The sequence below is a fragment of the Nicotiana tomentosiformis genome, chromosome 3 (assembly GCF_000390325.3).
Source record: "Nicotiana tomentosiformis chromosome 3, ASM39032v3, whole genome shotgun sequence".
Classification (NCBI taxonomy): domain Eukaryota; kingdom Viridiplantae; phylum Streptophyta; class Magnoliopsida; order Solanales; family Solanaceae; genus Nicotiana; species Nicotiana tomentosiformis.
In genome coordinates, this window is record NC_090814.1 from 104,868,932 (window position 1) to 104,941,020 (window position 72,089).

The following is a 72,089-nucleotide window of genomic DNA, read 5'->3' on the forward strand; positions in this document are numbered from 1 at the left end:
CCCGGACATAAACATGCTTTAGCCAGGTACGGACTCTCGTCACTTCATGCGTACGTATCACCCGCAACTAGTAGCATATAACAATTACATCACCTAGCGTAGTTGCCCCTCACAAAGTTAGACTATGCCGAGGTCGTTCGGCCCGATCCAGAATAATGTGTACACTGCCGAGGGTCAAACGACACGAACCATATATGCATCTATTATATTGCCGAGACGTTCGGCCCGCTCCACAAGAACGGAAGAAACTTATCGAATTACGAGACACGTGCTTACAATACAGTACATGAGCATAAAGTGAATGTAACCTTTACCGTTTCTCAAATAACTTGCCAACAACTCAAGGTAATAAGGCTCAGCCCAATATATATATATATATGTATGTATCTTTAAATCAATTTCAATTATAAATTCAATTAATTAAGCCAGCAGAATGAGTTCAAATATTACATGATAAAGTCCTAAGTTAACCCGGACATAAACATGCTTTAGACAGGTACGGACTCTCGTCACCTCGTGCGTACGTAGCACCCGCAACTAGTAGCACATAACAATTACATCACCTATGGGTAGTTTCCCCCTCACAAGGTTAGACAAGAGACTTATCTCACACCAAAGTTCCATAACCGGCTCCAATGCCACTTTAACTTCTCGACTCAAAGCCAAACTATCTGTAACTAGTCAAATAATATGAAATTCAATCAAATATATTCCAAAGCTCATAATTAATCAATTTATAACAATTTTCAACTCAGCTCGAAAAGTCAATAAAGTCAACCATCAGGCTCATGTGCCCGGATTCCGAAATTTTTGAAGATAAACCTTACCCATAACGTTGCGAACTCAAATATATAATTTATTCCCAATTCCATGTCCAAAATCGTGGTAAATATCCAAAATTATCAATTCTAGATTTCTCCTTAAATTTCTCCTAGTTTCCATGAATTTCCATGTTAAAAACCTTTGTAAAATCCAAGTATTTAACTTGTAATACGAGTTGCCTAATGAAAACCCCCTCAAAATAGCTCCCTAAATTCGGCCATCTAACTGAGAAATTAGAGCTAAGTGTCGATTTAAAAGAACCCTTCTGCCCATCGACTTTCGCACCAACGGACATCCAACCACCCCTGCAGTTTCGCTTTTGCGACAAAAACCTCATTTCTGCGGAGAAGCACTGGAGGCCATCTCTCGCACCTGCGGAAAAATTCCGTGTCACGACCCAAAATCCACTATAGGTCGTGATGGCGCCTAACGCTGCCGTCAGGCAAGCCAACAGTGATTTACCAATTTAATTACTCATTTTAGTATTTTTAAAATCGTGATTTTCCTTAACTTACCAGTGTATCATAGAATTTACAAAATGAATAAAACATATTAACGTGAACCACAATAATGAATAACCCGAAGAGAAACTCCAAAACCCGGTGTCACAAGTGCATGAGCATTTTTCTAAGAGATACAACAACAATACGACATCTGTCCAGAATGTAAATAAGACAGGATAAATTAAATAGTACGATTGAGACTCGGTGGACTGCGATGCATAGCATGTAGTACAATTCACATAAAGTCTCCTCAACAGGTGTGCATACGCGCCAAGATGATCACCAAATGAACATGTTAGTTCCTGCACATTTAGTGCAGAAGTGCAGCATGAGTACGTAAATCAACGCGTACCCAGTAAGTATCGAGCCTAACCCCGGATAAATAGTGATGAGGGGTCGACATCGACACTTACTAAAGGTCCAATAAAATAATATATTAAAACAAGACCAGATATAAGGCATACGTCAATGATGGGATAAATCTGTAAGTTACATAATCTTCCAATTTACTTCTTTTAAAGCATGAATTTCTAAATCTTGTATTCTACCATAACAACTCAGAAAAATACCAAGTGTCATTATCAAATAAATAAGGAATACCATAAAAAAATACCGGGCATCAATGGAAGAACTTGCTCGTGAATATTCGGGCTACTAACGATATAACGCACGATTTTGCCGAGGTCGTTCGGCCCGATCTAAAGTACACTGCCATGGGTCAAGCAACACGAACCATAGATGCATCTATATACTGCCGAGGCATTCAGCTCACTCCACAAGAAAAGAAAGGAAGTTTTCCGGAATTTCGAGACGCGTGTTTACATTATAGCACAAGAACATAAAATGAATATAATCTTTACCACTTTTCAAATAACTCGCCCACCACTCAAGTGTTAAAGCTTGGCCTAGTATACATATTTTTATTTCTAAATCAATTACATTTATAACTTCAATTAAGTAAGCCAGCACAATGAGTTCAAGTAGTTCAAATATTACATGATAAGATCCTAAGTCTACCCGGATATAAACATGTTATAGCTACGTACAGACTCTCATCATCTCGTATGTACGTAGCACCCACAACTAGTTGCACATAATAATAAATAACACCTAGGGGTAGTTTCCCCCTCACAGGGTTAGATAAGAGACTTACCTTACTCCGAAGTTCCATAGCCGGCTCCAACGCCACTCTAAATCCTCAAACCGATGCTTGTCGATGAAAACTATGCAAACAATGTGCAAACCAATCAATATGTGTTATAATACCCATAACTAATCAATTTAAATAATTTTCAACTCCGCTCAAAAAGTTTGCAGTGGGTCCCATGTCTCGGAATCTGACGAAACTCACAAAATCTGACAACCCATTCGATTACGAGTCTAACCATACTAGTTTCACTCAAATCCGACTTCGAATTGACATTCAAATCCCAAAAAATTGTTTTAATGAAATTTCTACAATTTTCCCCAAATTTCCATCTTAAAATACTAATTAAATGATGAAAACAATGATATATTCATGTATATTAATAAAATCTGAGTTAGAATCACTTACCCCGATGAATTTCTTGAAAATCCCATGAACAATCGCCACAAACCGAGCTCCCAGAGTCCAAAAATGAAAAATGAGATAAAACCCTCATTCATATAGTACAAAATCTGATCCCACATTGTTCTGACCGCACATTTCAGGTTCTGCGGCCGCAATCCAAATTGTGCGGCTGTACTTCAGCCGCCTCTACACTACTAGGCTTCAGTAAATTGAACATAACCTTCTCTACAAATGTCCAAATGATAATTGGTTTATCATTCGGTAAACTAGACTTAAAGGGCTACAACTTTCGTTTTTGAATCATCTCCAAATTCCTTGTTTATTAAAAGATATAAGCTTCCGAAGTCGGACCATCGAATCTGCAGAATCTTCTTTCCGCGGTCGCGAGAGGATTTCTGCGGTCCCTACATTTCCTATGTGGTCCGCACTTTTCCTCTGCGGTCCACACCTGAGGCTTTGCCTCAGGACTCCAAAATGTGCCCCCCGGCACTTCAAAAGTTCCAGAACAACATCAGGGTGCCGAAATGCCCAGACTCGCTCGAAACTCACCCCAAAACACACCCGAGCCACTCGGGACAGGGTCCGAATGTACCAACATGTCCTAAAACACGATACGAACTTAGTCAAAACCTCAAATCACATCAAACAACGCTAAAACCACGAATCATACCCCAATTCAAGCTTAATGAAATTAAGAATTTTCAACTTCTACATTCAATGTCGAAACCTATCAAATCAAGTCTGATAGACCTCAAATTTTGCACACAAGTCATAAATGACATAACATACCTATTCCAGTTTCTAGAATCAGATTCCGACCCCGATATCAAAAAGTACACTCCCGGTCAAACTTCCCAAAAATTATCAAATTTCCAACTTTCGCCAGTTGACACCGAACGACCTACGGACTTCCAAATCAACATTCGGACACGCTCCTAAGACCAAAATCACCATACGGAACTATTCCCAAGCTTGGAACCCAAAACGGACAGTGACAACCTCTAAATCCATTGCAAACCAAACTTAGAAAATTCTTAATCCTTCAAAATGCGTCCCTTCCATAATAAGCGCTGAAATACTCTCGGGCCACCCGCTGCTTGACCTGAACATATGCCCAAGTCCGAAATCCTCATACGGACCTAGTGGAACCTTTAAATCCCGATTCTGGGGTCGTTTAATCAAAAGTCAACATTTGTTCAACTCGTCCAACTTAAAATATCCAAATTTAGAATTTTCTTTCCAAACTAACTCTGAACTTCCCAAAATTAAATTTTGACCACACGTACAAGTCATAACACCTGAAGTGAAGCTACTCAAGGCATCAAAACGACATGTCGGGTCATTACATTCTCTCCCACTTAAACATACGTTCGTCCTCGAATGCGCTAAGAGTTGCTACGAATTTGTCCAAAATCATTGTTTAACACCTCATGCACCTGCCCGTACCACTACAACCCAGTTGGACACATTAGCTCAGGCCAGACTTAAGATCCTCCCTTTTATTTAGTCAATAAGCCTCAGAACCAAATTCCAACCTCTGAATTCTTCTACAAGATCTGATTCTAACATACGAACACCGTATCAATAACTACACATTACCAAAACATGATCATACACCTTTGCTGAATTCCCACCATGCACCGCATGATTCACATGCCCATAATAACAGCTTCGACCACAATAGCTAAAATTTCATGAATCTGAAGCCTGCAATACGCCTCATAACACGTATAAGCCCAATTTTCAATCCTCCCAATTCTTCCACGACAGAAGAGATGTGTAGAAACTCATAACCACCTGCCGAATCAACAAATTTCTGGAGTCTCTCCTCCTGACATGAACCATTACCTCATTTTGAACTGAATAGCAATATTTGTTCTTTAATAACCCTACATAACTCTAATCGCACTGATCCCAGGTCCAATAACCTCGTCTCATCCAGTACAAGCTGCTCAGGCAGTAAGCCATCTCAAACACTGACCAAAATCTCATATGATGTCGTCAATGTGCTGGCAAGCCACAACTCGAATATGATATATAAGGAAAAACGAACCCTGGAAAAGGACTACTCAGCCCACATAACTAATACAATAACCGAAAAGATGTTATGAGTATTTCTCATAGAATGAGAAACAAAATGCACAAGAATAGATATAGGAAATTGTACTCAACATCTCGTTGTTGCGGCGAGCAACCCGATCCACACATAATACCATTGTAGTGTGCAACCCGATCCAAACAACATACCCGTGGCGGCATTCCACCCGATCCGCACATAACAATCAAGAAGAAAAAAACATGCATCAAGCCGTAATGCTTATACTTACGAAATGCCCGAATATCGACCACAAGCACGCCTAGTGCATAATACAAATCCTGGGGAGACGAATAGCGCCACACGCTACGAAAGTCAAGCACAACTAAGGTACGATAAATGACCTGCATCTCGAGAGTTATCCTGCTCATATAACACCGCAAGCTACACAGGACTTCAACACATGTGCGAATAATCAAGCCATCTCACAACACACGTGGCACAATATAGGTTACACGGAATAGCTGACGACAGAAATAACATCCAATGCCCGACGACTCTATCGTAAGAAATGTTATAACGAATGAACACATCCGACCTTACGTAGAGCACACATCCATATTAGACCCACCAACAGACCTCAAACCAATTCTAATCATACCATACTGGGCTAATAACCTTTCAAGGATCCGCAATGTCCCTATTCATGACACACACGTGTAGCCGTCCTAATCCGGAACAAACTCCCACATTAACGATAGTACCTAAATATTTGCATACTTGGTTTCAATCTTTAACAATCAGGTAACTAACATATCACACTTATACAAATATCCCCATGGGGTATGCTCCCACGACCTTCCGCGCAGGTAGGAAAGTCTGCACATCCATACCACCAACCGTTCTAATGATGTAAGGCAAATCAAGAATCTTCAAATCAATACGCAATCCTCTTACATAGAATGTCATTCGCAGGTGACATTAAAGAAAATTCTAGCTTACTCCGAACATCTGAATTCTCCCCTGCTCATCCGAGTTGGTGACATTCTCGTAAACACCGAACCGCCACCTTGATCCTCAACTTTCAAATTCCCATGGCGCTCACTGCACCTATCATGCCGTTGTATGAAAGTACAAGAATTCATCATAACTCCTAAATTACTAGTAGAATAAACACTTCATAGGCTAGAAACCTTTCACTTAGATCATTTTAGAAGAACCATGCAATACACAACTGAATTCCCAAATTGCAGAAAATACAAACCTCAAGTCGTGATCTAAACCGTCATAACTCTTCCAGATTCCATTGACACAACAAGGACATTTAAATCAAATACCTCCCAAATCAATAACGTTAGGGTGGTTGTCCAGCCCGCACGTACAACCACAAACCACATGTATAACTTCACGCTGAAGGAACTGATCACTGCCACAATCATGCTGATTCAATCATCACTAACCGACCCAACTTCTTCCAATTTACTCTTAATTTGTCTTAGAAATGATAATATCCCTTTTTTTTTACAAACGTAACGAACCAAATCCGCACTCATCCCGAGCGACCCGCATCATGAGACCACATCGCCTCATTACTCATGAACTACCTCATATTCTCCTTATGCGCACAATAACATCTCTAACTGGTACACCCATTCTGAATGACCTTCCACCAATCCAAAACTGTTTCTTCCTTTACTCTAATACTGCATCGCATACCCGATGATAACATAGAATGCCCCAAGTCCCGTTCACAATCCACTACAGAAACTCAATCCTTAACACACAACGGACTAGAAATCCTTAGGTACTGGACTTAAATTCTTAAACTCACTGGACCATTATAAGGAGTCACCCACTCTGATCTGGTCTTGAATATAACCAAACTCTATGGCTCTACTAGCACATGAATACCCTTTCAAAGAAGCAACCGGCTGAATTTGTTTCCTTGCATATTACATCTACAAGAAGCATAACTCTGAGTCTTCCCAAAACCTGCACCTGAATCGATAAGACGAAGTTTGGCACACATTCATCAAGTTGCTTGCACATGTTCATTAGTCATAAATGGTTCACCCATGCACTGTTAGCCAGAAACCACACAAGCAGACAACCACACGATCCAATCATAGACGGTGGGGCACCCCTCACTTAGCTTTAAGCTATAATCACATAATGTTGAGCCCACAATGATTCCTTCTTCTCAATTACCATGATCTCGCACTGTTAACACGCCAAGTTTCTCGAAGCGTTTTGTTAATCTCTTCATGAACATTCTGAATCATCAACCACAATCTCATACCCGACCTCTTTCCACGATGCTGTATAAGTCTGTTCCTTCCTCGTTAACATCAACTGAGAGTTCAACAATATCATCCAAACCTAAGTCATATCTCACCTAAAACGATAGTCAAATCTTCACACCCCTCTTCATTCCAAGCAAACTCCTTTCTGCCATATTTACTATTTCTTCGTACGACCACCATCATTCCAAGAAAATACGTATGCCAAATCACCTTCCATCACGATTCCCAAACCGTTCTATACTTTCTAAAGATACGTGGCTATCATACCACAAAATCCATATGCTACTCTGCCTCTCCCACTTCGGTCAAACCATCTCCCTTAAGCAACTTCTCAACTTCCGCTTCTCATACTTGACCTGCTAGTACATTAACCACCGCAAGACGCTTCCATGTGTCCTTCCTCATTCTTCATTACCCAAATGTTGTATCAAATCGAAATCCATCTCTGTAGAACCTGAACTAACAAATTACTACCAATTCTAAGTCTCTTAGAAGATCATCTTTCTCGAGCCATCAACATTGGAATCACCCATTTGATCCTGAACCGTTGCACACCGCTATTTCTGACAACCACCCCTCAAGCACCATTTCACAACACCCTGCTCCGAAGGCGAAATCAAAGAAGATCTTAACACCGGAGAATCGTGATACGTTTAAACAAGGATGACGGTACCGCATCACAATGAAAATTCCATCACAGTCGGAATACCAAGTCTCGTTACTCAATCAACCCAAACCTAAACATTCATAGTCCAATTGCCTTTCCTTTGCTGGAATTAAATACTGAACCTCTAAATCATGCACTGAGAAATCCTCTCTCCGAGCCATTCACTTCCGCGATCCATAAATAAGCACCCTATCATTACACCAACATGGTGCGATAACAACTCTTGAATAACATAGCAATCCATGCATAGCCTCAAAACCATAGGAAGTTGTCACGACCCAATTTTTCCTCCGTAGGGTATTGTGATGGAACCTAGTCTTAGGGACTAGGTAAGTCTAACAATAATTAAAACAACAATATTATTTAAATAGAATCTCTTAAAATTTCCAAAATCGGTGGTACAAGTCAAAAGCTCTACAGAGTATTTGCTAGAAAACTTCTAAATACAACTATCTAGAAATAAGAATAAACAATGCAAAACGAAAACTGGAAGGTGACTCTAAAGCCTGCGAACGCAGCAGCAGGTTTACCTTGAGTCTCCACAACAGTCCACACAGCTAGCTAACGAACAAGTTCCTGGATCTGCACAAAATTGTGCAGAAGAGTAGCATGAGCACACCACAACGGTTCCCAGTAAGTATCAAGACTGATCTCGGTAGAGTAGTGACGAGGAACAGTCAAGACACCCACTGGTCTAATAAACTAAACAAATATAGGTACATGAATAACAGAAGCATGATGTCTACATAAAGACTATGCAATATGGCTCACAATACAGTAATGGCATTAAAGCAAGAAACAACAAGTATCAGCGGAATATCATGAAAATGACACAGACAAAGTGAATGGAACACAGCCTAAATCCGGAATCACGAATACAACAAGGACAAGTAATTACAACCGCTTTTACATCAGGTTTTAGTCAATAACTCCACGAGGTACCGAACTTCAGACAAATCACAACTCACGAGTTTCAATGCCTGAACCCTAACACTTGGCATCATGTGCCCTCATAACCACACTGACGACTCACGTGCCAATAGAGCCATTCTCAAATAGAATACAAGTAAACAAGGGTGAGCATTTATGCTCAACCATAACAAGAACACCTCTTAACCGATAAGAGTGCTTAACTACGTGTATGTTTGTGCAAGTGTACTAACATAGTCCATACCAGCAAATAAGCATAAGGAAGAAGAAGAACAGACAACACGTAGAATATTTTCTCACAGCCTTCACAAGATAAAGCTCACACAGGTACGTATACCACTACACAAATATCAACAAAAAGAATGCCCCCGGGCCATAAATCATCACAAATCAATCCATGACACATCCCACCTTGTCTCGCCACGTGTGCAACAGTAACATAAATGCCCGCCTTGTCTAGCCACACATGCATAATAATGTTCCCACCTTGTCTCGCCACATGCGCAACCCACACATATATATATCCCACCTTTTCACGCCGCATGTGCAAATATCAATAGTAACAATAGCACGGCAGAAACCTTGTGCAACCCCATAACAACAACCGTACGACAGAAACCTCATGCATCACCACAACAAATACAACAACAACAATGGCAATAATACAAAGTACGACAAGTAAATCAACTCAAGAACTTTTAACTCACAGGGAAATGTGGGACCAAATCACAAGGAACAACCACAGTAAAGAATGCTAGGCATAAAGAGAACAACTCAACAAAGGGGAAACTAATGTGTATCAATGATCCCACAATATACATTTCAACAACAGGGAAACTAACACAAGTCAAATAATTCCAAATAAAACAAGTCGACTAAGACATGATATCTAAAACTTCTTTTAATGTTGAGAAATTACTAAGGATTTTCAACAATTAAATTAAGGATAAGCAGATAATCATAACCTCAATTAAGACTGAACAAATTATAAGATGATACAATAATAATTTCAAATAAAGATAAGCAGTTATGAAAAGATAGCATGACAATAGAGGAGGTAAAATCTTCAGTTAAGTCAAATAAGAGTCAAATAGGCAATAAGAGTGAATCCTCAAAGCAATTAATTTTAATTAAAGTATGTAGAGGTGAAACTAGTAAATAAGAACTTAATCATATCAAGAACAACTTCATACTCAGTGAATATAAGGACCTAAGAATCCTAAAAGGCCAACTTTTCACAAATAAGTCAGAGCACGCACTCGTCACCTCGCGCACACGGGCTACAATCAACATAGAAGACTCAAATCCTAAGGGGGAAATCCCCCACACAAGGTTAGTCAAGATACTTACCTCGAACCAAGCTCAAACAGTCCGTAAGAATGCCCTTTCCTCAATTATCCGACTCCGAATGGTCCAAATCTAACCAAACACAATTGCATAACATGAATACAATGATAATAGGCGTATCTAATCAATGAAATCAATATTTTAATAAAAATTCCAAAATTCGCCCTAAAAAGTCGACTCGGGTCCACGTCTCGGAATCGGGTAAAAATCACAGAATATGAACACCCATTCTCTCACAAGTCCAACCATATAAGAATTACTCAAATCCGACCACAAATTCCCAATTTCAACCCTAAAAATCCGAAACTAAATGGAGAAAACAACTATAGATTAATACAATACAACCAAAAACGAGTTAGGAATCATTACCCCAAAGCTTCCTCAGAAAATCCCTTGAAAAATCGCCAAATTTCGAGCTCTCAAGTCTAAAAACGAAGAATGAAACCAAACCCTCGAATTTCTCTTTTCTGCCCAGGCGTGACCACACCTGCGCATAATTAGCCGCATCTGCGCGACCGCATGTGCGCACGTCCAAACCGCACATGCGCTTCCTCTCGCTTCTGCGCGCCAAAATCTGCTTCTGCGGAGCCGTTGATGCGCACAATTTCTCCGCACCTGCGGAGACTGTCAAGTCCAGCACTTCTCGCACATGCGCCTCAATCTTTGCATCTGCGGGCATCGCAGATGTAGAATTTTCCTCGCACCTGTGACCCATGGCACTCCTCCACTACTCCGCTTCTGCGTTTGCCTCTCCGTACGTGCGCTCCCGCACCTGCGGTCTCTTCACCGCAGGTGTGAAAATACCAGAAGCCTGAAGACTTAGCAGTAACACAAATTAAACTTTTAATCCGTTAAGCACCCGAAACTCACCTGAGGCCCCCAGGACCTCAACCAAACATACCAACCAATCCTAAAATACTATATGAACTTAGTCGAGCCCTCAAATCACATCAACTAACGATAAAACTACGCATTGCACCATGAATCGAACTTATAAATTTCAAATCTTTAAACTTCTAAAACCCATGCCGAAACCTATCAAATCAACCCGGAATGATGTCAAATTTTGCAGACAAGTCCCAAATAACATAACAGAGCTGTTCCAACTCTCGGAATCGCATTCCAACCCCGATATCAATGAGTCCACTTCCGGTCCAAATCTCCAAAAATTCGACTTTCTCCATTTCAAGCCTAAATCAGCTACAGACCTCGGATTTACAGTTCGGACACGCTCTTAAGTCCAAATTCACCCAATGGAGCTAATAGAATCGACGAAACTCCATTCCGAAGTCGTCTTCACATAGTTCTGACTACGGTCAAAATTCTAAGACTTAAGCTTCCGTTTTAGGGACTAAGTGTCCCAAGTCACTCCCAAACAACCGGTAACCGAATTCAACCATACACGCAAGTTAATACACACAATATGAAGTTGCTCAGGGCCTTATGCCACCGAACAAGACTTAAATTCTCAAAACAACCGGCCGGGTCGTTATAGAAGTACGAATACTGAACTGAAATAACAGAACACTCTTCCGCACAAAAACGATAATAGCTTGCCCGAACACGCAGGAAAAAACATCCCGCACTACGTATGTAGTATCAATACCACTACTCGGCGTCCAATTGACAACAAGCGCTTCACGTCGCATAAGATTGAGTAGGAAGGAAATAGAGGCACAAGCCTGATTGGAATCAAACCGCACGATAAAGGAATCAATAAGGAAAGTACTCATAACAGCCCTGTAGCCTCCCGAAGATAAGTACAAACGTCTCTGTACCGATCCACATGACTCTACTAGACTTTCTCATGACTCGTGAAACCTAAGTGAACCTAACGCTCTGATACCAAGCTGTCACGACCCAAAATCCACTATAGGTCGTGATGGCACCTAACACTGTCGTTAGGCAAGCCAACAGTGATTTACCAATTTAATTACTCATTTTAGTATTTTTGAAATCGTGATTTTCCTTAACTTACCAGTATATCATAGAATTTATAAAATAAATAAAAATATTAACGTGAACCACAATAATGAATAACCCGAAGAGTAACCCCAAAACTCGGTGTCACAAGTGCATGAGCTTTTTTCTAAGAGATACAACAACAATACAATGTATGTCCAGAATATAAATAAGACAGGATAAATTAAATAGTACGATAGAGACTCGTTAGACTGCGATGCATATCCTGGAATACAAATGACATAAAGTCTCCTTAACAAGTGTGCCTACGCGCCAAGATGATCACCAAATGAACATGTCAGTTCCTGCACATTTAGTGCAGAAGTGCAGCATGAGTACGTAAATCAACGCGTACCCAGTAAGTATCGAGCCTAACCCCGGAGAAGTAGTGACGAGGGATCGACATAGATACTTACTAAAGGTGCAATAAAATAATGTAATAAAAAAATACCAGATATGAGTCATAGGACAATGATGGGATAAATCTGTAAGTTATACAATCTTCCAATTTACTTCTTTTAAAGCATGAATTTCTAAATCTTGTATTCTACCATAACAACTTAGAAAAATGTCAAATGTCATTATCAAATAAATAAGGAATACCATAAAAGAAAATGTCGGCCATCAGTGGAAAGACTTGCTGGTGAATATTCGGGCTGCTAATGATATAACGCATAATTCTGTCGAGGTCGTTCCGCCCGATCCAAAATAATATAATGTGTACACTTTCGAAGGTCGAGTGGTATGAACCATAGATGTATCTATGTACTGCCAAGGCGTTCGGCCTGCTCTACAGAAAAAGGAAGGAAGTCCCCGAAATTACGAAATGCGCGTTTACATTATAGCACGAGAGCATAAAATGAACATAATCTTTACCACTTTTTAAATAACTTGCCCACCACTCAAGTGTTAAAGCTTGGCCTGGTATACATATTTTTATTTCTAAATCAATTACATTTATAACTTCAATTAAGTAAGCTAGCACAATGAGTTCAAGTACTTCAAATATTACATGATAAGATCCTAAGTCTACCCGGACATAAACATGCTATAGCTACATACGGACTCTCGTCACCTCGTGCGTACGTAGCAACCACAACTAGTTGCACATAACAATAAATAACACCTAGGGATAGTTTCCTCCTCACAGGGTTAGACAAGAGACTTACCTCGCTCCGAAGTTCCATAGCCGGCTCCAATGCCACTCTAACACCTCAAATCGATGCTTGTCGATGAAAACTATGCAAACAATGTGCAAACCAATCAATATGTGCTCTAATACCCATAACTAATCAATTTAAATAATTTCCAACTCCGCTCGAAAAGTTGGCAGTGAGTCCCATGTCTTAGAATATGACAAAACTCACAAAATCCGATAACTCATTCGATGAAAACAATGATATATTCATGTATATTAACAAAATCTGAGTTAGAATCACTTACCCCGATGAATTTCTTGAAATTCCCATGAACAATCGCCACAAACTGAGCTCCCAGAGTCCAAAAATAAAAAATGAGATAAAACCCTCATTCATATAGTACAAAATCTGATCCCCTATTGTTCTGACCGCACAATATTTGTGCGGTCCGTACATTCCAGGTTCTGCGGCCGCAATCCAAATTGTGCGGCTGCATTTCAGCCGCCTCTACACTACTAGGCTTCAGTAAATTGAACATAACATTCTCTACAAATGTCCAAATGATAATTGGTTTACCTTTCGGAAAACTAGACTCAAAGGGATACAACTTTTGTTTTTGAATCATCTCTAAATTCCTTGTATATTAAAAGATATAAGCTTCCGAAGTCGGACCATCGAATCTGCAGAATCTTCTTTCTGCGGTCCGTAAATTTCCTCTGCAGTCCGCACTTTTCCTCTGCGGTCCGCACCTGAAGCTTTGCCTCAGCACTCCAAAATGTGCCCCCCGCACTTCAAAAGTTCCAGAACAACATTAGAGTGTCTACATACCCAGACTCACTGAAACTCACCCCGAAACACACCCGAGCCACTCGGGACGGTGTCTAAATGTACCTAAAACATGATACGAACATAGTCGAAACCTCAAATCACATCAAACAACGCTAAAACCACGAATCATACCCTAATTCAAGTTTAATGAAACTAAGATTTTTGAACTTCTACATTCAATGTCGAAACCTATCAAATCAAGTTCGATTGACCTCAAATTTTGCACACAAGTCATAAATGACATAACATACCTATTCTAATTTCCAGAATCGGATTCCGACCTCCATATCAAAAAGTCCACTCCCAGTCAAACTTTCCAAAAATCATCAAATTGCCAACTTTCGCCAATTGATGCCGAACGACCTACGGACTTCCAAATAAATATCTGGACACGTTCCTAAGACCAAAATCACCATACAGAACTATTCCCAGGCTCGGAATCCCAAACGGACACCGATAACCTCTAAATCCATTGGAAAACAAACTTAGGAAATTCTTAAACCTTAAAAATGCCAACCTTCCATAATAAGCACCGTAATACTCTCAGGCCACCCGCTGCTCGACCCGATCATACGCCCACGTCCGAAAGCATCATACGAACCTATTGGAACTTTTAAATCCTGATTCCGGGGTTGTTTACTCAAAAGTTAACATTTGGCCAACTCTGCCTACTTAAAGCTTCCAAATTTAGAATTTTCTTTCCAAACAAACTCCGAACTTTCCGAAATTAAATTCCGACAACACGTACAAGTCATAACACCTAAAGTGAAGCTACTCAAGGACTCAAACCGCTGAACGACATGCTAGAGCTCAAAACGACCGGTCGGGTCGTTACATCCATCTTCTAGGCAAACACAGGTGCGATCCAAATCTTTCACTTTTGCGCCGCCTTTCGATTCTGCAATCGAGGATTCCGCTTCTGCGGATGCACATATGTGTCTAGCATTCCGCTCCTACGGATGCCCCTCCTTCCAGTCCAATTTTGCTCTTGCGACCAAAGGATCGCTTTTGCGCTTGCGCAGATGCGACCAAAATCTCTACGCTTGCGATCCTCTTCTCCCAGCTCCTGTTGCGCTCCTGCGCTTCATCTGCCGCTTCAGCGGCTCCACACATGCGACCAATATTCTGCAGGTGTGGTTGCACTAGAACTTGGCCCAAACCAATATGTCCTAAATTCTAAGTTTCAATCCGTTTTCAATCCGTTTCAAATTCGAGGCCCCCCAGAACCCATCCAAGCATACTAACCAGTCCCAAAACCTAACACGAACATACTCGGGGTCTCAAATCACACCAAACAACATCAAAATTGTGAATTGATGATCTAAACCTTACTTTAAACTTTCAAACTTCGACAAACACGTCTGAATCATATCAAAACAATCCGGAATGAAACTAAACTTTGCGCACAAGTCATAAATCATAATACGAACCTATCCCAAGGCTCGAAACCCCGAATGGACATTGATAACACCAAATTCACTTTAAGTCAAACTTAAGAAATTCTTAAACTTTCAGAATGCCAAACTTCCACAATAGGCTTCGAAACGCTCCCGTACCACCCGATACTCAAGCCGAACATACACCCAAGTCCGAAATAATCATACAAACCTATTGAAACTTTCAAATCCAGACTCGGAGGTCGTTTACTCAAAAGTAAATCCTTGGTCAACTCTTCCAACTTAAAGCTTCCGAACTAACAATTTTTCTTCCGAAACCAATCCGAACTTCCCAAAATTCAATTTCGAACACGCGTACAAGTCATAAAACATGAAGATTCTAAATTCCTTGTATATTAAAAGATATAAGCTTCCGAAGTCGGACCATCAAATCTGCAGAATCTTCTTTCTGCGGTCCGCACATTTCCTCTGCAGTCCGCACTTTTCCCTGCGGTCCGCACCTGAGGCTTTGCCTCAACACTCCAAAATGTGCCCCCCCGCACTTCAAAAGTTCCATAACAACATTAGAGTGTCTACATACCCAGACTCACTCGAAACTCACCCCGAAACATACCCGAGCCACTCGGGACAGTGTCTAAATATACCAACAAGTCCTAAAATATGATACGAACTTAGTCGAAACCTCAAATCACATCAAACAACGCTAAAACCACGAATCATACCCTAATTCAAGTTTAATGAAACTAAGATTTTTGAACTTCTACATTCAATGTCGAAACCTATCAAATCAAGTTCGATTGACCTCAAATTTTGCACACAAGTCATAAATGACATAACATACCTATTCTAATTTCCAGAATCGGATTCCGACCTCCATATCAAAAAGTCCACTCCCAGTCAAACTTTCCAAAAATCATCAAATTTCCAACTTTCGCCAATTGATGCCAAACGACCTACGGACTTCCAAATAAACATCTGGACACGTTCCTAAGACCAAAATCACCATACAGAACTATTCCCAGGCTCGGAATCCCAAACGGACACCGATAACCTCTAAATCCATTGGAAAACAAACTTAGGAAATTCTTAAACCTTCAAAATTCCAACCTTCCATAATAAGCACCGTAATACTCTCAGGCCACCCGCTGCTTGACCCGATCATACGCCCATGTCCGAAAGCATCATACGAACCTATTGGAACTTTCAAATCCTGATTCCGGGGTTGTTTACTCAAAAGTTAACATTTGGCCAACTCTGCCTACTTAAAGCTTCCAAATTTAGAATTTTCTTTCCAAACCAACTTCGAACTTTCCGAAATTAAATTCCGACAACACGTACAAGTCATAACACCTGAAGTGAAGTTACTCAAGGACTCAAACCGCTGAATGACGTGCTAGAGCTCAAAACAACCGGTCGGGTCATTACATCCATCTTCTGGGCAAACATAGGTGTGATCCAAATCTTTCACTTTTGCGCCGCCTTTCAATTCTACGATCGAGGATTCCGCTTCTGCGGATGCACATATGTGTCTAGCATTCCGCTCCTGCGGATGCCCCTTCTTCCAGTCAAATTTTGCTCCTGCGACCAAAGGATCGCTTTTGCGCTTGCACAGATGCGACCAAAATCTCTACGCTTGCGATCCTCTTCTCCCAGCTCCTGTTGCGCTCCTACGCTTCATCTGCCGCTTCAGCGGCTCCGCACATGCGCCCAATATTCCGCAGGTGTGGTTGCACCAGAACTTGGCCCAAACCAATATGTCCTAAATTCTAAGTTTTAATCCGTTTTCAATCCGTTTCAAATTCGAGGCCCCCCAGAACCCATCCAAGCATACTAACCAATCCCAAAACCTAACACGAACCTACTCGGGGTCTCAAATCACACCAAACAACATCAAAATTGTGAATTGATGATCTAAACCTTACTTTAAACTTTCAAACTTCGACGAACACGTCTGAATCATATCAAAACAATCCGGAATGACGCTAAACTTTGCGCACAAGTCATAAATCACAATACGAACCTATCCCAAGGCTCGAAACCCCGAATGGACATTGATAACACCAAATTCACTTTAAGTCAAACTTAAGAAATTCTTAAACTTTCAGAATGCCAAACTTCCACAATAGGCTTCGAAACGCTCTCGTACCACTCGATACTCAAGCCGAACATATACCCAAGTCCGAAATCATCATACGAACCTATTGAAACCTTCAAATCCAGATTCGGAGGTCGTTTACTCAAAAGTCAATCCTTGTTCAACTCTTCCAACTTAAAGCTTCCGAACTAACAATTTTTCTTCCAAAACCACTCCGAACTTCCCAAAATTCAATTTCGAACACGCGTACAAGTCATAAAACATGAAGTGAAGCTACTCGAGGCCTCAAACCAACGAGGTTATTTACTCAAAAGTCAACCCTTGGTCAAATCTTCCAACTTAAAGCTTTTGAACTGAGAATTTTCTTTTCGAAACCACTTCGAACTTCCCAAAATTCAATTCCGACCATGCGTATAAGTCATAAAACATGAAGTAAAATGACCAAAATGATCAATCGGGGCATTACAATATTGTGGCAGCATCAGATTACAACTATTACAATGATTACTACTATAGTTTACAGTAGGGATAGTACCATGTTGAAGTGTACTAAAAAATGAAGGTTCTTGTGTAAATGAAAACCTAGGTTCTAGCTATGTCGGGCAAGGTTATGATACTATATTTTCAATTGTTACAGTTTGAAGGGTTACTTCTGTATGGTGAGTTACAAGCCTGCAAAAGGTTGTCCCAAGAAGATCTGCGTGCAGCTGGTCGTTTACAAAAAGTGGTGGGTGGTCAAAACGTGGAGTAGTCCATTTGTTGCCTTCTTTTGCTGATAACTTCCAGTGGGTAGTCTTCCATGGTTTAATAACCACATGAAGGATCTGATTTTTGGTGGTACCGGTGATTTCCAGATCCATTTGAAGTTTATGGGTGTACTAGGATAGTTTTGGTGGAGTAGAGCAAGATACATAAAGCGGACTGTAAAATGCCCATTACTTGTGAAGCCCCAAAATGTACAATCCGGAGTTGTGGTATATTGTGAAACATGAATATTCTGGATAAGGTCTATAAATGATTGAGTTATGACAAAAGAGAATTTATTCCAATCCCAAGTATTAAAGTTCTGGTAATATTGGATGTTGGCATTATGGAGATCGGCTGGAAGAGGCCATGTAAGGATAGAGCGCAACATGGTGTTTATGCCGATCCAAGAGTCGTCCTAAAGTTTTATGTGTTGACTGGTACCCACTCTCCATTGAAGTCCTTGTTGACAGTAGGTCCATCCCTTTAGAATATTTTTCCATATTGGAGAAGTGTTGCTTGAATGAGAAGTGTGGAGATATTTATTAATTAAAGTCATTTCCCATAGGGTAGAGGGTGAGTGAAATAGTCTCCGGGAAAGGCCTGCTAGTAACACATGATTTTTAATAATAAGTTTTTGAATTCCTAGTACTCCTATTTCTTTTGGAGTAGTGACGGTCTTCCAGCTAAGAAGGTGAAGTCTTTTCTTATTCAAAGTAGATCCGCATAGGAAATTTCTTTGATATTTGTCCATTTTATGAATAATGTTAGCTGGTGTTGAGATGTATTGCATGAGGTGGTTTGGGAGAGTGTTTAGGGTAGAATTGATGAGGGTTGTACGACCAGCTATCGAAAATCAGTCATTTCTTCATTTCGATTGGAAATTTTGGAGCTCGGTTCTTGGGCGATTTTGAGGATTTCTTCATGACTTCAACCGGGATAAGTATTCTACATCCGAAAGTGGTTATATTTCATAAATCCATGGTTATATTCATTGTTTAATTCGAGTTTTAATGGTAAAATTGGGATTTTTACAATATCTTTTAAAAACGAAAATTTAAGATTTAGTGGTCGAGTTGTTATCAGAATTTGATAAAATTGGTATGGTTGAACTCGTATCGGAATGGGTGTTCGGATTTCATGAATATTCTATCGAGTTTCGATAGGCGAGCTTCGCGTTAACTTTTGGTTGACTTTTTAATGTGAAATTTTAAGTCGACGTTATATTATTCGAAACTGTTTCCGATGAATTTTAATGAAGTTATATAATTAATTTGGATATATCTGAGCTGACCAGAGGTTAATTCAAGCAAAAAGGCTATTTTAGAATATCATCATAACTTCAAAAAGGTAAGTATCTTGCCTAACCTTGTATGGAGGAATTTTTTCTTAAGCATTGAGTCGTATATGCCAATTGTGTAATGTGAAAGCCGTGTACGTGAGGTGACGAGTACGTACTCGGGCTTATATGTGCAAATTGTATGAGTTTAAAGTCGTAGGAATTCTTAAGTATTAAATTGGAAATTTGTTGACACTTATTAAATCCTTATTTGTCATGCCTCGTTCTTTGTTTGTCGAATTTGTTTTATATGATAATTTTATGTGATTGCTACTTTGATCTTTATGTGGATTCCGTGTGCTAGTTGGGTTGATATTTTCTGAAAATAATTACATTATGGATTTTCCATCTGCAAATAGTTAGTTAAACAAGTTTAAATGGAGACGTTAATATATTTATTAGAAATTTAGATTTAAGAAGAGGTTGTTCTTGCTAAGTTATTCTTCCGTCTTTGTTGTTGCATATTTACTTTGGGACTATGAGACGTTATCTTGGGAGATCCCCCTGCTTGCATATTTTCTTTGGGACTACGAGGCGGTACCTTGGGAGATCCCCCTGCTTGCATATTTACTTTAGGACTACGAGGCGGTACCTTGGGAGATCCCCCTATTTTGCATATTTACTTTAGGACTACGAGGCGGTACCTCGGGAGATCCCCCTGTCTTGCATATTTATTTTGGGACTACGAGGTGGTACCTCGGGAGATCCCCCTGTCTTGCATATTTACTTTGGGACAACGAGGCGGTACCTTGGGAGATCCCCCTGTCTTGCATATTTACTTTGGGACTACAAGGCGGTACCTCAGGAGATCCCCCTATATTGCATATTTATTTTGGGACTATGAGGCGGTACCTTGAGAGATCTCCCTGTTGAGTATTTACATTTGGGTTTACGAGGCGATACCTCGGGAGTGCCCCTGTTGTTTACCTCTATTTGATGTGTTGTTACTTTTCTGTAAATTTCTCGTCGTTCACTCCTCAGTCATTTCATTAAATTATTATTTTTTTGTCTTGTGAATTGTCCGTACAGTTGTGATAGAAATATGAGCGAGAGGTACCGTGAGATATGAAAGTAGGCTGAGACCCGAGATTTTTAGGATTATGAATTGAGGTGTCTGATAAGTAGGGATTTTGACCGATTATTTGCTCTCTTTTACTTGCGAGTTAGCTCAAAAATGCTTAAAGGCATTCCCGGAAACTAACAAAATGTGCTTACTTGCAGGAATATTGGGAGATGAGCCAAAGAAGTCAAAATCAACTCATAAAGGAGTCAAAAGTGAACAAGAACCAAAAACAGGGCAAAATAGCCAGCAGTGCGGCCACAGAGAGGAGATTCAGAGAATGGTATTTGAGCAAGTTGAAGAAGTGCGGACCGCACCAAAATTGTGCGGCTGCACTCACTATTATGCGGTCTGCAGGAGTGAAGAATCAGAGAATTGGATTCAAGTTCAAAATCAAGGAGTGCGGACCGCATCATTTTTATGCGGTCGCACAATCAGAAGCGCGGCCGCACTCATTTTTATGCGGACCGCAGAAGCCCCTAAGTTCCAAGCCCAAAATTCCAAGAATGCGGACCGCACCAAAATTAGATTTTCTTTCACTAATCAATTAATATGCATTCTATCTTAATTTCTTCTTTGATTTCTGTACTTTTCATGAGTAGCTAAATCTTTAGCTAGGGTTGTGACCCAACCCTAGTGTGGGTATTTGGTGGGTGTTTAAGTTAGGGCTTATTTTTGATTGGGTTAGTGATATTTAGCCTTGTTCATGATTGAACCCTAAAATCAATGGTTGCAAACATTGATTCATGCCTATTTGACTTAGCTTCTACTTGAGAAAGAGAGACTAAGTCTAGGAAAACTTGGCTAACAAGAAATTGGGGTGAACTCAAGAAATTGATTGCCCCAATTAAAGGATTAAACCTAGAGATAGTAATACCCGACTTGAGTTAATATCACTTGTATTGTGCAAATACCCAATTGGACTTGAGATAGGCAAATTGAGCAAAATCACTCAAACTACCGAAAGGTATAGAGTAAGTACCCCGGATGCGATTGCTACATCATGACCCCAACTAGTCAAATTTGCCCTGGAGTTTACAACCCATTAGATAACCACCTAGGTAGAAGTCACGACCCTAGTCCCTTTTAATCATTTGAAAAACTCAAAATCAAAAATATTGTCCTTAGTTTTATACTTGCAAATAATTGAGTAAAGTAGAAGTAGAACACCAATCAAGTTTGTGGAAGTGTTATTGGAGCCAAAACTTGCAATTAACTTAGATATACACCTAATCCCATATTCTAACTCCATGTGGATTCGATCCCGACCTTCGTTGGGTTTATTATTGCATCAACCGCCTCACTACTTAATTGTGGTGTGGGTTTGGCCGAGATCAATTTTTGGCGCCGTTGCCGGGGAGTTAAACGGATTTAGCTATATATCTAGGTATTTGTGTGTTTTCTCTTTCTTTCCTTCCAAGTCACTAATTTTGTTTGTGAATTACTTTTAGGTACAAAATGGCCCTTAACAACGAGCCCCTCGGAAATTTACCATTGGGAGAGGAGGTAGATGATGATCAAGTGGATGAGGTTCATCTCGAGCCTCAAGTAAAACAGGCGAGGCCGATCGCCTCATGATAATGTCCCAAACCCTCCCCTACCAAGAGCAGCGCATTGGGTGTTGCCGAACGAGGGCTATGCAAGTGAAATAGTCCTACCCCTGATTATAGCGGGCAACTTCCAAATAACCAACGTGATGCTTACACTGCTTGAGCAGAGGGGTTTCTTCACCGAAACTCCACACTGAAATGCCTACAAGCATCTCAAGGGTTTTGTCGATACTTGTTAGTGGAGCAAGAAAACAAATGTCTCCGAAGATGCACTGCGGTTAAGGTTGTTTCCCTTTTCTCTATGGGGAAAGGCTTTGGACTGGTTAGAGAGATTGCCCAATCATTCCATCCACACTTGGGATGAGTTGGACGAGAAGTTCATTGCCAAATCCTTCTCTCCGGGGCACATGGCTACACTAAGGGATGAAATACTAGCTTTCAAACAAGAGCCCATTGAGTCATTGCACGAGATTTGGGAAAGATATCGTACCATGGTCAAAGAATGCCCGAACAATGATATGACCGAGGCCATGATCCAACAGACCTTCTACATGGGGATCAACACAACGAATCAGTGTGTGGTAAATCAACTCGCTGGGGTAACTTCATGAACACGCCTTATTCTAAAGCTTGTGAAATCTTGGATGAGATGGTGGACACCTCTTCGGCGTGGCAAAGTAGAGCCAATGTTTCTCAGGGTGACCCAAATTTTATTCACCTACACAAGGAGCTACATGATCATAGGCAAACTATTGCGGAGTTGACAACAACTATGAACCAATTGGCCAAGGCTCAGATTCAACATGTTCAAGGGCCAAAACAGGTGAATGCTATGGAAGGGGTGAACATGATGGTAAATAAGAGACGACAACGAGGTCAACAAGTACAAAACCATCCGGAACAATTTGAGCAAAGTAATAGTGGGTATAATCAAGATGAAGAAGTTCAATATGTCAACAATTATCAAGGTCAAAGAAGCAATGCTCCAAATCAACAACAATGGAGATCACAAGGAAACTAAGAAAATTGAAACAACCAAGGCCACCAAGGAAATTGGAGTGGTGGCAACAACAATAATCAAAGCAATTGGGGTAATCAAGATAATCAAGGCAATTGGGGAGGAAATAATCAAGGTAATTGGGTGGCAACAATCAAAGCAATTGGGGAGGCAACAATAATCAAGGGGGTTGGAACAATAACAATCAAGGAAATCGGGGGTCGGGCTTTCAGAGGCCCTCGATGTATCAACAACCAAACAACCCGCCTCCATATCTGTCGCAAGGTCCTAGTTCTTCCAATAGTGAAATAGGATGGATTGAAAACATGTTTAAGCAAATGATGGAGAAAAGTGCCGACTCTGATGCCCAATTAGCCTCCCACAACACTTCTATCCGCAACTTGGAGGTTCAACTTGGCTAAATTTCTCAAGCTTTAAATACTCGCCCAAATGGGGCACTACCTAGTGATACGGTGGTGAACCTGAAAGGTGGGAATACGGGGCATGCAATGGCCGTGATAACAAGAAGTGGAATAGGTAAAATTACTAGTACCTCAAACCAACGAAGACATGTGGGTGATGATATGTTGGTACAAGATGATGATGAGCCAAGCAATGATGTTCAAGCTAATGAAGAAGCGAGGATTGATATTTATGAAAATGTGGAGGAGACGCAAGAAGAACTGAACCCGTCTAGGGAGCATGTGATTGACATGCCGAAGCCGGTAGTGCCAAAGGCTAAGGCACCAATGCCAAGGACTCATCCTCCATACCCTTAAAGACTTGAAAAGCAATACAATGAGAATCAATTCAATAAATTCATTGATGTGATAAAAAGTTTGTCCATAAATGTGCCGTTGGTTGAAGCCTTAGAACAAATGCCGGGATATGCCAAGTTCAAGAAGGATTTGGTAACAAAGAAGAGATCAACGAATTGTGAAATGATCAAAATGACACATCAAGTGAGTGCTATTGTGCACTCCATGGCTCCAAAGTTGGAAGACCCCGGTGCTTTCACAATCCCGTGCACTATTGGGAGTGCCGATTTCGCCAAAGCTTTATGTGACTTGGGGGCAAGCATTAACTTGATGACATATTATGTGTTCAAAACGTTGGGGATTGGGCAACCAAGACCCACATCCATGAGGTTGCAAATGGCGGATCGGACAATGAAAAGGCCATTGGGGATAATTGATGATGTGTTACATCGGGTCGACAAGTTCATCCTTCCCGCAGATTTTGTGATACTTGACTGTGAGGTTGACTACGAGGTACCAATCATTTTGGGGAGACCTTTCCTTGCTACAGGGAAGGCCTTAGTTGATGTGGAAGCTGGCGAGCTCATCTTCCGGGTGGGCGATGAAAAAGTGGTGTTCCATGTTTGTAAATCAATGAGGCAGCCAAATAGCAACGAAGTGTGTTCGTTCGTGGATCTTGTGACCGAAGTAATTGTTGATGACACAAGTGCTGTGATAAATGTTAAAGATACCTTGGAAGTTGTGTTGTTGAATCATGATGAGGATGATAAGGAAGGCTTTGTAGATTGTGTCAATGCTTTGCAAAGAATGGGATCATATACTTATGAGCCCCGAAACATTTCCTTGGATCTCGAAAACTGGAAGACTCCATCAACAAAGCCCTCAATCGAGGAGCCTCCCACCTTGGAGTTAAAGCCTTTGCCTTCACACCTCAGGTATGAGTTTCTAGGCTCTTATTCCACTTTACCTATTATTCTTTCCTCGTAATTAACTAACGTCCAAGTAGATTCCACCCTTGCGGTGCTCACAAGGAGGAAGAAAGCAATAGGTTCAATATTGGCAGATATTCGGGGTATAAGCCCCGCCTTTTGCATGCACAAAATCATTTTGGAAGAGGATGCCAAAACCTTCCGTGGAACATCAAAGACGATTGAATGAGGCCATGCAAGAGGTAGTAAAGAAAGAGATCATCAAGTGGTTGGATGCTGGGGTTGTTTACCCCATTTTCGATAGTTCGTGGACCTCGCCGGTGCAATGTGTTCCAAAGAAAGGGGGCATGACTGTGATAACAAATGACAAAAATGAATTGATCCCCACAAGAACTGTCACCGGGTGGAGAGTGTGCATGGATTATAGGAAGCTCAACAAAGTTTCTTGGAAAGACCATTTTTCACTTCCATTTCTTGATCAAATGTTGGATAGGTTAGTCAGACGTGCTTATTATTGCTTCCTTGATGGATATTCCGGGTATAACCAGATTCTTATTGCTCCTGAAGACCAAGAGAAGATCACTTTCACTTGTCCCTATGGCACTTTCGCATTCTCGAGGATGCCATTTGGGTTATGCAATGCACCAACAACTTTTCAACGGTGCACGTTGGCCATCTTCACCGATATGGTGGAGGACTTTCTCGAGGATTTCATGGATGATTTTTCTGTCGTGGGGAATTCTTTTGAAGAGTGCTTGGATAACTTGGATAAGGTATTGGCACGTTGTGAGGAAACTAACTTGGTGTTGAATTGGGAGAAGTGTCATTTTATGGCCGAGGAGGGAATTGTCCTCAGTCACAAGATTTCCAAGAATGGTATTGAGGTTGATAAAGCAAAAATTGAAGTGATATCGAAACTCCCTCCCCCTACTTCCGTAAAGAGAGTGAAGAGCTTTCTAGGTCATGCGGGGTTTTACCGCCGAATCATCAAGGACTTTTCTAAGGTGGTAAACCCCTTGTGCAAACTGTTGGAGAAAGATGCCAAGTTTCTTTTCAATGAAGATTGTATGAAGGCATTTGAACTACTCAAGTATAAGTTGACTACCACTCATATTATCACCGCGCCAAATTGTAGCTTACCATTTGAGCTCATGTGTGATGCAAGCGATGTGGCGGTTGGAGCGATATTGGGGAAACAAATTAACAAGATCTTTCATCCGGTCTACTATGCTAGCAAGACCATGAACGAGGCCCAAGTCAACTATACGGTGACCAAGAAAGAACTCCTAGCCATTGTCTTTGCTATGGAGAAGCTCCTCCCGTACCTAATGGGTATCAAGGTGATTGTTCACACTGACCATGTGGCAATTCGTTATTTGATGAGCAAGAAAGACTCTGAGGCAAGGTTGATGCGGTGGGTGCTTCTATTGCAAGAGTTTGATCTAGAGATTCAAGACCGCAAGGGTAGTGAGAATCAAGTGGCGGACCACTTGTCCCGATTGGAGAAGGAGGGGAGGCCACATGATGGCCTTGAGATCAATGATTCATTTCCTAATGAACAACTCCTTTCCATTTCTATGATTGGGATGCCATGGTTTGCTGATGTGGCCAACTATCTTGTGAGTGGCATTATTCCGAATGAGTTCTCTTCAAACCAAAGGAAGAAGCTCAAACGGGACTTCCTGGACTACTATTGGGATGCGCCATATCTCTTCAAAATTTATACTGATGGTGTTATCCGAAGATGTGTACCAGAAGAAGAACAATTGAGTATTCTTGAAGCTTGCCAATCTTCGCCATATGGTGGTCACCATGGTGGAGCGAGAACTGCTATAAAGGTGCTAAGCTGTGGATTCTATTGGCCTACCCTTTACAATGACGCTAGCGATCTCGTTAAGCGTTGTGATGAATGCCAAAGGGCCGGTGGGATCTCCAAGAAAAACGAGATGCCGCTCACCACCATCCTAAATATTGATATTTTTGATGTTTGGGGCATTGATTATATGGGTCCGTTTGTGAGCTCATGTGGGAACACCAATATATTGGTAGTTGTGGATTACGTGTCCAAATGGGTTGAAGCTGTGGCTTTGCCCAACAATGAAGCTCGGAGTATGGTACCTTTCTTGAAGAAGAACATAGTCACAAGGTTTGGTACTCCAAGGGCCATCATTAGTGATGGGGGATCACACTTTTGTAACAAAGCTTTTGATACTTTAATCTCCAAGTATGGTGTCACTCACAAAGTGTCGACCCCCTATCATCCTCAAGCAAGTGGACAGGTTGAAGTCTTCAACCGGGAGATCAAGAGTATTCTGTCAAAGACTGTGAATGCCAACCGGACAGATTGGTCAAAGAAACTTGACAATGCTCTTTGGGCTGATAGAACAGCTTACAAAACACCAATTGGTATGTCTCCGTATCGGTTAGGGTTCGGGAAAGCTTGTCATCTTCCGGTGGAGCTTGAGCATAAGGCTATGTGGGCGTTGAAGAAGCTTAACCTTGAGTGGGATATAGCTGCAAATCTTAGGGTGGAGCAATTGAAAGAACTTGATGAGTTTCGTTTCCATGCATACTCCAGTTCGTCCTTGTATAAGGACAAGATGAAGTACCTCCATGACAAGTATATCCGGAACAAAGAATTCAAAGAAGGTGATCTTGTGCTTTTGTTCAACTCTCGGTTGCGGATGTTTCCGGGAAAGCTGAAATCAAAGTGGAGTGGCCCATTTGAAGTTGTACATATGACACCCTTTGGTGCTCTAGATTTGAAAAATAAGAATGATAAGGTGTTTAGAGTCAACGGGCACCGGGTTAAACATTATCTTGGAAAGGTTGATGATGGCCACGTTGTGGCGTTACTCCATTTCAAGTGATTGATGGTAACATGCGTCGTGCCACAATGTTAAATCAGGCGCTTCTTGGGAGGCAACCCATGTATCTTTTTCTTTTTCTTATTTTTCTTCTTTAGATTAGATAGGCTTTGTTTACTAACTAGTTTTGAAGCGTATGCAGGAATGGGTGTGCATTGCAGGAACTGAGCATGAAAAATTTGGCTAAGTGTCACAAAAGTGCGGACCGCACTGCCACTCTGCGGTCGCACAATTTTGTGTGCGGTCGCACAACTGGGAGATGAAAAATACATGGTCTCTGAAGTTTGGCCTCACAAAAATCCTTAACAAAATGCGGCCGCACCCATTTTTGTGTGGTCCGCACTAATTCTGCGGCCGCACTCATTATTGTGCGGTCCGCAGCAATTCTTCACAAGGGCAGGTAATGAGTGCGGACCGCACTCAAAATTGTGCGGCCGCACTCCAGGTAAAATTGTGGGCCCGATGGGTAAAAGTATAGATACGGCCTCCCTCAGCTTTTTACAATTTACGCTCTTTTCAAACCTGAAGCTAAGCTAGCACAGCGCATATCCTCATTGTTTTCAATCTCTCCTCATTTCATCAGTGTTGAATCCCACTTGCATCTTCATTACTGTTATGCTAATTTATTCTTTAGATTTTTCCTTAATTTTATTCTTTTGACTAGGGTTATTTCCATGCCTAAATATGTTAATGGTTAGTTGTTTGTGCTTAGAATCATGTGGGCAGCCTTTTTAAACATTAATTGGGGTCTGGGTAAATGACTAATGATGTTTTATTGCTAAAAACTTGAGTAATTTGTGAATAAAATTTCATGAACCCTAAGTCAGTACCACCTGAATTCAAATTGTGCGGTTCGCATTATGAGCTTCTGCAGCCGCACATATTTTTGTGCGGTCTATAGTTCTCTGAACTAGGGTATCAGTGTGCATGATTTGTGCGGCCGCACTCAAAATCATGATGTCCGCAATGGACTTGTGCGGTCGCACTCATTTTGTACGGTCCGCACTGATGAAGCATCAGAGACCCCAGTAGTCTGAACCTGGGGATGTGCGGCTGCACTCAAAATTGTGCGGTCCACACTTTTGGTTATGCAGCCGCACTCACTTTTGTGCGGTACACACTGGGCAGTTTGCGTCCGCACTCACTTTTGTGCGATTCGTACTGCCCCTTCTCAGACCGCTTTAGTGCATTTTTTATGCATGCATCTGTGGTTTACATATCTAACTGACTCTTATCCTTATGCATTACAGATAATGGTTCGCTCACGTGGTAGAGGATATGCATCGCAAGGGAGGGCAGAACCTTCCCGAGGCCGAGGTCAAGGTAAAAGCAACCTACCTCTAGCACTTCAAAGGATTATAAGTAAGAAAGCTACAGTCAACAGACCTCCCGAACCCTCGAAAACCAGTGAGTATGTCCCATCTAGGGAAGCTTCTGAGGGCAACTCCGTGCAATCACAGCCGGAAGCCCAATCACAATAATTTCCTGGTAGATTCCACCTAGTAGATGAGTCGTCTTCTTCTGCCAGTTCCTCTGATGGTTCGGAAGAGGGTAGTCAAGCCTCTGAGCCCTCTTCCTCACATGCTCCACCTGATCCAAATAATGTGGACAATGATGATGATGTCCCAGATGATGGGAGAGGGGGGATACTAAAGTAGGAGGTTTGGAGAGATCAAATAGACCAGAGCTATGTGAGGACAGATTCGCCAGTGCTGCTGCCTTTAAATTTAGGGAATGGTGGCCGCAGCAGTCACTCACTCTTGAGCGGCAGTTCTTGATGAAATATCTAGACAAGCAAAACCCCAATATCCTCCGACAATTCCAGGAGCGAAAAGATTGGAGATGGTTTACCCATATCGTTATGGATGCCAATGAGTATTTGGTCAAGGAATTTTATACCAATGTCGCTCATATCAAAAAGGGTACCAAGGTCACAAAATTTCAAAATTTGAAAATCAAGTTTGATGCCTGCACCTTGAACAAGTATGTGGGGTTTGAGGAAGTGGAGGCAGTCCAATACCTGGAGAAGCTGGCTATGGGTGACGTAGCTCGCCCATGGCTAGCTGAGATTCTGGCTATTTGAGGGTCAGCACCTCCGTGGCTCACATCAGGAGTTCCAATAGTGCGATCCACCCTAAACTTTGAAGCAAAAGGGTGGCAAATATTTGTATGTAGCCGCATTGATCCATGCCTCAACGAGAACAATTTTCCACCGCCCCGTGCAGTCTTGGTAGCCTCAATTATGGCTGGGTACCCAATTAATGTGGGTGCTATCATGTCCACAAACATCACTCTGGCTGTCAAAAAAGATGAAAGGTCCTACCTGTACCCTAACTTCCTCACAGAGTACTTCAAGGACCAAAGGGTGGAGCCAAGGCATTATGACATCGAGGTGAAGGCCAATAAGCCTCTCTTGGTACCAACTTCAGGGAGCTGACAACCCGAAATTCAAGGGTAAAGCTACTACCTCCATTGGCTAGTGTGAGGAGCCAGCGGTAGTGGTTATTGATTCAGCTGTCGAGCCATCCACCGCAACGGGTACTTCTACCGGGACAACAGCCATGCCACCTTCATCTTTCGGACCACCTGCTTCTGCTAGACTATCATTGCCATTATCAGTGCCGATTTCATCTACATATCCTCAGACTGCGCTGCGAGTCTCCCAGACATTGGTGAGTCTCAACAACTAGATGCAGGCAACTACTACAAAGCTGACTGATATATCCAGTGTTGTTGCAGCACAGTCCTTAGCCCCAGCAAAGCCACAGGTACCTCCATCAGTGGAGGAAATATTGAAGAAGATTCTGGAGAACTAGAAGACCAGTATTGATACTCTGGCAACGCATGGGAAGTTCATTAAGGATTTGGGCAAACATGTCAAGAAGATGCGTAGATCCCAGGCATCAAAGAAGTCGGTAGAGAAGCTGAGCAAAAAGGTTGAAAAGATTGCATCTGCCGGAGATCTTCCATTGGACTTGATTATGGAGCAAACAATCCCAGCAGCACAGGCAGCACCAGCAGCCGGCCAGTCTGACGAGCCGGTTGCGACTACACACACTGTTGAGGAGATGATACAGATGCTCAGCAACGCAGTTGTCCCTCAGTCAGTAGATGATGACATACAGTTAGATGAGACATAGGGTGTTGATGATCCCATGCAGACTGAAACCACATAGGGAGTTCTTTTAACTCTCTACCCCTTCCATGTTCTTATTTTTGTTAAGCATTAGGGACAATGATTATTTTTCATTTGGGGGGTGGTCTATTTTAATTAATTAACATTTGATATTTGGCATGTAATAACTCTGATACTATTTTTCTTTCATACTTATTTTCCCTTTGGTATGTATATATTCTCCCCATTTGATGTAGATATTCATTTCCCTTATGTATATATATTCATTTGACTTCAGTTTGTATATTCATTTATTTCGCTTCCCGTAGTTTACTTCATAGCTTATTTAGTTTGATTTTCCTTAGTAGTATAGCTTCTTATTTACTTTAGTAGCTTCTTTTTAATTTGTTAGCTTCTTTTTACGTTTTGAGTGAACAATAAGCCTTTGGTTTTCTTAATGCCACGGTTTTTTCCAAAGGTGGATTTTGTGTGAACCGGGTGGCTCTTCCCAATGATGGATGGCGTGACAACCTTCTTAAGGGATTGAGTCCGTTTTCTTTTATGTTTCGACAAAATATAGTAGTAATGAATAAAAGTGTCTCGAGCATGCTTCACTTGGTACCAACACATTTACCTATGACCTTATGGTTAAAAACAAAGTTGTTGGCATAAAATAGCTATAATTGTGACCTTTAGACTCTTGTGTTGACTCAAACAATCATCGAGTGGTTCAGTCGAGCCATTTGTGATTCTCAATCTTAGCTAGGGTTGTTGTGGGCCCTCGACTCCATTCTCTTTAGCAATCCAGCAGTGTGAGAGGTGAGGTATTGAATTGCAAGTCTAAGTTCCCATGCCAATAGTCTAGAACTTGCCCCGAGTATTTTTCTAGGCGAAATTTTAAGTGTAGCTTAGCTTGAGAAATGATTGTAGGCTCTCCTTGATCCAATTTGAAATTAAAATCTTCCATAGCCTACCAATGTGATAACCCTAGTCAACCCCTTTGAGCCGAAGCCTTTTTCTTTCAATAACCACGTTACAAGCTTTTATCCATTCTGCAGTGACCCTCTCTGGGCACCCGATCTTTCCTTAGCATTCTTGAGAAACAATGGGCAAAAACATAAGTTTGGGAGAGAGATGAGGAGTTTAAAGTGATAAAGGGTATAAAGAAGAGAAAGAAATGAAGAAAAGGGAAGGCAAAGAAAAAATCAAAAAAAAAAAAAAAAAGTGGCCAAAAAGAAAGTGAATAAAATGAAGAGTTGAAGGGAATTCAAAAGAAAGTAGGGATAAAAGGTTGAACTAAATAGAAAAGGAGAAAAATGAATGTCATGATCAAGAAAGAGTGACGTTACGTCTCTCTAGTTCCCCCGAGGAAGAAGAAAAAGACTCAAATAGTCGAGAAAGTATGAGCCGAAAAGAGAAAATGGAGTGCTTAAGGAAATATAAAACCATTCTATTCCAACAAGTCCTACCTTGGCCCAAAAGCCTTCATTACATCCCGCAAAAGCCCTACATGATTTCTAGTTGAGTGAGCTTACATTAGAGGTGATTTAAATGAAGGGCAAGCTTATGGTACTTAGAGCCGGACTTGTGGCATTCTTTTGAGAGAGATGAACAAACTTTTCACAATCCTTGTATCGAGTGTTGCATTCTAAAGTGAGATGTGCTAATGGAGAGTAGAGGAGGAGGAGTTTGGATCCACAATGACCTACGTGAAAGAGCGAGCTTCCTTGATGAATAGAGTCAACTCTTGATGCTCTAGTGTCACATTAGAACTATTGTACTCAAAAAGTCAAACCATTGCATTGTTGATAATTCATATGTGTTGTGGGTAATTGTTGGTCCCAATTGATGTGTGATTGATTCAACTTAAGCCAGCTGAAATATATCTTTTTCTAGTGGAGGTGGGAATTGCCTTATTTGCTTGAGGACAAGCAAAAGCTTAAGTTTGGGGGAGTTGATAAGTAGGGATTTTGACAGATTATTTGCTCTCTTTTACTTGCGATTTAGCTCAAAAATGCTTAAAGGCATTTTCGGAAACTAACAAAATATGCTTACTTGCGAGAATATTGGGATATGAGCCAAAGAAGTCAAAATCAACTCATAAAGGAGTCAAAAGTAAACAAGAACCAAAACAGGGCAAAAAGGCCAGCAGTGCGGACCACACAATTCTAGTGCGGCCGTAGAGAGGAGATTTAGAGAATGGTATTTGGGCAAGCTGAAGGAGTGCGAACCGCACCAAAATTGTGCGGCCGCAGATTATCAAGTGCGGCCGCACAAACTATTATGCGGTCCGTAGGAGTGATGAATCAGAGAGTTAGATTCAAGTTCAAAATCAAGGAGTGCGGACCGCATCATTTTTATGCGGCCACACAATCAGAAGCGCGACCGCACTCATTTTTATGCGGACCGCAGAAGCCCCGAAGTTCCAAGCCCAAAATTCCAAGAATGTAGACCGCACAATAATTGTGCGGCCGCAGAAGCTCAATGTGCGGACCACACCAGAATTATGCGGCCGCACAACTTCCGCAAGGGCAATTTTGTCAGATATTTTTAGCTTAGTATAAATAGAACTTTTTATCATTTTTAGGTGAAGTGACGTTGGAGAAGAGCACCTGAGCTGTTTTCTTTGATATTTTGAGGATTTTTGTACTAGATTAACATCTATACATTAGATTTTCTTTCCCTAATCAATTAATATGCATTATATCTTAATTTCTTCTTTGATTTCTGTACTTTTCATGAGTAGATAAATCTTTATCTAGGGTTGTGACCCAACCCTAGTGTGGGTATTTGATGGGTGTTTAAGTTAGGGCTTATTTTTGATTGGTTTAGTGATATTTAGCGTTGCTCATGATTGAACCCTAGAATCAGTGGTTGCAAACATCGATTCATGCCTATTTGACTTAACCTCTACGTGAGAAAGAGAGACTAAGTCTAGGAAAACATGGCTAACAAGAAATTAGGGTGAACTCAAAAAATTGATAGCCCCAATTAAAGGGTTAAACCTAGAGATAGTAATACCCGACTTGAGCTAATATCACTTGTATTGTGCAAATACCTAATTGGACTTGAGAAAGCCAAATTGGGTAAAATCACTCAAACTACCGAAAGGTATAGAGTGAGTACCCGGATGTGAACTAATCAAATTTGCCCTGGAGTTTACAACTCATTAGATAACCACCTAGGTAGAAGTCACGACACTAGTCCTTTTTAATCATTTGAAAAACTCAAAATAAAAAATATTGTCCTTAGTTTTATACTTGCAAACAATAGAGTAAAGTAGAAGTAGAACACCAATCAAGTTTGTGGAAGTGTAATTGGAGCCAAAACTTGCAATTAACTTAGATATACACCTAATCTCATATTCTAACTCCATGTGGATTCGATCCCGACCTTCGTTGGGTTTATTATTGCATCGACCGCCTCACTACTTAATTGTGGTGTGGATTTGGCCGAGATCAGTGTCAACCAATGATTTTACTTGAAATAAATTATATTCGAAAGATCTTATTCGAAAGTTTTTTATTTGAAAGAATTATATTAGAAAGGTTTTATTTAAAAGTATTATATTCGAAAATATATTTATTTGAAAAGTATTATATCCGAAGGATATTTACTTGAAAGGAATTATATTTGAAAGATCTTATTTGAAAGAATTATATTCAAAAGGTTTTATTTAAAAGAATTATATTCAAAGATATTTGTTTGAAGGAATTATATTCGAAGGATTTTATTTGAAAGAATTATATTCGAAAGATATTTATTTGAAAGATTTATATTCGTAAGGTATTTATTTGGAGGAAGTATATTTGGTATATATTTAATTGAAAGAATTACATTCTAAAGATTTTTATTTGAAAACCTTATAGATAAAAGATGTATATTCTGAACTACTTGATTAATTGATTGTACTTGTCTTTATTATTGTGAGCAATATTTATGGTGTTCTTACTGCCTTGTTGTTTATATCACTAGTTGATTATTGTTGCTATCACGACTGTTTATTTTTCTATTATTTTTGCATGCTATACTGCACATATTATTTGACTAGTGAGTGTCTTGACTGTACATCGTCACTACTCCACCGAGGTTAGTCTTGATACTTACTGGGTAACGACTGTACATATTTGTGCAGAGCCAGGTATTGGAGATATCGGACTCGGACAGAGTGAATGTGTTGATCGCGAGGATTCAGGGCAGAGCTGCTTGACCGTCGCAGTCCCTTGGAATTTTTCCGTTTTATTGTATTGTCAACTCTTATTCGTACAGTATTGTATATTCAATCCTTAAGATCAATGCATGTATTCAGTTAGAGTTCGTGACTCAGTATTACCAGTCTTGGGAGGTTGTTATAATTATTTTCGCTGTTGGTTTCGACACTTGTATTAAATTATATGTTTAAACAAAAAATGGCTCGAAATGTAATTGTAATCGGGTTACATATTCTTAGAGATTAGGTGCCATCACTATGCCTGTGGTGGGATTTTTTGGTCGTGACAGGACGGTTAGTTCGGGTTTGGAAGGATTCAGGTTGAAATCAGAACACTTAGTTCCTTAACATTGGCTTAAAGGGTTAAGTTTGACTTGGATCAACATTTCTAGTAAACAACCTCGAAACGGGGATTTGACGGTCCCAATGGGTTCATATGATGATTTTGGACTTGAGCGTGTGTTCGCATCGAGTTTTGGATGACCCGGGAGCGTTTCGGCGCCTAAAGTTGAAAGTTGGCTTATTAAAGGTTTTAAAGTTCTTTAAATTTGGTTTGGAATAGGTTTTGGTGTAATCGAGGTCCGTTTGGGATTCCCAACCTGGGAATAGTTCCTTATGATGATTTAAGACTTGCACGCAAAATTTGGTGTCATTTTGAGTTGTTTAAGTACGATTCGGTGCGTTCGGGGCAAGTTGGAAGAACTTGAAGTTCAAAAGTTGATTCTATTTGGTTTGGGGTGTGATTCTTAGTTTTGGTATTGTTTTTCGTGTTTCGTGAGGTCAAGCAGATCTGTTTTATGATTTCGAACTCGTTAGTATGTTTGGATGAGGCCTCGGGGACCCCGGATGCCATTCGAACGATGCGCGGAAGTCGTTTGGACTTGGAGAAAATGGCTGAAGCAGCAGAGCTTCTATTGCAATCGCACCTGCGAGGGGCTAGCCGCAGGTGCAAGCTCGCAGAAGCGAGCCAACGACTGCAGAAGTGGCATGGCGTTGGCTGCCCAGGGATCGCAGAAGTAGAGCAAGGACCGCACCTACAAAAGCGCAGGGGCAAAGAAGGCAAGTGCAGAAGCGGGCAAGGCTACAGGCGCGACACGTGCACCGCAGAAGCGGGCTCGTAGAAGTGGGCCACTGTCCGCAAATGTGGAAGTAGGCCAGCTGGGGGAGAGCCGTATGTGCGGTGCTTTTTCCGCAGATGCGGAGCCGCAGAAGCGGCCGATTCTCCGCAGAAGAGAAAATCGCTGGTGTCACGACCCAAAATCCACTATAGGTCATGATGGTGCCTAACGCCACTGTCAGACAAGCCAATGGTGATTTATCAATTTAATTATTCATTTTATTACTGTAGAAATCATAAATTTTAATAAAGAAAGAGTTTTACACTTCTAAATGCACGGGAACGTACAACATTTATAGTTTATAAAAGAATTGAAAGGCGTTAATAATATACGAAACCATAAGCATCAACTAGTATAACCCTAAAACCCGGTGCCACAAGTGCATGAGCATTTTCTAAGGAATACAATAATAATACAATATCTGTCCAGAATGTAAATAAGATAGGATAAAATAAATGGTACGATGGAGACTTGGTGGACTGCGATGCGTAGCCTGGAATGCAGCTCACATAAAGTCTCCTCAGCAGGTACGCCTACGCGCCAAGATGATCACCAAATGAACTTGTCAGATCCTGCACATTTAGTGCAGAAGTGCAGCATGATTACGTAAATCAACGCGTGCCCAGTAAGTATCTAGCCTAACCCCAGAGAAGTAGTGATGAGGGTTCGACATCAACACTTACTAGAGGTCCAATAAAATAATATAATAAGTCATAACAGATACGAAGTGCACAGCGATAACAGGGTAAATCTGTAAGTTATATAATCTTCCAAATATTTACTTCAAAGTATGAATTTCTCAATCTTGTATTCTACCTTAACGGCTCAGCAAAATGTCAAGTGCCAATATCAATGAATAAGGGACACCATATACAATGTCGGGTATCAACAGAAAGATAATCTCGTGAATGTTCGGACTACCAGCGATACAACGCACGATTATGTCGAGGTCGTTCGGCCCGATCCAGAATAATGTGTACACTGCCGAGGATCAAGCGGCACGAACCATAGATGCATCTATTATACTGCCGAGGCGTTCGGCCCGCTCCACAAGAAAGGAAGGAAGTTATCGAATCACGAGACACGTGCTTACAATACAGTACATGAGTACAACATGAATAAAATCCTTTACCGTTTCTCAAATAACTAGCCAACAACTCAAGGTGATAAGGCTCGTCCTAACATATATGCATGTATTTCTAAATCAATTCAGTAATAATTTCAATTAATTAAGCCAGCAGAACGGATTCAAGTATTTCAAATATTACATGGTAAAGTCCTAAGTCTACCTCGACATAAACATGCTTTAGCTATGTAGGGACTCTCGTCACCTCGTACGTACGTAACACCCACAACTATAAGCACATAACAATTACATCATCTAGGGGGGTAGTTTTCCCCTCACAAGGTTAAACAAAAGACTTACCTCGCTCCGAAGTTCTATAACCGGCTCCAACGCCACTCAAACACCTCAACCCGATGCCCGTCTATCCAAAACTAGTCAAACAACGTGCAAACCAATCAAAATATACCCCGATACGTATAATTTAACAATTTATAATGATTCCCAACTTCGCTCAAAAACCAACAAAGTCAACCCTCGGGCCCACGCGCCCGGATTCTAAAACTTTTCGAAGATAAACTTTACCCATAACAGCACGAACTTAAATATATAATTTATTTCAATTTCCATGTCCAAATTTGTGGTTACAAAAATACCAAATTCTAGGTTTTCTTCCAAAATCTCACAATTTCTACTAATTTCCATATTTAAATCTTTATAGAATCAATGTATTTAACTCACATTAGGTGGGAATAGCTTATCTTGCCATAGATGATGAAAAATTTCCCTTAAAGCTCTCCAAAAATCGCCCAAACCAAGAGAGAAAATGAGTGAAATAAGCAAAACCCCGATTTTAAACAATCTGCCTAGCCTACTTTCCGCACATGCGAAACACTAGCCGCACCTGCGGAAAAATCCATCGCAGGTGCGGTTCCCTCCAAGCCAGGCAAATCCGCTTCTGCGGACCAATTTTCGCTCTTGCGCGGCCGCTTCTGTGGTCTACCACACGCTCTTGCGCTCCCTCACGTGCGGAGATATTCCGCTTCTGCGATCCTATCTGCCCATCTCGTTTTCCGCTTCTACGGAGCACCCTTCGCATCTGCTCGCTCGCAGATGCAGAAATATCCTCGCATCTGCGGCCATCCCAGATCAGTCCACCTGTCGCTTCTGCTCCACTACGCCGCACCTGCGACCCTTTCCATGTAGGTGCGATTGCACCAGATCCCAGCTGCCTCAGCACCTCTCCCAAGTCCAAACATGATCTGTTTCCAATTTGATTCGTACCCGAGGCCCCCGGGACCCCGTCCAAACATACCGACACATCCCAAAATACGATACGGACTTAGTCGAAGCCTCAAATCACGTCAAACAACATCAAATTGTGAATCGACGGCCAAACCCTTTCTTTAATCTTTTAAATATTTAAACTTCGCCGAACGCGTCCGAATTACACTTAAATATCTCGGAATGGCGCCAAATTTTGTGTTCAAGTCACAAATCACGATACGAACCTATTCCAAGGCTCGAAACTTCGAACGGACATCGATAACACCAAAATTCATTTCAAATCAAACTTAAGAATTTCTTAAACTTTCAAAATGCTAACCTTCCACAATAGGCACTGAAATGCTCCCGGACCACCCGATACTCAACCCGAATATACGCCCAAGTCCGAAATCATCTAACGAACCTATTGGAACTTACTCAAAAGTCAAACCTTAGCCAATTCTTCCAACTTAAAACTCTCGAATTTAGAATTTCCTATCCGAATCAACTCCGAATTTTCCGAAATTCAATTCCGACCACACGTACAAGTCATAATACCTGAAGTGGAGCTACTCAAGGCCTCAAATCGCCGAACGATGTGCTAGAGCTCAAAACGACTGGTCGGGTCGTTATAACTGGAGGCAGAAAAGTCCATTTAATAAGGGAATTAGGCCATTTTGGCTCATTTATTTCACTTCTTGGGCGATTTTGGAACTTCTTAGAGAAGGGTTTTCACCTAACTATTGAAGGTAAGTAATTTCTATCTAAGGTAAGTTAAATACATAGATTATGGGTAAATTTTTAACATAAAAAATTGTGAAAATTATGGGTTTAGTTGAAAAACCTAGGTTTTGATAAAAATGGGATTTAACCATGAAAATGATTATGAAATTGGGTGAAAATGATATATTTGAGTTCGTGAGGTTATGGGTAACAATTATCTTTAAAAAAAATTAGAATCCGGGCACGTGGACCTGGGGTGAATTTTAAAAATCTTCCAATTTGGATTGGGTAATCACTCTAATAGTTAAATTATGAACTTTTGAACATGTATTGATTAATTTATATAATATTTGACTAGTTTCGGGTTGTTTGACACCAAGTTAATGATTTAGAGCATATTTGTGGATCAGAAGTGAGCTTGAGAACGAGGTAAGTCTCTAGCCTAACCTTGTAAGAGAGAACTCATCCCTTTTAGGAGTATTCTTGTTGCGAATTACTTGTTTTGGGGAGCTACGTGCGCACTAGGTGACGAGAGTTCGTGCGTAGCTATATTCCATGAGATGTCCGGGTAGTCTTAGATTTACATCATGCCTTGATTGTACTGTTATGTTTACTATGTATATTAATTGTCTTAAATAAAGATGAGATTAGGGATTGTAAGGTTGAAACTTTCTAATTTAGTTTTCTTATTTTTTGGAAGAATTGAGGAATATATAATAACTCTGAGAAATCCATGTCCACTCGTGCCTCAAGTATTTCCGCGAGCGAGGTAAACTTCTCCACTCTCATGAGAGCGGGCCGTTCGCCTCGGCATGTTAATAAATGCATCTATGGTTCGTACCGTTCGACCCTCGGCAGTGCACACAATATATTTTTTGGATCGGGCCGTACGACCTCAGCATAAATCCTGTGTAATAATACTCGGAGTCTGATTACACTTGATATTATTTTATGGCTCAAGAGGTTATAAATTTATTAAATGACAGAAATTGATTAGGGGTTAGTAGATGTTGGTTGGAGACTTTGAAATTTATTATCAGTTAATGGGTCACTTATTCCCTGCTTGACATTGTATTATTAATATTATTTCCATGTCTCATACGTGCTTAGAATTTCTGTATTTTATTGTTGGCCCATACTAAGTGTTGAAGTCGAACCCTCGTCACTACTTCTTCGAGGTTAGACTGGATACTTACTGTGTACATGTTATTTATGTACTCATGCTACACTTCTGCACTAATCGTGCAAGATTTGAGGCAGGTACATCTGGTAGACATCCCGACGCACACCCCTAATACTCCGCGACTTAGTGGTGAGCTGCTTCCGAGTCCGTTCTGCAGCACCCGAAGTCTCTCTTTTATATTTATTTTCTGTCTACTCTACTTCAGACAATAGTTTAATATTTTGTATATTCTACTAGTAACTCATACATTTGTGACACCAGGTCTTGGAATTATACTAGTAGACATTTGATGATTTTTGAGTATTTATTTCATCACACTTGTCCTTATAATTGCTCACACTTTATTTTTATTAAATTTCTCATCTATCACTTACTTAATAATTAAAAATCAACCATTTTTAAAATGTTGAAAAGGATAATTACACGGCTAGCTTCGTAATTACTACTATTATAACAATATTAATTTCAAAATAGTTTAGTTGGAGAGAATTCTATCCACGTAACAAAAAAAATTGTGCCGTGACATAGATAAAAGGTGTCACGTATATTCATAATAAGGTGTTTATTTTCAAAGAGTGTTGAAATTTTTGTTTTTAAAAAAATCCAAAATAATTTCAACCATAGGCAATTACGGATTCTTTTAAAACTTTACAAAAACTGAAAACACATTGGAGTTGTTTAAGTTTTTGAAATAGAAAAAAGGAGAAAGAAAATAAGTTTCTAATGACGATTTGTTGAAAAGAAGGTTTAGATCTTTTTTTAAAATTTTTGCAAAAACTAGAAAAAAGATTTTCGGAAAAATAGTTTTCACTTGTTTCTGAAATAAATGCATTATTTGGAGGCTGCTACGTGGTAGGTCCGATGGACTTCAAACCCGAAAAGGTTATGCCTAAAAACCCTAAAACTAACTAAAAACACCAGAAATTAACAGTATTGCAAGTTTGCAACTGAGCAAACCCTCCCACCAGCTCCTCCTCCGTCACCGCTGCCGCAACCGCAACCACATCCGGCGGTGTCATAGACGTCAACTGAGTACTCATCCACATAAATTATCTCAGAAAATTCCATAATTTCCCGAGGATTCCAATCACTCTTCCACTATTTGCGGTATTTGATTGCTTCTTCGAATTGTTTACTCTCATCCTTTTTAATGTCGGATTGGATAGATATTTTCAGCTTATCATATATTAGGAATCAGAATTTTACTTAGTTAGAAGAAGAAAATATTTCTATCTGTTGTGAATCCTGAACTGGAATTTAGCCATTGGAATGAACTTACTTTGCAGGCTGCAGCATTTGTTTTGGGATTTTTCTTGGTATATTGCTTGAGCTTTTCACATTGTACTTATTTGGTGTGATTACTCGCTGAACCTGTAGTAGTGAAGCTAGTTCTATTCTTCTGTGTTTTTTTCTCTCGTTTGTTGTAGAATTAAAGTCTAATATGCTATGTAAAATGTAAATATTAGAGCTTAATATGTTGTCATGAAGGAGCCCGAGACTCAATTGGCTCCTAAAAAGACAAAGGCATCCTCTTGATGGGGAAATGAATCTTTGATTTTTGAAAGTATATTTTCAGTGTCCCATATAGCCTTAGTGTCAGAAAGTCCTTGTGCTGTTCGAAGCATTTTCTGTAGGAATTTGTGGTTTTGTGTAATCTTTCTATTTCGGAGTTTGAACTGGATTGTGCTTTTTGAAGCATGCTTCCTTTGAAAATCTTGGAGTTCTATTTTGTGTGATCTTGCTATTTCAAAGATTGAATTGTGATGCTTATGTTGTTCAAATTCTTTTAAAAAGATGCTTTATTAACATGATTTTTAATTTTCGAATAACAAGCAAAGTTTTAAAACCCATGTCTGTTTTGCTAAATGATAGTTGTCCTATGAGTTGTGCACAATGGGTGAAGACAAATATAAACCCACGGTAACTGAAGTAAAATCTGTTATCCCCTGATAATAGTAATCTGTTATGGTCTCAGTACATTATACAGGTGGATTAAGATTTAAGATTGATTATAAATTTGTCAATGCATTCTGTGTAGTCTCAGAAGGGTTTTCCATCAGTATGCCTTGTCTCCTAATCATGTTTTCCTTGTTCTTGTTCTCCTTTGGCAGAGAAACCTCTTTTGGTGCATTGCAAGAAGACACGATTGATATATCCGAAAGAAGCATGGTAATAGGAGATAAGAAGTTGGATATGCTCCCGAAGAAGGAGAAGAAATCCAAGAACAGCAATAAGAATGCTGCTACCAGTGGTCCAGGAGTGGCAGTGGCTGATTCTAAAGTGGTAGATGCTGATTTTAGTTTTGAGAAAGAGAAGTTATCTGCTGCAGAAACCAAGAAAGAAAGGAATAAGGCAAAAATGGAAACTAAAACACTAGGAGAGAGAGATGATCGTGAAATCAAGAAAAAGAAAAAGAGAGAGGGTGGAACACATCCTGGGAAGTCCGTTAAAGGCAGTGATGAAGATGTTGCAATAAGTGTTCAAAAAAAGAAACCCAATAAGTTGAAGAGAAGCCGCAAGGATGAGCGAGAGTTAATTCTTGATGCTCCTTTAGACACCAAGACTATTGCTCATGCAAGTGCGAGTGAAACACGGGACAGTAAGAAGGTGGTTGAGACACTCAGCGAGGTCTCTGGTGGAGACGCAGTAGAGGAGATTAGGAGGAAGAAGAAATCCAAGAAAAGCAATAATAATGCTCCGACCAGTGGTGTAGGACTGACAAAGAGTGATGTTAGAGCTGTTGAGGGTGATTTAAGCTTAGAGGAAGAGAAGCTGTGTGTTGTGGAAACCAGGAAAGAAAAGGATAAGGTCAATAAGGAAATTAAAGCAGCAGGAGAGAGTGAAGATTATGATGTTAAGAGAAAGAAAGACAGAAAAAGCAGGACGTTCAATAAAGACGGTGCGGAGGCTGCTTTGAAAATTGTTGAAGAAAAGAAAAGCTTAAAGAAAAGCAATAAGTTAAAGAAAAGCTGCCGGGATGAGCAGGAGACAATGCATGATATCAAGGATGGACAGGGAGATATCATGGCAGAAGTCAATCAAGGTGATATTTCTTCAACTGTGGAAGAGATAGAACAAAGCAGAACAGATAATGGTAATATCAGAAAGATGAAAAAGGTAATGTTAGAACACAGTTCTGAAGATCCTACACATGAAAAGAGTGAAAAGAGAGTGAGATTCTCTGGTCATGTTCAGATTTTCCCTTCATCCGGTGATCCAAGTGATGAGAATCATGAAACCGAGGAAGAAAATTTACTGCGTGGCAAACGATTCTCGAAATTAGAAGATGAAATTGTCAAAGAAGCTGTTCATAAGTACATAGATATACATAACTTGGGCGAAGAAGGGCTGCAAAAGATCTTGAACTCTAGATCTAATCCTGAAGTAAAAGGATGCTGGAAAGAAATAGGGAGCGCTATACCATACAGGCCGTATACTGCGGTTTATTATCGCGCACAGGTCTTGTTCCGAAGGAGTGAGACACGTAAATGGACTGAAGAAGAGTATGAGATGGTACGAAAATCCCACAAAGAGCACGGGAACAATTGGAAGGTCTTGGCTGATGAACTTGGAAAACATCGGTTTCATGTGAAGGATACATGGCGAAGGATAAAACTGGCCAATAAGAAGAAAGGTCAATGGAGTCAGGAGGAGTACCAGACTTTGTTTGATTTAGTAAACACCGATCTGAGACTGAAGCTTTCTGAAGAGAAGAAATCTAAGCATGGGATGTTACGGGATAATATTGCCTGGGGCGCGATAAGTGACAAATTGTCCACAAGAACTGATGCAACTTGCTGCTTGAAGTGGTATGACCAATTAACATCACCCATGGTGGCCAAAGGTGAATGGGCAGATGCTGATGACTATCGCCTAGTTGATGCACTTTTTGAGCTGGATGCGAGCTGCATAGAGGATGTGGACTGGGACAATCTTCTTGACCACAGGCGTGGCGAGATATGTCGAAAGAGATGGAATCAAATGGTTCTTCACATAGGTAAACATGGAAACAGGTCATTTACTGAACAAGTAGAAGTTCTAGCTGAGAGATACCGTCCTGAATTGGTCGAAGCAAGAGAGGCTTGGGATAGTAAACCAGTTATTCCATGATATGGCATTACTCAGCATGGATGTGTCTGTAGAGAGTTGTCTTCAAGTATCACATTCTATTGGCATAAACTTCTACGTCTCTCTTTCTCCCCCCCCCCCCCCTCCCTGTTCTCATGTTCGTTGAAAAGTCTTATAAAACATTTAGAAGACATAATTTTGAAGAGGTTCATTACTGTCTGGTGGAAAGAAAAGGGAAAGATTTCCACAGTGAGATATTGGACTGTTAATCTGCAGGGCAAGAGATCAATCAATTTCAACTGCTACTTGAGATGAAGGTTTTGAGTTTTGACTGTGTGCTGTTATCATTGCTCCTATGTTTCTATTCCTGTATTCAAAGGTTCTTTATTATCTGTAGTGTATACTTTTTCTTTTCTCCAATGTCATAGCATATGGTATGTTAGTACTTTAGTCTTGAAATATCATGGTGCTGTCAAAACAGCCATATCATCTTCTGTCACAAAACCATTCAGGACATTTGCACCAAATGCTTCAGCTTTAGGCTGGGGTAAAGACTATAAGATGTTCGCTTCAATAGTTGGCAAAATAGGGAAGTGTTATTTATTATAGTTAATTCGAAGCTTGGCTTTGCTTTGTAGTATTTGAGCTTTCTGTTATCTTGATTCCTCCATCTCTCCAGTGATCAGCACGGGGACTACTTTCAGTGTTTCGCAGGATAAAAAGGTAAGATGGTGAATGATTAAACCGATATTTGAATCCGACTTTGTGGAGTTATAACCTGAGCTTAGTAGAGTTGGATTCAGAACAAAAAAAGCATATATGGTTGATTTTAGCTTTCTGTAAATGTAGCAACAGTTAATGCAGCTACATTTTGTACATTTGTGAACAATATTTCTGAGCATAAGCTGTAAAGTAAATTATTGGAAGATCAGTTCTCCGCTTTGGAAAGAGCTTTCAAAATGCAAGAAGATTAGGTTCTTGGAATCAAATGGATCAAATATAAGAAATGATGCCATCGTGCGTTGCGTTACGTTACAACAATACAAGTGGATAGAGAAAAAGTGGGAAAAGGGGGAACCAAAAATCAGAAGAAAAAGAGGAAAAAAGAGAGATTGGACAAAGGAAAATTGTATTAAAATGAAAGTTAGCTGTATGCCAGCCCTGTAGGAAGCTATAACGAAAAAGAAGAGAGACGAGACAAGAAAGAGGTCACGTGAGATGATATGCATTTACGTTAGACTCCTATATCTGCTAATGCAAACGACAACCGAAAATCTCTAGGCGTAACAATATTGAAGTCTGAAGATTATAGAGTTCACATGAGATATGACCAATGCCTTACTGTACTTGCAAAAAACAAAACAATGCCGACACTGCCGTGCTTCAATTTGAAGCTTCCTCATCTTATTTTAATCATATTTATATTTGAGATTGAGGCATACGTAATTGATTTATTGATATTTCTACCATTTTTTACCAACTGATTTGCCCGGGAGTACGATGAAACAACCTTTGTGGCTTCCAAGGAATCAAGACCCACTAAAATAAGAAGAAAACAAATAGTTTGTTCTAACCGTCCTTGACAAATTAAAAAAAAAACGAAAAAATTGAGCTTCTGAGAATTCGCAATAATATTGAATAGATGATTAAGATAGTGACATCTACATAATGAAAAGCTAGAATAAATGGCAAGGATTTCGAGGACTCCTATGTCATGAGTCGGGAAATAATTGAGTAGTGCATTTTACCATTTCGTTAAAATATATTATCCTTTCATTTCCAACGAGTGAGTTCAATAAGTCATGTTGGTCTGCCATTTTAGTAAGAGGGATGTAATAGTAAAACATTAAATGGACTTGTCTGAAAAAAGATAGCTAGTGGGAGTAAATATTGTTGATATAATATAATTAATTTGTACTACTTGTTTGTAAAGAATAAGTTGATGGTCGCATGAAAGTAGTAAAGTTTTCTTGAAATTTAAGACTGATGAGTGCGCGCGGAAGTCAATGATTGTTGGCACCACCACTAGCAAGTGTCACTTATCATGATATGTAGTTTTGGTTAATTGGTTCACTCTTATATCTCTATAAATAGAAAAATCTGCCTTGATATACATGTTGTCCACCTCAAGCAGTAACAACCTTTCCTCACCAGCCACCGCGCCTGACTGTGACCGATATATTTAAACTATGAGTTTAGAATTTAATTTGGTAAATTTTTAGTAAGTTGTCATATATTTAGAATATGTTAGTATCAAAAATACTGTGTTCAGTTGGTGTCAAAAATACCCTGACCTAGCACGCCCGTGGACCTCTATTCTATGTAACTAGTGTATATAAATAGCTAGCTAGCTGCTCATTCAGATTAAACCCAAGGCTAGCTCCAATTTGACTTTTCACTAAAAGGGGTCGTAGCCAAAGCGAAAAGGTGCCGGAAAAACCAGAGGATGATGCCACCAACTTTAAAGCTGCTACTATGGTGCTGCTTGTGTTTGTGTGGTGTAATAACGACGACGTATGCTCGGCCTCAGCTTCGAAATCTGATCATCGCTGATTCAAATTCCACTACTTCCAATGCGTACATCCGCAGAAGCCTCTTGAGCAATGGCCTCGGCCGAACTCCTCAAATGGGGTAAGATTTTGTTATACACTGTTTACATATATATAAAAGACATAATTATTTGAAAGTGGAAAAGTATAAGTAGTGTTGTTGTTATCATGAAAGATAACCATGAAGCAGATGTTAGATTCATAATGGCAGCTCGTGAACTTGTCAAGTTGTCTATACTTGTTTGTTGCACCAAAAACAATTGAATTAAGATCTATAATTCAAAAACATTTTACTACAAGAAAACAAAAACCATTAATTGACTTGGATTTTCCATTCATGTGGACCCCACTCCACTTATTTTTGTGCAAAATCAGAGAAAAGGGTACGTTTCAAGAAAGAAACTAAACTATCATAATTCAAGATTTAAATGTCATGTTTTTAAAAAAAAAAAAAAATCTTCTTTAAATTATGTGAAAAAGGTAAATTTAGAGAAAGGCTAGCTTTGGATGATTAAGTGTTGTTGTTGTGGGTGATAAACAGATGGAGCAGCTGGAATCATTTTGCTTGTAATATTGAGGAGAGAATGATAAGAGAAACAGGTCAGCTAAATTATTGACTACTCTCAATTGACAAGAGTCAAATGAACAAATTCATGTGCCATAGTTCTTTGCTAGCTACAATACAGTTGTCACAAGTTGGTTTTATATGTGGCAGCTGATGCAATGGTATCTACTGGACTTGCTTCTCTTGGTTATGAATACGTCAACATAGGTAACTTTTTCTTTACCATGTTTAACGAATGAGTTTAATTTTTAAAACATATTACAATTAATTAATTATTTCATAACAAGTGAATTCTAACTTGAAAAATAAAGCAAGTAACTTGCTATGACGGGTAAATTTACAATGAAGTGTAAAAAAAACGTTACAACGTTAGAATATAAGTGTTATCCTTTGACGAATTACAGTCTTCTTGTTAATAATTTTACTTCCATAATTTGACACCTAATCAATTATTTGTCATATTTTCTTCCTTCAGATGACTGCTGGGCCGAACTCAACAGAGACTCTCAGGTACACTAAAATGCTTCCCTATTTCTTATTTCTAACTCTATTTGTCTATTGTCAGACCAATACTCGTATTACATATTAGTACTTACATTCTAAGGTAATGAGAACACTTAGTAATTTGTGTATTAGGCCTTTAATAATGTCATCCTACATTTTCTTTTTACAACAGAATAGGCTCCGTAAATGGAATTTTATTTAGGTATTAAGGAGGGAATAACACCACTCAACACTTAAGATAGAGTTCAATGCCTAACAAAATGGCCAAAAGGCAAAAAAGGAGGAAATACCATTATCACGATTACATTTGTGGCTAATATTTTGCCGACAAAGGAAAAAAAACCTCAATAGTCAATTATACGCTTTGAATATGAGACTATTTAGAGTACAGAAAGCTTCACAAAAAAAAAAAGACGTACGAAACATTGGATGCATCTAACGTCAATTAATTTAAATATTGAAATGTATGTAGGGACGGATCTAAAATTTTAAATTAATAGGTGTGAACAATTAATGCACACACTATTTTGTTTTAAAACTATTCTATAAAGTCAAGTTGAACGCAATGAGTGAAACTTTATTTGCAGCTTATATTGTATGTCTGCTCCTAGATTTATAACACTTAATTTGCATGTAAACTTGGGTGAACTTTTTTTTTTTTGGAGGTAATTTTCGCGTTGAGTAGAGCATGAAATACTTTGAACGAAGTCATAGAACAGTTGATACTAAAGCTCTTAACAAAATTTGACAGGGAAATATGGTTCCTAAAAGTTCAACTTTTCCTTCTGGAATTAAAGCACTAGCAGATTATGTTCATGGCAAAGGATTGAAGCTCGGAATTTATTCTGATGCTGGGTAATTTTTTATTTTTATTTTGGTAACTATCAAATTTTATTAATCACCAAAGCAAAAACAATGCATCTTAGTCATAATTTTATTAATTCCTTTTAAATTTTATGTATTCCTTCTATAAGGAATACGTAATTAGGTGGTTGTAATATTGTAATGCATACATTAAAAGACGTAAAACTAAATCATTTTTGAAATTTCCAAGAATTGATAAACGACATTCAAACTAGCTATTTTTTTCTAATGCAGGAGTCAGACGTGTAGTAAACAAATGCCAGGTTCATTAGGACACGAAGAACAAGATGCAAAAACTTTTGCTTCCTGGGTATGTTTGCTTGGCCTATATAGACCATTTTAAAAGAAGAAACAATTATCATAATTTTGGAGATTATAATTGAGTTTATTATTTTTACTTTTGCATTTAATCGCCAGTATTTAACTTGTCCTATCTTTCTTAGGGGGTTGATTACTTGAAGTACGATAATTGTAACAACGAAAATCGTAGTCCAAGAGAAAGGTATATAACTTTTGTTATTATTTTCGGTATTTTAAACTGTCAATTAACAGTATTTGTTTCCTTAAATGAAACAGGTATCCCATAATGAGCAAAGCTTTACAGAACTCTGGAAGGGCTATATTTTATTCTCTATGTGAATGGTGAGTATATTTCTTGAATTTAATGTGATGATTCCATTGGCGGCACATCTAGATTAGACTAAGGATTTTAATAAGTATTTTTTTTTTCAATTTCAGGGGAGATGATGATCCTGCCACTTGGGCTTCCTCTGTTGGAAATAGTTGGAGAACCACTGGAGATATTTCTGATAATTGGGACAGGTAAAATAGAAATTAAAAAAAATAAAAAATTATGTGTTATTCTAAATCCGGCTCCCATTTTAATCAAATTAGTAATTTCATTTCGTATTTAATAAAAAACTAGTGAAAGAATCTGAGTATTAACTCGATTGTCAATTTACGGGTAGTGAAAGAGTTTAATATGCTTGACTTGGCAGCATGACTTCTCGGGCAGATATGAATGACAAATGGGCATCTTATGCTGGTCCAGGTGGCTGGAACGGTAATTATTAAAATTTCATTTATTTAATTTGATAATAAATCTAAAATTAATTTTCCCAACTTTGAATTAATTTGGCATGATGTTTGTTGTTACAGATCCAGACATGTTGGAAGTTGGAAATGGGGGAATGACAACTGCAGAATATCGTTCCCATTTCAGCATATGGGCATTAGCAAAAGTCAGTGGTGATTATAATTCTGAATTTAACTTTAGAAAAATCTCTTTGCAAAATGGACTTTAATTTGTTATGTACTTTTTTTGTTTGTTATAGGCGCCTTTAATAATAGGTTGTGATTTACGTTCGATGGACCAAACTGCCCATGAAATCCTAAGCAACAAAGAGGTTATTGCAGTTAATCAAGGTAAAATAAATTCATCTTGTTCTTTCAGTTGAATTCTAACAAGACTAATGCTAGAAGATTAGAACATGACATCTTACTACTTGTTCAAATTGTGATCAGATAAACTTGGAGTTCAAGGTAAAAAAGTTAAGCAGAATGGAGACTTGGAGGTAAGTAATTTTTTAAATTACCCTCAATCCAATTTGTATGTCCACTTAACTCTTCTTAAATACAACAACAACAATAATATACCCAGTGTATTCTCACACGTGGAGTCTGGGAGGGTAGGGTATACACAGATCTTACCCCTACCTTGTGTGAGGTAGAAATGTTATTTCCGGTAGATCATCGGCTCAAGAAAAACATTTTCAAAATAGGTTTGAAGAAAAAGTATTGACAACAAAAATAGTAAAGATGGTAGTCTGGTACACAAAGTATATCACGTTCACGCAAGGCCCGAGAAGGGCCGCACCCCCAAGGGTGTGATGTAGACAACCTACCCTAATGCAAGTATTAATGACTGCTTCCACGGTTCAAACCTGTGACCTATATGCAGAGGCGGATCTAGAATTTTATGAATAAAGGTGCACCTCGTCTGGTGAAAACAAATAAATGTCCTGCAAAGTGCAACTATATCATTGTATATCAATTAATAATGAAACTTCTAGAATAAAGGACCTTTTTTTCGAAACAAAACTAAAAGAGAAAAGTCACTTCAAACAAATCGGTGGGTCTGAGAGCAAAATCTTCTTGAGAACAAGGGTTCTAGAGCATGAGAGAGAGACACAACCAAAATTGGGGCTTTAGTACAAAATGGGATTAGGGAGAACAAGAAGTATTGGGAATGAGTTTAGGAAGGATTGACAGTGGGGAATGGGGTTTGGGTTCGAAACTAAAGGAATGAGAAAAAGAAAGGAAAAACAAAAAGTATTAAGTGAGAATAGATCTCTATTCCTCTAGATAAATAACCTAACATCTTATCAAGTGCACAATTTAACTATTTTGGAGCATGGGGGGCCAATTGTTAAAATTAGATCTATTTTAGGAAATATGTACATAATATACCTAATTTGGTGGAGAGACCATGGGTTCACGTTCATCATCATCTAGGCTATAAATCCGCCATATATTACGCAAAGACAACTTTATCGATGTTTCAAGGCTCCGTTCCTTTTTAACTCTTTTTTAATACAAGACCTGCAAATACACTGTAACAGGTTTGGGCAGGTCCCCTAAGTGGCAAAAGAGTAGCAGTGGTGCTGTGGAATAGAAGTTCATCGAAAGCTGATATCACTGCTTATTGGTCTGATATAGGCCTTGATTCTTCCACTGTTGTTGATGCACGAGACTTGTGGGCTGTAAGTCTTTCATTTATTCCTTTTTTCTAATTTAAATTGCTCACATATGATTAGTTTAACATGATCAATATTAAGATTTTATAATATTTGACGTTCTAAGAGGTAAGATTAATTCCAGTCTAATTACGTCTTTATTACTTGTTAAAATTTTATCAATCTTCGTGCAGAGGTGGCTTTTATTTTTAGGTTAATGAATATAAAGTAGTATTATTTTACTAATTACTCTTTTGCGGTGATGGTACGGTCCAATTGAATAAGGAATTGATTTTGTATGACTAGTTATAATTTGAATAATAGAAAATAATCCTCCAAAGATTTCAGTACCGATCTCATGTGTTAATGTCCCATGAAAAGAGTCATATAACTAAAATTCTTTGTTTTATTTCCAAAGCAAAGGACAAGTATGATTTTGAAATTTATAACTTAATTTGGAGGACTACTTAGATAAAGTGATAAACAAAAGATAGTAAAAAGATAAGCATCATTATATTGTATTTGACTATTTGTATATTTACATGCAAGTTTAACGTGAATAACATATATCAATTGGATTGGTTTGCAGCATTCAACAAAAGGATCAGTTAAAGGGCAACTATCAGCTAGCATTGATTCCCATGATTGCAGGATGTACGTTCTCACTCCTAAAAAATAAGTTCAACCAATTTCTTAATTGTATTTGCTGAAGGAGGCATATATACCGCACTTAATTAGAAGAATAAAAAATAAGTTATGGTTTTTTCAGTTTTATAGTTGTCAACTAGCACGAAAATCAATTTTACGATATTATGGAATTGTTTTCTTTATGTATTGAACTTACTGCATGTTGTTTTCTTTCTCTCTAGTTACTTTATGTCTATCATTTTATTATTTCAATTTCGATTACTTTTGCTACCTGTGCTTCATTTCTGTTTCCATTATAGATTTTAGCATTTACACTTATCAGAAAAGGAAATAAACCAGACATGGAATACATGATTACACAGAGTTCTACGCTACATTCACCAACTAATAAAATGAAATATATTCACTCCGTTTCAATTTGTCTAACTTTTTATAGTCTATTTAAAAGATAATGTGTTTTTCTAGTTTGATACTTTAGGAATGGTTCAAATAATTAAATTTATATAAATGACGGTTAATCTTAGCTAATAATAATATCCTTAAGATGGAGTTCTCGAAAGTGCAACAAATACTATGTAAGTATGTTTGGATAACGGCGGCAATATGCAACAACAACATACCCAGTATTATCACATACCATGGGGTCTGAGGAGGGTAGTGTGTACGCAGACCTTACCCCTACCTTGTGATGATAGAGAGGTTGTTTCCAATATACCATCGGCTCAGGAAAGCATAAGCACCACATTAATGAAAATATAGACAAAAAGGGACACTACCAAAAAGCCATATAAAAGCAGAATAAAACAACAAGATAGTAAGGTGATCAATAATGAAAGAAAACAACGGTTAGTCATAAAAACCTACTACCAACAGAAAGCGAGACTGCGTGCTAATACTACTGTTATGAATACTCTAGACTACCTACTCTACTACCATAATCTTAGACCTTCATACCTTCCTATCAAGGGTCATGTCCTCGGTCAGCTGAAGCTGCGCCATATCTTGCCTAATCACCTCTCCCCACCTCTTCTTTGGCCTACCTATACCTTTCCGTAGGCCCTCCAATGTCAACCTCTCACACCTCCTCACCGGGACATCTGTGCTCCTCCTCCTCACATGACCAAACCACCTAAGTCGCGCTTCCCACATCTTGTCCTCAATAGGGGCCACACCCACCTTGTTGTAAATAAACTCATTTCTGATCCTATCTAACCTGGTGTGCCCGCACATCCATCTCAACATCCTTATCTCTGCTACCTTTATCTTCTGGACATGAGCGATCTTGACTGGCCAACACTCAGCCCCATACAACATCGTTGGTCTGACCACCACTCTGTAGAACGTACCTTTAAGTTTCGATGGCACCTTCTTATCACATAAAACACCAGAAGTGAGTCTCTATTTGATCCATCCCGCCCCAGTACGATGCGTGATATCTTCATCAATCTCCCCATTCCCCTGAATAATAGACCCAAGGTACTTAAAACTTCCTCTCCTAGGGATGACCTGCGAGTCCAACCTCACCTCCCCCTCATTGAGTCTCGCCACTGAACTTACACTCCAAGTATCTGTCTTGATCCTGCTCAACTTGAAACTTTTAGACTCCATGGTCTGCCTCCATACCTCTAATTGCGCGTTCACACCATCTCGTGTCTCGTCAATCAATACAGTATCATCTGCAAATAGCATGCACCACGGCACCTCCCCTTAGATGTGGCGCGTCAGTGCGTCCATCGCCAGAGCAAACAAAAAAGGGTTGAGTGTCGACCCCTGATGCAACCCCATCATAACCGAAAAATGGTCTGAGTCCCCACCCACCGTCCTCACTAGGGTCTTTGCTCCATCATACATGTCCTTAATCAACCTAACGTAGGCAACATGTACACCTCTCCATTTTGACTATGCTCAATTTCTTCCACTTCCATATCCCTATATTTGTTATCACAAAAAGTAAAATCATCATAGCGGGGGTTTGGGGAAGGGAAGGATAAATAAGCACAATTAGTCCAATGGCCTTTTTGACCACCACACTTATAACAAATACTCCACTCATGGGTTTGATATTGTGCGCACAATCCGTCCCCGGGAGAATTTAAATAATTTTGCTATGAGTGTGGTCCTCCACAATAAGGACAAGGGTCATCAAAGTATGAACGACTACCATCCGGCCAATTTTCATTATGCGATGCCATTTTTCAAAACTAAAAAAAGAAGAAGAAACAAACAAAAGAATAATAAGACAAAATAAACAAAGATAAGAAATAATTACACAAATATTCACAAGTTTGGACCAAAGCACGTATGCTTATTTCTCAAACAACATAAATACACCAAATTGTTCCCCGGCAACGGCGCCAATTTTGATGACGTCCAAATCCACTACTAAAAAGTAAATGGACACGGTCGCATGCAATATAATTTACCCAACTATGAGTCGGGGTTGAATACCACAGAGAACAATGTGTAGGCGATTAGGCGTGTAAGAGAATTATCACTTATTATGCTAGGTCAAACACTTAAAATAGTTTTGAAAAAATATTTATAACTAATTGCGAAAATGTAAACTAACCTAGAAAGCAAGTAAAATGATCAATGGGTACAAGCATGGATGCATTGAGAATTGCACTCAAGTAACGATCCAATGTATTTCACGATTTTACAAATGAGCGAGTTTATCTTAATTAGTCTCGGGTAATAATTCTATATTAGCTTCTTCTGAAGACTAACAAGACTTCCTAATTGAATTATCCCTAAAACAATTAAGAGATTAAGTACACCCGAATATGGATACAAGTAGTTCAATACTATCCCTAGAAAAAATCTATAAAGTGAGGGTTGATGCCTCAAGTTCTTGTTAATTAATCTTTCCCAAGCCCAAATTATCTTTCCAAAAATTAATTCGAAGTGAATGAGTGAGTCCTAGGGTTAGCTAATCCCTTTAAAAATATTAAGAATAATTAAAGAAATAATAACTCACTTCATAATAAATAAAAATCGTTCAATACATAAGCACAATATGATATTTAATCCACACTTTAAATACGAATATTTCCATAAACAAGATTCAAGTGTTGGAAAAAATACTACACTTAGATATACAATACAAAGCAAGAAAATGAAGAAATGAGCATAAATGGGTAAGAAATTCTCAACCAAAAATTTCAAATCTTCAAGACCCAAGTGTGTGTGCAAGAACCCTAGCTCCAAAACTTGTGTTCTCTAGTCAAGAGACTGAAAATAAGCCAAAAGATGTGTTTCCAATAAGTTAGGTCGTGTATTTGTGGGTTTGGAATGGAGAAAATGTGAATTGCCAAGTCTGCCCAGGTTTGAAGCCCGTTGGCCGCACCTGCGGAAGAATCATCGCAGGTGCAGTTCCGCATAAGCGGACATTAATTCGCAAATGTGAAACTTGTGGAGAATTTCCTGCTCCGCAGAAGCGGCTTCACAAATGCGGACCTCAACCACAAAAGCGGTTCTTTAATTGCAGATGCGATGTCTGCCTTGCAAGTCTTATTCCGCAAATGCGGACCATTTCTCGCAGATGCGGATGGTTCTGTGCAGATGCGATTCCACTAGAGATTTTTGCACTTCTTTCACTCTTTTTGCACGAATCCACTTCATTTAATTTCACTTCTCTTCAAGACTTCAAAATCTAGCAATGCACACCATAAATCACCTCATTTTATAATTAAAGGTCATAAAAACTAAAGAAAATAGACTAAGATAAATGGTAAAATCACCACTCATCAACACCCCCAACTTAAAGCTTTTGCTTGTCCTCAAGCAAATCAAAACCAAAAATTCAATGAGGCACTATTATTCAATGCACAATTAGCATCACTATCATTTTCAAATCACATTCTCCAATTAAGCATAACACTTATGGATTTGGATGGTACTAATAATTAGGCTCAAGTATGTGAATCTCAACCAAATAACTCCCTTATTTAAAACAATTTCAAGAATGCAATAGAGTTTTAACATAATCAAGTGACAACAACCAAGCCTCAAGAAGTGACTCAAAAGCATTAGTCTACTACATATGCTCAATTTACTAAATTCGGAATATATCAATGTCACCAATCCATCATAATCCATGTGCCCTAACAATAAATAAAGTCCCAAAATCACCATATTTACAATAACAACACAAGGGACAAATGCACAAAGACACTCACTCTCAACAAAGAATTTCAAGTATTACAAAATAGCATGCCATAAGCTTGCCCTATTTTAATTCGCCGCCTATTCAAGAACATTCGGTTGGAGATCCCATAATGACTTTCTAAGCTTGAAATGTAGGCTTAGGGAAGGGTAGGATAAGCATTTGGGATATAAGTGACTACACCCTCCTTGAACACTACTCACATTTGTCTTTTCTTTTTGCACTTTGCTTCTTTTTAAATCACATAACCCTTATTGACATCTAGTTACCAACATAGAACCACCTTAAAGTACCTCTCTAATTTTTTCAAGACTCCATATTTTTTATTTTTTTATACAACTATTTTCTTTTGGAGCTTGAGTATCTTCATATAAACAACTTTGAGGTATATGTTTCTACACACAATGTACATCTTCACCATTTCCCAATTAACACCAACACCCCCAACTTAGGCTTTTAGCTTCATTCTTAGTATTCAAGGAGGGACGGGTTTAAAAGAGGGAATTATTTCACAAAAAGGGTAAAGGTTTATAATGAGGTAGCCAAAGAAAAGGTTAAAGGCTCAAATGGGGTTAACTAGTGATAATATTTATGCAATGGTAGGTTCGAAAGGCTAAAGAGGCTTTTTCAAATACCACAAAGAATACTTAAGGTCATCCCTCCAACCAAACATAATTAACATTAGCATTAAAAGTCCAACCGGGCAAGTTCTAGATGATAAAAGTGAACACAAAAATTATTTTTAACAAAAACTAACACACATGGCACATAAACTAATCAAGATGGATCAATTTCACTTCTTAATAAGAACAATTAGAGCAATATCATGCCAACTAGTGGGCAAAGAGCCACAAAATGAGCCAAAATATTATCACAAAAATTATTCTTCCCCATGCAACTTACTTTTTCAATTTACAACCAAAATTCGGAGGGGTATTCTTAATTCTCACTTCACATAAAAGAGACTAATTTTATTAGCACCAAACAATCCAAAAGTCTCCACATAACAAAATAAGACTAATTCTCTTAAGAAAGTCGTCACTCCATCCATCATAGGGAAAAGTCACCCGGTTCAAGACAAAAATATTCCTCGGAAAAGAACCGTAGCATAAAGAAAATCCAAAAAAATTTATTGAAAAGTATATTCCTACTAAAGAGATAAAAATAATATAAACTAAAAACTACTAAAGAAAATAAAATAAACACTAAAGGAATAAAAATAAAATAACTAAAAACTACTAAAGAAAATGAAATAACAAAAGCAACTAATACTAAAGGAACAAAAATAACATAAACTAAAAACTACTAAAGAAAATAAATAAATAAATAAATAAATAAATAAATAAAGAAAAATAAAATAGAATAACAAAAGCGACTAATCCGCAATTATCACCAATCACAAACTACGTCCGGTAAAGGCACATGATAAACAATAGTAGAACAAGCCCGGCCGGGGAACATAATATCCATACAAAAGCATACGTCCGACAAGGGGACACATTATGCATCAATGTATAAATAAAGTATATTTGTAACGACCCGACTTGTCGTTTTAAGAATTAACGCCTCGTTCAATGACTTAAGGTCCCGAGAAATTTCGTAATGTGTATTATGACTTGCGTGGGTGATCGAGTTTGATTTTCGCAAGATTCAGAATTTAATTGAAAGAAAAATTCTCATTTTGAAGCTTAAATAAAAAGAGTTTACCGGATTTTGACTTTTGAGCAAACGACTCCGGAATGAAATTTTGATGATTTCAATAGTTTTGTATGGTGATTTCGGACTTAGGCGTATGTCCGGAATTGGATTTGGAAGTCCGTAAGTCAATTCGACGCATTTTGGCGAAAGTTGAAAAATGGAAGATTTTTGGAAAGTTTGACCGGGAGTTGACTTCATTGATATCGGGGTCGAAATTTGATTCTGGAAATTGGAACAACTACATTATATCATTTAGGACTCGTGTGCAAAATTTGGGGTCAGTCCGGATTGATTTGATAGGTTTCAGCATCGAATGTAGAATTTAAAATTTATTAGTTTTCATTAAGCTTGAATTGGGGTGTGATTCATGTTTCAGTGTTGTTTAATGTAACTTGAGGCATCGACTAAGTTCGCGTCATGTTATTGGACTTGTTAGTATACTTGATTGGGGTCCCATGGGGCTCGGATGAGTTTTTCTAGAGATCGAAAATCATTTTCGAGACTTCCGGGAGTTTGCTAATGAATTATAGGAATGATCTGGAATGTTTGGTCTAATTTCATCAAGTCGCGATATGGTTTTTAATGCGAAACATGATTTAATTTTTTAACGAGCAAAATTGGTATCGCATTGAGCAAATGAGATCCGAATTGAGTTTCGATTGAACGAGTAGGTTCGTATCATTATTTTTTTACTCATAGGAACAAGAATCGTTGAATTCCAAGTTCGTATGATGGAGTTAGAGCCTTTTTAGTGAAACATAAACTGTTGGTGTAAACAGTTCTGGTGCGCACCTTTAGCGACCAGATTTGACACTTTTAGTGACGGAAATTGGACTTTTAGCCACCAGAATAGTGTTTTTATTGTGTAGAAACTTAAGGAGCAAAAATGGTTATTTTCTTCATTTCGATTTGGATTTTTGGAGCACGGTTCTTGGGCGATTTTGAGGATTTCTTCAAGACTTCAACTTGGATAAGTGTCTTATATCCAAAAGTGATTATATTTCATAAATCCATGGTTATATTCATCATTTAATTCAGATTTAAATGGAAGAAATTGGGATTTTTGCAAAATCTTTCAAAAACGGAAAATTTAGATTTGTAGGCCGAATTGTTATAGGAACTTGATAAAATTGGCATGGTTGAACTCGTATCGGAATGTGTGTTCGGATTTCGTAAAAATTCTGTCGGGTTCTGAGATGCGGGCCCCGCACTAACTTTGGTTGACTTTTTAAATGTGAAATTCTAAGTCGACGGTTTAGTATCCGTAATTATTTCTGATGAATTTTAATGAAGTTATACAATTAATTTGGATAGATTTGAGTTGTCCGGAGGTCAATTCAAGCAAGAAGGTGATTTTGGAATATCTGCCTAACTTCAAAAAGGTAAGTATCTTGCCTAACCTTGAGTGGGGGAATTACCCCTTAGTCATTGAGTCTTATGTGGATATTGTGTGATTGGAAGCTGTGTACGCGAGGTGGCGAGTACGTATTCTGACTTATATGTGCAAATTTTATTGGTTTAAAGTCTTAGGCATTTTTATTTATTAAATTGGATAATTGTTGGTATTTAGTAAATCCTTGAATTGTCATGCCTCATTCCTTGTTTGTCGAATCTGTATTTTATATGATAATTTGTATGATTGTCACTTGGATTTTTATGTGAATTTCGTGTGTTTTTTGATTTGATATTTTCTTGGAATTAAAATTCATTATGGATTCCTTATCTGCAAATAATTTTAAATTGAGGCGTTAATATATTTATCAAAAAAATTGGATTTAAGAAGGCGTTGTTCCTTGATGAATTAATTTCCAGTTCATGTTGTTGAAATTGGTATTGAGTTATAAAGGACGTAAATCATATTGAGGCAAAGTGTTAAATTGTGAAATATTATTCCGTTCAGTTGTTCACTCTCGGATATTTTTGTTAAGATTTTGTGCACATTATGGTCGAGCCATGAGCTCCTTATTGAGGAAATTAATGTATTGCTAATTTCTGTGGCAAGTTGTAATATTTGAGCACTTGATGTGCAATTTGTGATATTGGCACGTGATATTGTTGAGAGGTTTGTTCGGGTATTTGCACGAGATTTCTGTCGTGCTATTATAACTATTAATATATGCACATGCGACATGACAACGGGCTATATATGTGGGTATGCACATGTAGAGAGACAAGGTGGGAATATTATTATGTGCGTGCGGCGAGACAAGGAGAGCATTTACTTTATTATTTTGCACGTGGCGAGAAAAGGTGGGCTATGTTGGGGATTGATTTGTGATGACTTTTGATCCCATGAGGCATTGTTGTTGAAATTTATTTATGATTTGGGACTACGAGGTGGTACCTTGAGAATGCCCTTTTGTTGATATTTCTCTATGGCTGCACTTGCCTTTGGTTATTTTTTTTCTGTAATATGTAAATTTATGTGTTCTCCGTGATGTATTATTTGACTTAATATTAAGTATTTTGCATTTCTTGTAGTATTGTGTTGGCTTTGGCTTTTTCGTACGAGACTCTAAGAATTTGTATTTCTAGTTTGTACTTGTTCTTAACGAATGAGTTGTTTTAAATAAAATAAATTACTATTATATTTTAATTTAATAAGTTTTATATCAAAATCAGTAGCTTATCTCATACTTTATTTTAATTGAAATGTCATTTTCTTCACTCAAACTATTTCAAAAATAAACTCATTTCTTTGTTGAATTCTTACTTGGTTTAAAAATTGTAACCTTACTTTATTGAAAATAAATTGATCGTGCAGATTTTATGTATTGATATATTTGACACGAGAGTTGTCCGTGCGGTTGTGATAGAGATATGGGCACGAGGTACCGTGAGAATATGAAAGGGGGTTGAGACCCGTATTTTATGATTTTTATATAAGGATTATTTATTTGAAGAAATATATTTGGAGGGTATTTATTCGAAAGAATTATATGTGAAAGATTTATATTTGAAGGACTTGTTTAATTGGTTGTACTTGTGTTTCTTATTCGTCTGAGTAATAACTATGGTGTTCTTGCTGCCTTGTTGTTTATATCACTAGTTCGTTATTATTGCTATCATTGCTATTTGTTCCCTATTATTTATGTATGTCATATTGCACAGGTTATTAGATTAGTGAGTGTCTTGAATGTACCTCGCCACTACTCCACCGAGGTTAGTCTTGATATTTACTAAGTACCGACTGTGGTGTACGCATACTACACTTCTGCACATTTTTGTGCAGATCCAGGTAAATTGGAGTCAGTTGATCGCTAGCTAGCTGTACGGATCTTGCTGTGGAGACTCAAGGTAAACTTGTTGTTGCGTTCGCAGGCTTCGGAGTCACCTTCTGATATTGTTCTCGCACTATTTTATCTCTACTTCAAAACATTTGTATTTATAGGCTTTCTAGTAACTCAGTAAAGCTTATGACTTGTACTACCGGTTTTGGGATTGTAAGTATTCTATAGAGATTTCTACTTCGCATTTGTTAGACGTTAATTAATATTGTTATTATTTCAGTAAATATTAGGCTTACCTAGTCCCTAATACTAGGTGCCATCACGACGTCCTACGGAGGGAGATTTGGGTAATGACAATATTTCCTAAAGCCACCCCTAACTAAAAATATTGCAGTGTCCTCACTACACAATATCAAAATAAAATAAGAGTAGTTTTAGGGTCTCCCTGAGGTCTGCATCAGACTAGAAGACTGCGGGAAAAAGCTAATCATTGTCGTGTAGAGCTCTCGGCCTTCTCATCATCGGTAGCATCAGTATCAGCAGCACTCGACAGGAAGGAATACTCTTCACTATCATCTTTGTCCTTGACCGGTATCTTCCTATTCGGTTGCCCCCATTTGAAGACGGCCTTGATGCCTCTCCACATCTTTATCATGAACTTGCTCTTCTTCTTATTTTTCTTTTTCTCCTTGTAGAAGTCTGCCTGAAGATCTACATGTACCTTGGCCATGTTGCCATAGGCTGCCTCGAGCTTGCTAACAGAAGCTTCCAATTTCTCCTGCGACTCTGCTTGCTTCTTCTGGTTCTCCAGGTAGGTCTTCATTTCTTCCCTGGTAAAATACTCAGACATAGGCTGGGAGTGTGAGGGGCCACTAGGGAGCTGTGACACTAAGTCACGGATGGAGACAAGTTGTGAGTTCAACATCCCAAATGGTCCCTCAGACAGGGCTGCCTGTGAGGAGGACTCTGGTCCGGCAACAGTGGTGTCTTTCCTCTGCTTACTCATTACTGCACTACCCTCACCCGTTACTCTCAACGGATGAAAGGGTTTGTCGGTCGATAACCAATGATCGGTGCTACATAGCTCAACATCTACCCGCCGGCACAACTCTGTAATCAGTGAAGGGAACATCAAGCATGAACTGTCGTCTAGCAAATACTCTTTCAGCTCCTAAAGGATATAATGGCTGACATTCACATGAACGCCATCAAATATGCATGCGATCATTAGGGCCCTGCCATATGAAACATCCGAAACATTTCCACACAGTGATACTCTGTTGCAGATGATGTAGAGCCACATCTTGGCCTCAGCTGTGAAGTCGATGGACTTTAAACCCTTTCTCTTGTTTGCCCACTTTGCTCTCTTGTCTGCTGGATAAAGTTTAGAAACTAGCCAATCTCCGTTTGAGCAATAATCTTTTTCTCGTACCGGCTCAAGTGGATGGTCAGGAAGCCCTAGAATATCATTGATTTGTTTAGTTCCAAACCTCATTGTTTTGCCTCTTATCGTGAGTTGTGGGTCGTTGAAGTTTGTACGCTTAAGGTTTGCATAAAACTCACAAATCCACTCCTCGTTGGCCTTACATGGAGTAGGCATGAAACAAGACCAGTCGGTGGTCTGTAGACACGGCCATAAAAATCTGGAAGTAACACGGTCAATTTATCCTCGGGGATTCCCTTTTCAAGTACGACCTTATTTGTAAGAAGGTTGTCATAATATTGACGATAATAATCAACAGACATGAATCGTTCAGTGTCGAATTGTTCCTCCTCAGCTTCTTCCTCAATTTCATGATGAAGCGCCGCATTTTCATTTGTGTTTTGTTCCATTTTTTAAGCTTAAAGTACCTAAAAATCAAAACCAAGTTAGTCGGGAATTATAAACATGTTAACAATTCAAAATAATGCAATTAGGCCAAAGAATCAAGCCAAGCGGGCCCAGCAAGTCAAAATTGCATAGCCACTATTTTTTTTCAGAACTGCCTAGTTCCCGCACCTACGAAAATATCAACGTAGGTGTTGTTCTGATTCTACGGAATTTTATTCGCTTATGCAAAAAGTGACTGCCGATCAAAACTCACACCTGCGGAATATACATCGCAGGTGTGAAGCCGCATCTGCGGCATTTTTCTCGCTTCTGCGACCTTTCCCAGCTGACCAGAAATCGCACCTGCGTAAAGTACATCGCATGTGCAAAGCCGCATCTGCGGTATTTTTGTCTGCTTCTGCGGTGTTCATCAGGGGTTTCAAAAACCCGAAAACTGCCGAATGTTTTACTTCCAAACATGATTTTGGCACACAATTTATACTCAAGACTTCTAAATTAGTGCACTAGATGATTATACGACTTGATTAAACTTGATTTTAAGGCACTTCGCAACCAAATTTCTCTTGGACATATTATCTAACATTTAACGAGCAAAGAGAAGTCATGCTTCTTTAAACAAATTAGGTACTCAGATTTTCCCCAAATATTTTTTAACAACAATAGCCCACAAATGCAAACTCTCAACTAATTTCCTCACCCTAATATCAACACTAATCAAGAATGGGAAAAACATGACTGTGGGGAATGACTGTGAAGAAGAAGAAGCGAAAAGAGAGCAGCTGAGAGAGGGGTGAAGATGATTACCTGATTTCCTTGTGCGAGAGCAGTAAAAATCGAGAGGAATGGAGATGAATGTGAGAGATGAGAGGAGTTAGATTTTTGGGGAAGAAGGGTTGTGAATTTTACCTGATGAAAGACAAAGTGGGTCTTTAAAATTTACCCGACGGACCACATCTGTGCATTTTAGACCGCTTCTGAGCCCATGCTTTTGCGGCGTATGAACCGCTTCTGCGGTGTAAAACACGCTTCTGCGTGAGCGCTCCTACGAAGAAAATATTGCTTATGCGATAGAGGTGCATCAGCGATGCCCCGGGCGCTTCTGTGGGGCCGCATCTGCGTTAAAAGTTCTGCATATGTGGGTTCACCAGATTTCTCAATGCCAGCACTGGGCAACCACTATTTTTGTTCACTCCAATACTTCAAACTCCTCAATTTAACTCCAAAAATTCTAAAACTTGGCAGATTAGTCAAAAATAACATAATAAACTATTCTAAAAAAAGAAAATTTATAAAAAGACTAAAAATTTGAAAATGATGGTTTGCCTCCCACCAAGTACCTCATTTACCGTCGTGGCACGATGCGAATCAAGTTTACCACTTTTCTTGCCACTTGGACGATATAAATTGGACACCTAACTTAGAATCAAGCTTGTGACCACGAGCAGCGGGGGTGGTAAGCAGATGATCAAGCCAAATATCAATTTCTTCATTTTGCATTTATTGGCTTTCTTTTCAGGAATGTCATTTTGCGTTCTTGAATTTTCAAATTGCAAAATGTATGGTCTTTGCTTTTCCTCTATGCAATCCCTCATTGATTCATGTAGTTCAATTCTCATATCACCACACAACTCCAATGTTGAGAAATGTTTGGAATGTGACATCAAGGCTCCAAATTTCAATTCTTTCCGGATTTTGACATCCTCTTGGTCCCCCGAACTAGAGGCAACTTCAACCATATTTTCAATTCCACTAGTTGACTCTAATTCTATATTTTTCTTGGCATCACCCACAAGTATGGAGTCGGCTGGCGGATGTTCAATTCTTGGTTCCTCGAAATAAAGCTGACTTTCTTCCTCGAAGTTGGACTCTTCTTGACCTCTTTCCACACTCTCAAATTGATAGGCATAATGATCCCCAATCAAAGATTTCATTTGATCTTCCAAAGTGTGGATAATCTCATTATTTTGATGTAGTAATTGTTTTAAGTCCTCGAGTGCCAAGTTTTACTTCTCTTCATTTTCAAGAATGGCCTCCAACATGAGCTTCGTCCTCTCATTTTGAGCATTGGAGAGTTCTTCTTGATTTTGATCAAGTGCCAAAGAAGGATTTTCGGCTTCAACCTCTAAGGAAGGTTCTTGGCTATCATTCACTTCCGAGGCCTTTTGGACCTCTAAAGCTTCAAGCATTTCTCTCATTTGCGAGTTCAACCTTTCAAGTGCCAAATCATTTTGGAGACTATTTTCCAAAAGCTTCTCCAAGGTATTTTGCTCTTTGTTTCCTCCTTCAAATAAGCATTCTATCATGTGCTTGAACTCTCTATTTTAACCATCCTCAATTTCTTCCACTTCCATATCCATATACTTGTCAACACAAAAGGTAGAATCATTATAGCGGGGGTTTGGGGAAGGGAAGGACAAATAAGAATAATTAGTCCAATGGTCATTTTGACCACCACACTTATCACAAATATTCCACTCATGGGTTTGATATTGTGCACACAATCCGCCCCAGGGAGAATTTAAATAATTTTTTCATGAGTGTTGTCACGACCCAAACATCCCTCCGAGACATGTCGTGACATCACCTAGTCTCTACGACTAGGTAAGCCTAACAGATTGCGAAAATATCAATAATGGAAGCAAAACTAAATAGCTAACTATATTAGATACTGAATAACCAATAATAATGTCGATCGACATACACAATAACCAAAACACTAAACGTACACAGTTTTTTCAAAACCCGAAACATCATGAATCACAAACTACAGAATGAAACCTAGTATCTCTATACATCAGAGTCTAATAAAAGAAATACAGGAGATAATGGATATGGGGAAGAGTAGAAAGGGACTCTGAGGTCTGCGAATCACCTTCACCTTATCCAGGGCATCCTAAATCAAGTCTGTACCCAATAATCTAGCCTCACCCGGCTCGAACCAATCCACTGGAGACCGACACCGCCTACCATACAGAGCCTCATATGGTGCCATCTGGATAGTCGACTAATAACTGTTGTTGTAGGAAAACTCCGCAAGTGGAAAGAACTGATCTCAAGAACCTCCAAAATCTATTACACACGCACGGAGCATATCCTCTAATATATGAACAGTGCGCTCGGACTGTCCGTCTGTCTGAGGGTGAAATGTTGTGCTCAACTCAACCCGAGTACCCAACTCCTGTTGTACAGCCTTCCAAAATCGTGATGTAAATTTTGTACCCCGGTCGGAGATGATAGAAACCAGTACGCCATGAATCCTGACGATCTCGCGGATGTAAATTCGAGTCAGCTACTTGGAAGAATAGGTAGTCATCACAGGAATGAGATGATCTAACTTGGTGAGCCTATCCACAATCACCCAAATGGCATCAAACTTCAGCTGAGTCCGTGGGAGTCCAACAACGAAATCCATAGTGATTCACTCCTATTTCCACTCCGGAAGCTCTATCTTCTGAAGCAATCCACCTGGCCAATGATGCTCATACTTAACCTGCTGGCAATTTAGACACTGAGCCACAAACTCCATTATGTCCTTCTTCATCCTCATCCACCAGTAATGCTGCCTCAAGTCCTGATACATCTTCGCGGCACCCGAATAAATGGAGTACCGTGAATTGTGAGCCTCCTGGAGAATCAACACACTCAAACCATCCACATTAGGCACACATAGTCTGCCTTGCATCTTCAATGTACTATCATCCACAATAGTGACCTCCTTAGCATCACTGTGTTGGACCGTATCTTTAAGGACAAACAGATGGGGGTCATCATACTGACATTCCCTCATATGATCATAAAGAGAAGACCGAGAGACCACACAAGCCAATACTCGACTCGGCTTAGAGATATCCAATCTCACAAACTAGCTGGCTAAGGCCTGAACATCCAACGCCATGGGCCTCTCTATTGCTGCTCATGATTCTCCCGAGTCTGGGAGTACATCAGAATATCATCAATAAACACAATGACGAACAAGTCAAAAAGCCAGAACACACTGTGCATCAAGTGCATAAAAGTTGTTGGGGCATTGTTCATGTCAAATGACATCACAAGGAACTCATAGTGACAATACTGAGTCCTGAAAGCAGTCTTCGGGATATCTGGCTCCCGAATCTTCAACTGATGATAGCCTGAACGTAAGTCAATCTTGGAAAACACTCTGGCACCCTATAGATGATCAAATAAATCATCAATATGAGGCAAATAATACATGTTCTTCACTGTGACTTTGTTCAACTGGCGGTAATCAATACACATCCGCATATAACCATCCTTCTTCTTCACAAATAAGACAGGAGCACCCCAAGGTGACACACTGGGTCGAATAAAGCCCTTATCAATCAACTCATGTAACTACTCCTTCAACTCAGGAGGAGCCATACGATACGGAGAAATATAGATGGGTTGAGTGCCCGGCAAAAAATCAATGCCAAAATCAATATCTTTGTCAAGCGGGATGCCCGGAAGATCAGCTAGAAATACATCTGAAAAGTCTTTCACTACTGGGACTGACTCAACTGTCGGGGCATCAATACTAACATCTCTCACATAAGCTAGATACACGTCACACCCCTTCTCAACCATTCGTTAAGCTTTAAGAAATGAAATAACTCTGTTAGGAGTATACTCTAAGGTACCTCTCTACTCTAATCGCGGTAATCCTGGCATAGTCAGCGTCACGGTCTTAGCGTGACAATCAAGAACAGCAAAATGGGGCGACAACTAGTCCATGCACAAGATAACATCAAATTCTACCATACTGAGCAATAATAAATCGGCTCTGGTCTCAAAACCACTAAGAGCAATCAAACACGACCGATACACGTGGTCCACAATAAGAGAATCTCCCACAGGAGTAGACATATAAACAGGGGAACTCAATGAATCCCGAGATACGCCCAAATAAGGGGCAAAATAAGAGGACACATAGGAATATGTAGAGCCTGGGTCAAATAATACTGACGCATCTCTATGACAGACCGGAACAATACCTATAATGACATAGTCGAAAGCAACTGCCTCTGTACGAGCCGGAAGAGCATAATATCTGGCCTGGCCTCCTCCTCTAGAGTGACCTCGACCTCCCCAACCTCCACCTCGATTTGGCTGAGTAGGTGGGGCGGTAGCTGGTACTGGAATCATAGCCTGAGGACCCGGTGGAGCACATGGTGGCTGGGAAGTCTGTGGAAGTGCACCCCTCTGAAGTCTGGGACAATCCCTCACCATATGGCAAGTGTCGCCATACTCAAAATAAGCTCTCAGAGAGCGTGGCTACTGTGACTGGCTCAGGTCAGATCTGCTGGACTGACCGCTAAAAGCACCATGTGCAATAGGCACACTAGACACTGGCGATGCATAATAAGGTTCCTGGGGCCTAGAAGGGGCTGGAACACCACTGGAGGCTAGAAGAGCTGAATGAACGGGGCAACTCACAAAACCCCTACCATGTCGAACTGCAGTTGGGGCACGAGTACCGCTGTGAGTGCCAAACTCTCGAGACCTCTTGGCATCCCTCTCTTCTCTATCCCGGGCAAGTATGCCCTCCAATCTCCTCGCAATACTCATAACCTACTGATAAGAAATATCCATCTCCAACTCCCTGGCCATACTAATCTGGATACTGGGGTGGAGTCCCTCAATAAACTGTCAAACCCTCTATCGAACTGTGGCAACCAAGGCCGGTGCAGCTGCTCAAACTCCGCACACCATGAGTCCCTGAGGCTTTGAGAGAGATACTCTCTAAAAAATATGTCCGAGAACTGAGTACATGTAAGTAAAGCTGCCTCATCCGGACTACTCAACTCATAAGCACGCCACCACTTAAGGTAGGTGGGTGGTACTTCTTATACCTCTCAAGTCTGAGCTGCTCTGCCTCAGAAGTGGCTGCATAGTCTCGTGCTGAACCGAAGCTACCGGCTGTATCGATATAATCTATGGAACCTGGTCAGCCTGAATCCGCTGCTCTGGAGTATTGGCGATGGGAGTTTGTGCTCCCTCCTCGGCCTTAGATGTGGCAGGAGCAAGTGGAATCAATCCATCCTGAGCTAAGGTGCTGAACATGCTCAGAAACTGGGCTAGAGTCTCCTGGAGGGCTAGTGCAGCAACAGGTACCTCAGGCACTTGCCCTCCACCTGGAGCTATAGGGGGCTCCTCTGTAGCAGCTCGTGCGGGTGCTCTGGTTGCACCGCATGGACATCCTCAGCCTCTACCCTGACCCTGGCCTCTCTCGGGCGCGAGTGCCTGGTCATCAGATCCTCCGGTACGGGTCCTCACCATCTGTGAGAAAGAATAGAATACAGAAGTTTAGAATTTGTTTATGTCAACAAATTTCGCACGACAAAGAATCAAAGAAGTATAATTTTTCCTAACATTTCTCTAGCCTCCCGAAGATAAGTACAGACATCTCCGTACTGATCCGCGAGACTCTAATAAATTGGCTTATGACTCATAACACCTATGAACCTAGAGCTCTGATACCAACTTGTCTTCGACCGCGGCCTTCACTGATAATTAGATTACTTCGACGCGTCGCTTCCTAGTAATGTTTTACAAATACCATTTTGACTAAAGATGGATTTTGACCCATACCGTTAGTCCCTCCGCTTATCGAGGTCATTCCCGCGGATGAGGTCGGTGAGCGTACATTGTCGTTCAAAATTCGATTTTATAGAGTTGTCTAAGGTCGTGGTCGTAGAGGCAGGTCTATGTAGCCTTTTGAGGTCTGCATATTTTGAATTTTTTGAATTACCTGGGAAGTCTGATGGAGCCATCTGGTCCAATAGAAGGAGTGACGTTAGGAAACCATGCGTCATAATGACGTTGTTTCCCGACGCATTGCATCGTTTTTGGTGTGACCCTTGATTGGCTCTGTCATTTTAATTTCCGTGCTAATCATGACCCACTATTTCGATTCCTATTCCTCTCAAACCTTATAAATAGGGAAATGTTTGTTGGTTTTTTATTTTTTCCAAACTCTTCCTTCTCTTTAAGCAATAGTCTCTCCTTTATCTTCTCTGCAAAACTCTTTTTACTCCTTGTTTCAGTTACTTACATCGTTCCTCATTCCCTTTTGATTGTTATCCTCCTTCGTTACATTGAATCATGTCTAACGTACCTTCTAAGGTTGGCGAGGGGAGTCGAATTTCTCCTTTGGCAGTGGTGTTCCCCTCCTATGAGGAGAGTGTTCCTGCCACCGTTGAGGATGGAACCTTCCCGTCGGCGGAAGAGATAATCCCACGCGACCCTAATTCCAGATATGATTTCACCAAATCACCAGATGTCGAACCTGGAGCCTTTCGGTCAATGATGACAGTGAAGGAATTGTCGGATCTTAAGGCTAAATTTAGCCTTCCCAATTACATCGAGTTGATCCCGGCCGGGTGGGATATGGTATAGGTCCACCGTCCTGGGTATTGCACCCTCTACGACTACCCCTTCCAAGTCAGCTATTCTCTACCCTTTCTTCTGCTAGCAGAGGAATTCTATTATCACTTTGGCATTTGCCCTGCTCACCAAGTTTGATGAGCTGGTCAGGGTTGAAGTGACACTGCGACATTTAATCCATCTATTCGCTCCTGGCTTTTATAGGGGGCGATGCTGAACATTCGCCACTGAGGGGGAAAATGCCTGGTGGTGAAGATAGACGACAAGGCCAGTTGTCAATTCTGGTTCAACTTCTTCTATGTCAGGACCGAGGACATTGTGACAAATGTCGACGGCTTTCCCGAGGCTAGGAACTATACTCGTAAGTATTTTGTTCTCTTTCTCGTGTTTGGTCCTGAATTTTGACTTCTAGCTTTCTTATTTTGCAACCAAGACCTCGCCTCCTCATTTGGTCACTCATATTTCTGAGAGGGTCGATCGGCTCCTCCCTCACATCATAGGGATTCATGAATGGCCAAGTTTTTTCAAGAAGTTTGGGCCCGCTCTCCCTTCGACTGGTAATTTCCTTTTTACCATCGATGTCTTAACTCTTTTTTTTTGTTTACCTTCATTGATTTTCCCTTTTCTTATTTTTTTCTTAGCTTTGGCCAGGGGATCTACTAGGAGTTCAAGAGCTACCGCACCCTCGTTCTGGAAGAGGAAATCTACTGCGTCCTTGGTTTCTGCCCCTACTTTGACTACGAGTAATCCTACCTTTGTTCCAGTCCCTCCTGTTGTTGCGTCCGAATCTGTCCCTACTTCGGCCGTGGAGACTTCAGCTTCTCCCTTATATTCTCTCATCGACGAGGACGATGAACCTTTGCCTGGTGAAGGAGATTTGATTTCTCGTAAGTGGAGGGTCGTGGACGTCGGGTGAGAGAGGTTGGAGGTCGTTAGGGGTGGGCATAAAATTTGAAAAACCGAACTAAACCAAATTAATTCGGTATTTTGGTATCGATTTTTTGGTTCTTCAGTATTAATTCGGTAAAATTTTTTTGGTAGTTCGGTACTTCGGTACGGTTATCGGTATTGAACTTTTGATACTTCGGTATACCGAAATACCGAATTATTTAAGAAAACCTTCCTTCACTGTCCAGCCCATACTTATCAATTCCCAACCCAAAATTCCAACTTGTTAGTTGTTGCCCCTCGCTAGTAGCCCAGCAAGATTAAACCCATCTTAGTCCCTTACCCTTACTCCCTTTCCCTTAGTTCCTAGATTTTTTTTTTGTTGTTGCCATAAGTCCATAACTAGGCAACTAGCAGTATAGATAATATAACATTAAATAATTGTACATACAATAAATT

The 72,089-nt window shown here is 39.6% G+C and overlaps 2 protein-coding genes and 1 long non-coding RNA gene across 3 annotated transcripts; all 3 read left to right on the forward strand.

Annotated features, from left to right (window-relative positions):
• The first annotated feature begins 41,356 nt into the window (after positions 1-41,356).
• LOC104099976 (uncharacterized) lies at positions 41,357-45,020 on the forward strand. Its single transcript, XM_070197396.1, has 2 exons — positions 41,357-41,609; positions 42,614-45,020. Exon 2 carries the CDS (start codon positions 42,669-42,671, stop codon positions 44,610-44,612), a length of 1,944 nt encoding a protein of 647 aa, XP_070053497.1. The 5' UTR covers positions 41,357-41,609; positions 42,614-42,668; the 3' UTR covers positions 44,613-45,020.
• A 1,666-nt stretch (positions 45,021-46,686) lies between these two features.
• LOC104099977 (alpha-galactosidase) lies at positions 46,687-52,687 on the forward strand. The gene is made up of 15 exons (XM_009607118.4): positions 46,687-47,201; positions 47,661-47,719; positions 47,835-47,891; positions 48,160-48,194; positions 48,940-49,043; positions 49,287-49,362; positions 49,496-49,554; positions 49,629-49,694; positions 49,791-49,874; positions 50,051-50,115; positions 50,211-50,293; positions 50,387-50,477; positions 50,577-50,626; positions 51,674-51,814; positions 52,377-52,687. The coding sequence occupies exons 1-15, from the start codon at positions 47,017-47,019 to the stop codon at positions 52,464-52,466; spliced, it is 1,245 nt and encodes a 414-aa protein (XP_009605413.1). The 5' UTR covers positions 46,687-47,016; the 3' UTR covers positions 52,467-52,687.
• A 6,925-nt stretch (positions 52,688-59,612) lies between these two features.
• Positions 59,613-61,782, forward strand: LOC138907135 (uncharacterized). The gene is made up of 3 exons (XR_011414895.1): positions 59,613-59,680; positions 61,410-61,460; positions 61,531-61,782. It is a non-coding gene; the product is annotated as an uncharacterized lncRNA (long non-coding RNA).
• The last annotated feature ends 10,307 nt before the right edge of the window (positions 61,783-72,089 follow it).

What these genes read in the sequence shown, in the direction of transcription:
- LOC104099976 (XM_070197396.1), top strand. Translation starts at nt 42,669, where the DNA reads ATGGTAATAGGAGATAAGAAGTTGGATATGCTCCCGAAGAAGGAGAAG.
- LOC104099977 (XM_009607118.4), top strand. Translation starts at nt 47,017, where the DNA reads ATGATGCCACCAACTTTAAAGCTGCTACTATGGTGCTGCTTGTGTTTG. An exon ending in TTATGAATACGTCAACATAG is followed by an intron (nt 47,892 to 48,159) that starts GTAACTTTTTCT and finishes TTCTTCCTTCAG; the next exon opens with ATGACTGCTGGGCCGAACTC. An exon ending in GGAATTTATTCTGATGCTGG is followed by an intron (nt 49,044 to 49,286) that starts GTAATTTTTTAT and finishes TTTCTAATGCAG; the next exon opens with GAGTCAGACGTGTAGTAAAC.